The 53,087-nt window shown below is 42.6% G+C and overlaps 1 protein-coding gene across 2 annotated transcripts; it reads right to left on the bottom strand.

The window, feature by feature from the left end:
- Positions 1-4,796: 4,796 nt before the first annotated feature.
- Positions 4,797-49,647, bottom strand: CBFB (core-binding factor subunit beta). 2 transcript variants are annotated; one of them, XM_054199985.1, is made up of 6 exons: positions 49,529-49,647; positions 49,225-49,311; positions 44,521-44,637; positions 26,138-26,254; positions 19,972-20,098; positions 4,797-7,088 (listed from the first exon to the last, which is right to left on the bottom strand). In XM_054199985.1, the coding sequence occupies exons 1-6, from the start codon at positions 49,604-49,606 to the stop codon at positions 7,066-7,068; spliced, it is 549 nt and encodes a 182-aa protein (XP_054055960.1). In that variant the 5' UTR covers positions 49,607-49,647; the 3' UTR covers positions 4,797-7,065. The 2 variants fall into 2 exon arrangements, with proteins under 2 accessions (XP_054055960.1, XP_054055959.1); XM_054199984.1 differs by having other exon boundaries at positions 20,003-20,098.
- Between the last annotated feature and the right edge of the window lie 3,440 nt (positions 49,648-53,087).

Raw genomic sequence — 53,087 nt, 5'->3', positions numbered from 1 at the left:
CTTCCCATGTTCAAGTTTGTGCCCGTTCCCCCTTGTCCTGTCACTGGGCACCACTGAGAAGAGCCTGGCCCCATCCTCCTGACACCCACCCTTTAAGTGTTTATAAGCGTTGACGAGATCCCCCCTCAGTCGTCTTTTTTCCAGACTGAAGAGACCCAAATCCCTCAGCCTTTCCTCATCAGAGAGGTGTTCCAGTCCCCTCATCATCTTGGTAGCCCTTTGCTGTCCCCTCTCCAGCAGTTCCCTGTCCTTGAACCGGGGAGCCCAGAACAGAATGCCGCACACCCCTTATGCCAAGGGCTCCGGGAGGCAGGAGTGCTGTGCGCGTGGCAGGGCTCCCACCCGGAGCTGAGCTTCGCCTCCAGAGACATTTCCAAAAGGGATGTTTGAGCTTCAGAGCGGGCGAGGAGGATGGGCCATGGGGCAGAGCTGTGGGGCAAGGCCCCCAGAGGAGGGGGGCAGAGGGGGCAGCCCCTGCACCAGCATTTTCATGATTTATCGGGATTTGAGTCAGAGCAGCGGTGCGGGTGCCGGAGCCCCCCCAGAGCCCCTGGAGATCTCCAGCTGCCCGCTTTGTCCCCAACTCCTGGCAGACGGGCAGCGCGACTGGAATGGCGCTCGCAGGCAGCCAAGGAGAACACAAAAGCGCTGCTCATGACTGCTGGCTCCCAGCCCCCAGCCCCTTCGCAGCCTCTCCCTTTTGCACTGGGAATTACTTGCTCCAACACACACAGGGCTGGAAATTCCTCCCCGCAGCCCAACTTCGTTAAATGACGTTTGGGGCCACCCCGGTCCCTGCAGCACCGGGTTTCGGGGAGCAGCGCGTGAAACTGCCTTCCCCATGGCCACAGGTACGTTTCGGTCCCGTTGTTGGTTTTTCTTGGCTGTGGGACCCCCCGCCCTGCTGCCCTGCAGTCCCCTGGGGAGCCGGGAGGAGGACGTGCTCCCTCCCCATGCTGCCACCTGTGCTGCCAGCGGGGACTTGGCTGTGCAGAGCCCCCCACCGCCAGCCCAGCCCAACCCGGCAAGAGGGGGCCTTGCACCCAAAAAGATCAGTTTTCCACCCAAAGGATCGGTTTTGCCCCCAAGCCAACATCTGGGCTTGCTGCCGCTGTCTCAGGGCATCCAGCCCAGGCGGAGAAAAGCTGCGAAAAACACTGAAAATCTGCTCCGCCACGGAGCCACGCCGATGGGCGCCTGTGCAAACCCTCTACCGCTGCTGACCATCAAGGTCCCATCCCTGGAGGTGTCCAAGGCCAGGCTGGATGGGGCTTGGAGCAGCCTGGTCTGGTGGGAGGTGTCCCTGCCCAGGGCAGGGGGGGTTGGATCTAGATGATCTTCAAGGTCCCTTCCAACCCAAACCAGTCTACGATTCTATCAGCAGTATTTTCTTTGGAGCAAGAAATTGTTTCAGAGAGGTAGTGGGGGGGGCCAAATCCCGCGCCATGTGCCGGGGAGACAAACGGCGGGTGGGAAATGTCTGCTGTTCGCTGCTCTGTTAAAGCCACCGGCTTGAGCCGCGGGGCTGCAGCACTGGAACGCGGGGCGGGACGTTGAGAGGGTGGCGGATGGTCAGTAGAGTGACCAGGACAGCTTTTCAAAGGGCCCACTGTCTATTAAAAGTGTCCCATGAGCTCATGGTAGCAGGGCACAGGCTGAGTTTGCTGGCAAGAGAAGAGGTCCCGCTATGGCCGGCAGCTCCGGGAGAGGCGGGAGGGGTGGCCAGCATCCCTCTCTGCCCAGAGGGGACCAGCCAGAGCCAGGTCCCTCCCACAGACCCTGCTTTCTCACCCCATCCCCTTCCCAGTCATCTCCCACCCTCCCGGACCCCAGGGTATCGCTTTCCATCCTTCGCTCCGGTCCGGCTCTGCAGCGCGGTGCCCCGCAGCCCCGTCCCACCCCAGGTGCAGGAGCGGAGGTTGAGGTGCTGGAAGGTCCGAAGCAGATGATGAATAAAGCACCTTGGTGGGGTTGGTGGTTTCGGAGGGTCACACGCCCCGCGGGGCCACCGACACCAGGTCCTGGCGGTCACACGCCAGACACGCTCTGCCGAGAGGAACCGAAAGCAGAACCAAAAAGAGGATCTGTCCTCTCCCCGTGTGGGAGCATCCGCCGGGGCCGTCGCTGCTGGGAAGGGGCTCGGGGGCTTCTCAGCAGCACCAGCAGCTCCGGCCCGAGCAGGAGGCGAGCGCTGAGCAGCTCAGGAGCCGTCTGTGCTGCGACGCGGCCCGTCCCTCCCTTCCTAATCCTCGCCACAGCTCCCAGTCTTCAAACACAGCCGGAGCAAAGGACCTGGAGCTGCAGCACGGCCAGCCTGCATGCAGGGTCGAGCATCCCAAATATCACAGAATCACAGAATGGTTTGGGTTGGAAGGGACCTTAAAGCCCACCCAGTGCCACCCCCTGCCCTGGGCAGGGACACCTCCCACCAGACCACGTTGCTCCAAGCCCCGTCCAGCCTGGCCTTGAACCCCTCCAGGGATGGGGCAGCCACAGCTTCTCTGGGCAACCTGGGCCAGGGGCTCACCACCCTCACAGCAAACAATTTCTTCCCAATTTCTTCTTTTCCCCAGCTCTAGAAGGATTTTTCGCTTTCCAAGCTAACTCCTCACCTGCTCTGCTGACGAGCGAGCACCAGGCTAAGCAAGAACCATCCCCATCCCCAGCTTCTCCCCGCTCCTGCAGGCCCTCCCCCGGGTGGGTGACAGCAGGGTGACAGCAGTGGCACGCCGCTCTCCCACGTAACTTTTTTCCTCCCCTCTCCCTTGCTCCTGAGCTTTAAGAAACGAGGCCGAGGCAATTCTGGAAATGCACTTCTCTCAACCTGTAATTGAGAAAGCTCTTTAATGAAGTCCCTGCAGCCCCCAGCGCTGGGAGCGGGGCGCGGCGGCTGATGAATATGCATGTGGTGGGCTCTGGGCTGGGCGGCAGGAGAAGGCAGGATGGCAGGCAAATGAGTTACGGGAAGCGTCGCCCATGCAAACGTTGGCTCCACTTCTCACTGCAGCTCTCGTCCTCCAAGCCATTTCTGTCGCTCTCTCAATTTGCATTGGAAACGCGGCAAGAAAATAACGTTAACTTTACAGAAATTGGTCCTGTTTCTATGCAGGCAGGATGGATTCATAAATACATCCGTGATGGAGCGAGTCCTCACCTAATGATGGACCAAAAAAAGAGATGGAAGTCCTGCCCAGATCCTGCAATTTTGGTATTCTTGAAAACCACATCTCCTTCGTTTAACTTCCCAGCCCTGACCTGAACGGGGCGCGTTATTAGACAAACAGCAGAGACCTGCAGGAACAGAAACGCTGCCCTTTTCACCCCCAGTTTCATTTCCACAGTTCCCTGCTCTCGGCAGGGGCCCAGGAGAGCTGGGAGCCGCCCCATCCTTCCAGGGGGAGTAGGAAAGCCCCTCACCCAGGCTTTGGGAACGCCAGTAAAGCGGACTAGAGAGGTATCACCTGGGGATTCTCCCACAGTGGGAAGAGGCCGGGTAATTGCAAGAGGTGACAAAGGCAAGACAGAAGGGACCATACCTCGCCTGCTCCGGTTGGCCTCCAGGTCACCAACATCCTTCTCCAGTAAGCTCCAGTGTTTCCAGCGGTCTTTCACTCCAACATCGAAGCCGGCCACCCCCGAGTCATGCTCGTTGAGGGAATGGATCGGCACGTTTTAAAAATCCTCATGCAAGAAGGTTTTCGGATTCCCTCTGCTATTTACGCACCCAGGAGGCAAACTCCATCCAAGAGGAGCTGGGGGGCAAAGTGCCTCTGTCCTTCCCATGCCCCCACTCAGGAAAAGGCTTGAGGAATGAGGTGCTGCATCTATGTGTCATGATGCACCTTGGGCAGAAAAGTAGATCATTCCATGAACTTGTGGGTAAACCGACGCGAGCTATTTAACGGCTTCATCTAACGGCTTTACCAACTGCTCTTCAAAGACGCCTTCCAGAAGGAGCCGCTTTGACGGCGGAGCCTACAGTAGCCAAGGGAGACACCGTCTGCCACCAGGAGCAGAGTCAGAGGGGCACCGTTTGGCATTCATGGAAGTTCTAAAAGCTGCCTCCTTCCCAACCTGGAGGGTCTTCCGAAGAACCACAGGTAACAGCCAGCACCAGTGTTACCGGGCCCTCTCCGAGCTGCTTAGTCAGATTTTAGAAGTATGAGATAAGGTGACGCTTTGACCTTCTGCACGAAGCCCGTGCAGAGCAGCCTGCAGCTGGCAGCAGCCCTGGGCCTCATCTCCGTCCGTAACCACCACACCAGGCCATAGCTGATATTTGGAGTTATACCACCGCAAATCGTAGCAGCTTCAGACGAGGTTCTCAGGTGCAGCACATAACGTTCATATTTTCCCCACAATACTTCACCACATTTGCCCGTTTCCTCAATTTCAACATGCAAACTACCCTGTTTTCCTCCTCGGCCGCAGCAGCCTAATTAGCAAGGCTTGATGGCCGCTATAAAAACCTGCCCAATAAACAATGCTCTTCTACGAGCGGCTGGTACAACGCAGTGAGATTAAAAGAGAATTTCTTCGGGTTACTTGATAGACGCCTTCAGAGTAAGCAGGGGATAGCAGTTATAAAACACCACAGGAGTTTTAGGGCAGTAAAATCCCTGTTTTCCCTAATCTATGTCCTTATAGTAGTTTTCCCGGACAGTCCCTGGTTCAAGTGACCACTGGATGTCACTATTGCTTCACTCACGGCCCTTCCACAGGCAACAGGTTGGGAAGTTGCCCCAGAAACACGGCCCAGGACGAGCAGGAGGTCGGAAATAAATTTTTACAGCACCTTGTTTTCACTACACAGAAGTTTATTATGAAAGTTAAACATACAACACAAAAAGTAGCAAAAGCAATCTCGTAGCTTAAGGCAACTCTTACAGGAGATGAATTCGAGAAAAGATGATGCAACTTCAGTTTAAATAGAAATTATGAAAAATATCAAATTGCATCAATAACTTAAAATGCACTTTAAAAAGTCTGCGCTAACCAGCGGAGGGTAAGGGCTCGTGATCTTAATGCCAGCATTAAGATATGGAAAGCAGCAGAATGCTAAATGATGATAGGGAAAGTTCAGTATTTACACCAAGAGAGCAACATTAATATCCGATAGCCTCATTTCCTGTGTACTTATGCTTGAAAACCACCGCCTGACACGCTAGGAAAACCTTTTAAAATAAATCTTCAGACTATTCCATCAAAAATACACAGATGGCAGAGAGGATCCAAGGCCGGGGATGCGTGCGGGCGTCCCTTCAATAACTCATTGCAGAAACACTTTAGAAAAATTCTTTCTTTGGGGGAAGAAGAGCGAGGAGGAGACGTGGCCAGAGAGTGAAAAAGGTTATCTTTCAGGTGAATCGCATGGAAATTGAAGTAGCAAAATATTTCTATTTGATGACATTCTCACAGTTTACAGTTATTGACAGTTTTAAGTCAATGTTAAATATTCATATTATCAGCATACAAAGATTCTCCTTCACATTGACACCTGCTTACATTTTTGCAAGACCTCTTTTTGCAGCAATTGTTTTGCCCTTAATGAGGAATGTAGTTATCTTAATTATAGAATTTAATAGAGATTTAACTGTTCTAACCATAGAGTTTTCTCCCTTCAAAATCGTTCTTAAAATACTGAAATCAGATCACCTATTTTAAAAAGTTATTGGAGTGACATTTTAATTAATCGGGCTGTACAGGAAGCACCACATGCTAACGAAGCCAAATAACATCACATTTCCAGTCAATTTTCTTCAAATATTGGACGCAATGAAAAATTTGGAACTAGTCCGTTCACCGCCCCACCCCCCCCAAATAAAACCAAGATAATTCACACAAATTAACTCACCCCAAATCTTACCCTGTTAGAAAATGCAATATATACTGCAATGTACTTTTAATTTGCATAAGATTTAATAGAAGTGTCCTACGCACAGTAATGAGGTTTTCTGCACACAACCTCATCTCAACTTTTCACCATTCAGCACAACTTTACAAAAAGCCTAAGATATAAAATATACTTAAAGCAGCTATCTTAAACATGATTTAATACGTATCAGCTTGGCAGCCGACCGCTTTTGTTCCCAGTTTAACATGCTGTTGGATCCGACTGTAGAGTTGCAGTATCCCTTTTAACAACTATTTAAAAAAATCCCTGAATAAAACAGAAGCCAGCCTGCGACTTCCGATGAGTTTCAGTAAAGTACTATATACAGGGCTATAACAACCACCCAAACTCGCTTGGTACAGAGTAAAATCTAAGACAGACAACGGGGCAGAACGCATTAATGCATGAAAATATAGATTTTTCAGATTTTGCCATTTAAAAGTGGAACCAACGAATTGTTAGCAGTGAAAAGAATACTGCAACCGTAACATTTACAAACCCACACAGTTTGAAAACTGATTCCAACAGCTCTGATTCACTGGGTTCAGCTTGGAAATAATGCAAAATAATGTCAGCAGTTTTAAGAAGGTCTTGCAAATTCAGGAAAAAAAGAAAACTGAAAGAAAGATAAGAATGCGTTATCTAAAATAAAGCAGGAGCACAATAAGGACAATCAAAATTCCAAAAGCCCATATTAAAAAAATTAAGCTTGGAATGCATTGGCTTCCAGCAGTTTACAAAAAAAAAAAAACACAAACAAAAAAAGAAGTTTTAAATCTGTAATATCTTGACCTATTTTTAAGTGACAATTTTTATTACAGTTGAGAAAAAATGGTTTTATAGCTGCATAAGTTTCCATTTCACTAAAATAGTGCCAACAAAAACAAGTTTGCATAGAAAAACAAAGTTTCAAATTGCCACTGGCTACATGCTTAAAATGGGAAATGCAGGTATTATAACATAAACATAGTGCAAACCATGGCAGTTGATGGTGACTTTGCCTGCCGCAGGTCAGGAAACAGACCATAGTATACCCAGTTATCACAGTTTCTGGTCTTTTATTAAATCCTTTGCCAAGTAGAAGCAATGCATGTGTGCAGACCCGTGGTGCGCCTGCCGCTGTTGATTAACGTAGTTTGAGATCGTCGCCGCTTCCTAGGTTAGATCCAGGACTAGGGTCTTGTTGTCTTCTTGCCTGCATTAATAAATACACATTTAGGATCAAAAAAATGACTGAGAAGTTATCGTTTCAGTTAATTTCTTAAGTGCATTAACATGACTAAGACCATAACAGCTCGTTCTGGGCGTCACCTCAAGGCACGTGGAGGAAAAGAAAGCTACCAGAAGTAGTCAACATGGATTCACCACGGGGAAATCATGTCTGACTAATCTGATAGCCTTCTATGGTGGCACGACTGGATGGATAGGTGAGGGGAGGGCAGTGGATGTTGTCTACCTTGACTTCAGCAAGGCGTTCGACACGGTCTCCCACAGCATCCTCAAAGGGAAGCTTAGGAAGAGTGGGTTGGATGAATGGACAGTGGGTGGATTGAAAACTGGCTGAAAGACAGAGCTCAGAGGGTTGTGATTAGGGGCACAGAGTCTAGTTGGAGGTCAGTGACGAGTGGTGTTCCCCAGGGGTCAGTACTGGGTCCAGTCCTGTTCAATACATTCATCAATGACCTGGATGAAGGGATGGAGTGCACCCTCAGCAAGTTTGCTGATGACACAAAGCTGGGGGGGGTGGCTGACACAGCAGAAGGCTGTGCCACCATACAGAGAGACCTGGACAGGCTGGAGAGTTGGGTGGAGAGAAACCTTATGAAATTCAACAAGGGCAAGTGTAGGGTGCTGCACCTGGGGAGGAATAACCCCCTGCACCAGTACAGGTTGGGGGCTGACCTGCTGGAGAGCAGCTCTGTGGAAAGAGACCTGGGAGTCCTGGTGGACAACAGGATGACCATGAGCCAGCAATGGGCCCTTGTGGCCAAGAAGGCCAGTGGCATCCTGGGGGGCATCAAGAAGAGTGTGGCCAGCAGGTGGAGGGAGGTCATCCTCCTCCTCTGCCATGGCCCTGGGGAGGCCGCATCTGGAGTGCTGTGTCCAGTTCTGGGCTCCCCAGTTCAAGAAGGAGAGGGAACTGCTGGAGAGGGGACAGCAAAGGGCTGCCAAGATGCTTAGGGGACTGGAACACCTCTCTGATGAGGAAAGGCTGAGGGATTTGGGTCTCTTCAGTCTGGAAAAAAGACGACTGAGGGGGGATCTTACCAATGCTTATGAACACTTAAAGGGTGGGTGTCAGGAGGATGGGGCCAGGCTCTTTTCAGTGGTGCCCGGCGACAGGACAAGGGGGAACAGGCACAAACTTGAACATGGGAAGTTCCACCTCAACATGAGGAGGAACTTCTTTCCTGTGAGGGTGGCAGAGCCCTGGCACAGGCTGCCCAGAGAGGTGGTGGAGTCTCTGTCTCTGGAGACATTCCAACCCTGCCTGGACGCGTTCCTGTGCCACCTGCTGTGGGTGACCCTGCTCTGGCAGGGGGTTGGACAGGATGATCTCCAGAGGTCCCTTCCAACCCTACCATTCTGTGATTCTGTGATAACCAATTCTAAGGCAGAAACTCCACATTTCAAGCGATAACCAATGCATTAATTTTTAACATCAAAATCGTTCTTTCCCCCTCAATTCAATAATCCCCCCAGAACCGCCAGGAATCTTAGAGGAGGGCCGTGGACCCGGCCGTGGGGCACTGTCCCCTCTCTGGAGGGGCACAGAGCTCTGGCTCTGCTTCTCCACCCTGAAGTGCTTTGCAACATCACTTTAACCATCAGAGAAAGCCTGCCAGAGTAGTCACGCAACAATTTTGTGTCTCTTCTTCCAAAAAAATATTTTCTTTCCTGTGAAATTTCCTTCTGTTAACCTGTTCTGTAACTATTTTCAGGATCAAGATTTTCGGGAGAAAGGCTACAGTGCAAGATGGCAGAGTATGTTACCTCAGTTCCAAATAAATCTCCTCTCAGTATTTTTATGTCGGAAACATTTACTTTAGCCTTTTCTGTAATAAAGAGACTTATAACATGACAACACACTAGCCCAATTTAATCTATAGATTAACACACATTTTAACACTTCTTAAGAGTTGGGGTTTTACTGCAGCATACTTTTTTTTCTTTGGTGCACCTGTGAAGTTAGCAATAACGCAGACTTGAGAAAATTGGTACTTATGATTGTGCCCCTGTATTAAAAAAAAAGTAACACAAGTTCTCCTCTAAATAAACAATTCTGTTAAACAGTGTGAGTTGATGGCATTTTCAAGAGGAAATTAAGGATGGTCAGTCAGTTCTATCAGTCACAGTAACAGAGGCTGCTTTCTACTTTCTCTGCCTGTACACATGCAGGCTGCTTTCTAGAAGCACACAAATATTGCAGGTAAATACTTAAAAGTGTTGATATACTTAAATTTTAAAGCAATACTTTGATGAGGGGAACATGCTAGCAGTTTTTTTAAGACATTTTAGTATCAACACTTTTATTTCATGTTTACAGAGTGAATAGCTGGCATCTCGGCCTCTACTTATCACGCGACCCAAACAGTACGATGGCCACATTCTCCGCTGGTGGAAGGCATCACTACACCAGCATCATTTGGTGCAGCTCCCTTAGTTTCACCAGCTGCGATAGCCTGCCACATTTGGTCCTTCAAAAAAACGCTCTCCAAAAACGCAAAACAAGTGACTTGCTTCCCTCCTTCGAATGAAAGGCTTCTCGTATTTTGTTGAACAGGCCTAATGCAGGCAGTTGTACCACTGAAATATGCAGTTTAAGCCATTGCCACATTTACATGCTCACCGTGAACAACATTTCAACTAAAGCGTGACTAAGAGCGACACGAGTGCTGCTGGTCGGTGTTCCCCGGGCTCTTCTGAGTCACATTTACTGACAGAGAGGAAGCCTTCCCGCCAGCGCGGCCGTCACCTGGTGCAGCCTGCTGCTGCCCCACTCCCAGCCCCGGCGCCAGCCCCCAGCTCCCCAGCACCGACCACCAGCAGCATCTTCCCAATGGAGAATTCTCCTTCTCTGTCTGCTTCTTCCTCCCTCATCTACTGCTCATTCTTCTTGCCTGCCTAATCCTATGCTGCCCGTGCAATTGGTTAGCCTCATGCAAACACAGAAGTGCTGCTGCCTTCTGCTATTCAAATAGTGATTTAAAGTTACATTTTCCTTTCATGTGCAATGTCATTCTGACACACACAGAGTTCATTCAATAAATCCCGCTCAGAATCAGCATGTTGCCAGAGAAGACAATTCCCTCCTGCACTGTCTTTGGTATTGCCATTATTGCTTTGCAAACACCCTTGCTATTTTAAATATTGCAATTGCTACGTACCACATTTATGTATCCAATGCTGTTGCTGGCTGCATTTCAGCTATTTAGGGGTTAGATCTTCCACTCGCTCTGCTCCATCTACACTGGTCGTACTCTGGCTGAAGGAAACAATCTGCTTCTCCTACTTGCAGAACAACTCTGAACATGGCAACCGACATCACTGCCGCTGCACAAACCCACAGATTTCTCAGTAATCTTTCTGAGGAATCGCATTAAAACAAACAGCTCTAATCACGCACCGCACTGAAGACTCCAAGTGCTAAAGGGCATATTCCTTCCAGCCCCTGAAGCAACTCTGCAAACTGCTCTCTTTGTAAAGATGCAGAATATCAGGAGATGGCATTTAACTGAGATTTTGGACATTATTTCCAAAAGCGAAATCATTCAGCTTGGACTATCAAGATCTCTGTGGAAAAGTCAAAGGGAAAGCCCAGGCTTTTTTTTTTTTTTTTTAATTATTATTCTAACAGAAAAGTAAACTGTGCCGTAAAGATTTTTCTTAATACAAAATGGTTGCTCAACAAGTCTAAATAGGTACTTCCACACTAATTCAAGAGTTGTACTAAGAATTACCAAAAGGACGACAGTTCCACTTTGCATGTTTTTCTCCTATTGAACAGACTGTAACAAGACTTCTTCTGGTTTTAATTCTTAATTTAAATTTCTAATTCTTTCTTCTAAAGGGAAACAAAGGCATGCACTCTTTAAGAATTACCAAAATCTTTCTTACACCAATCTAGTTACCAATTTCATACTCAATGAACATTTTTTACACTGAACTAGAAAAAACCCAGCAAATTAACTGCTGCTTTGCTACTGCTGTAAAAGCAAACAGTTTCTTCTTCAGAAAACAAATGATACGCACAGCAATTTTATTGTCAAGTTTCAGCAAAGACTCCAAGGTAGGGGCATATGGTTGCATTTATGCTTTGCCTAAAGTGGCCTTTTCTTTCAGAACACATGAAAGAATTCACATGATTCATGACCTCATTGCTACTTGTAGCGTTTGCAGAAGCCGCTACTGAACAACTACCAGATTTGCCCTTTCAAATGATATGCAAAAAGCATGACAAATTACCCTCAAATGTACCAAAAGCAGTCATTACAATATCATACACTTGTGTATGTGGATAAAGGTGTAATTTTGCATTTCAGTAAGTGGGGATTTACACAAGCAACCTGCAGTGTGTTGGAAAGACAGCTCCGTCTCGTTCAGACACCCTCCTTTACTTGTGCTGTACTGCTAGGCAACAATACCTACACTTAAAACACACTTACTCTACCAGCCACCATCCTACCAAGGTGCACGTGCAAAGTATATAACAACTACAGCGGTGCTTTACAAGCTGAAATAAAAAAAAACAACTTGTAGAGCATCAGGCATTGGGTGCTATTTTTGCCCACTGACAATGGTCAAAATACGACTTTCGTAAGAAATGCCACAAGATCCTTAGCGCTGACTTGCAGGAGCAGTGTGACTCCCAGTGCGGTAGGATCTAGTAGTTCTCCTCAGTCTGCTACAGAAAGCTAAAAGTTCCCTTTTACAGAATTCCCCTCAGTCTGGAGTCTCCTACTCTCTGCATAGCTAATCAATCCTCTGAATTGCAGCATTTGCTCGAATTTTTGAAATGCATACCTTATGACGCCACGCAGAAGCATCAGAATTACTCTCAGTGAATAATGAGCTCAGCTTCTCAAAGATTGAGGAGACTCGCTTCAATTAAGAAAGATGCATCTATCTTTGCCATTGGGAAGTGAAATATTCTGCCATGAGTCATGCATAATGAGTCACGAGAAAACAGTAGTTACTCATCTTATCTCAGCATATTTCATTTTTCGGTCAAATGGTGATGTTAAGTTTGAAGGAGTACTACTCCGAATGTTAATCATCTGCTATTTAATGAAAGGATAACAAATATTTGCTTGTGAGAAAAACCTGTAAGTAGTACACAGATCCCACCACTGTTTTAATTTTCCTAAAAATCAATGTATTTTAACTGACACAGACAGTTTCCTTCCAAATATCCTGAAATTGAATAGTTAATGCAATGGTCACACAGGGAGTTTCGATACCCAGAAATACTTCGCGCTCAGCTTTCAGCACATGAAGCCATACAAATCTTCTGCAATACGGAAGGAATTATAACTGGCCACAAGCCATTTAAAACCTCTAACGTTGGAGAGGGTATGGTGACCGACTAAAAGAATTGCAGGAACGTATCTGGCAAAACACATTTCAAAGCCTCCTATAACATGCTATTCTAGATTTATTCATGCTGAGCTCATAATGCTGATACTGTAGGGGTAATAACATATTAGGAAACAAGAGAAAAGTTACTAACGAAGTCATTTTGACTTGAGGGTAAACAAGCACAAGAAGTATCCCCTGCAATACTCTTACACCTAATTTCTCTCTCCAACCCTGTTATCACTGAGCTTTTCCCAAGCCTAAACACAAGCTAACTGGTACGGGCTAAAAGTCATAACGAGTATGATGCAGTAAATCTGTATTATATTAATTTTCTTCTTAAAAAATTATATAGCTTGAAGTTATCAAATCATTAACTTCGAATTGTGACTCTCTGTACAAGGATCATGTTGGAGCATTTACATCTGTTAGTGGGGCACTCGGGTAAAACAGACCGAAGACTAGCAGTGATTAAGGAAAGCAGCACACAAGCAGTTCCCCCAGCAGCCAAGGCACCCGGACACCATCCTCCTCCTCCAGCCACTCAATCCTGACCCACGCTGCAGCTGATCGTGCTTTCAACAGTGCCAATAAAACTCCTTCAGCTGGCTGCGCGAAAGCATCTCTAACCATCCCCTTCCTGTGCGCGTTCAGAGGCCTCCGACATACCTAAGGAAACCGTCTCCCCTTATCGCACGAGCTCATCAGGAAAAGATATCGCAGTCCCACCATGTGGTTTACACGACAGCTCTGAGAAAGCAGAGCTGGGAAAGCTGGCAGTAAATATAGTAAGGATGGAGATGGCTGCCATGAAGATGGCCCTCCCTTTCGATGAATCGCATTAAAAAAAAAGAAAACCAGCATGCAAAATTGGGATCTCTGAATACCAGGCAGTGAAGTCGCAAGAAGAGTGGTACACACTGCATATATAACTTGGGACACTGGTGAAGAGGAGGGAAGGGAAAAGGAGATAATTTGAAGAAGGGCTGTCACAAAGAGTAGCCAAAATAAAGTCTCTCCATGGACAACTCCACTGCAATTCTTTCATTGCATTCTGGCAACTCCTTACTGCTGAAACAGACAGAGCAGATGCATTATGTGCCTTGGCATCTGTCATCTATAATTTACTAAATAAGTAAAAAAAAAAAATAAAAAAATCAGGCTATGTTATGAAAAACTAAATAGTGAACATTTGGATTCTCTTAGAAGGACTGTCAACCTCCTGAAAAGGATTTAAAAAAAAAACCCCAAACTGAGAACATATTGCAGATACTTTTCTAAAAAGCATACAACCACAGGACAAAAAAAAAACCCAAACAAAAAAAACCCCAAAAACCCAAACAACTAAACCCTGAAATAAAGAAAGCAATGCTCAGAAAAATGACCAGTTACAATCAAGCACACCTCCCCGTCAGTCCTGCTAACTCAGGCAGACCCACATCAAGAAAAGTAACAAACTGAAAGCTCTTCTCGGAGCTGCTGGTTAATAACAGCCTCTCCCGCAGGGATCTGAACATGGTTAAAATGCTGGCCATGCCTCCATTTCAGTTACCCTTACTCAACAGAAGAGCAGGGGCGGGGAAACTCAGCCTTCTCAGAATTAAAAGTCAGCAGAACCGGGCCACAACAACATTGTAAGAATGACAGCTTATATAAAATAAAACTTCCTCGGTCACAGTTACAGCTCGATGAAGGCCCCCATACGCTTTCAGCTCTCTGGGGGGCTTGAAAAGAGATGCTCCCTCCTCTCAGTCTTCACTTCTCAGAACAGCTTTAGCTACAGCAGCAGAGGGACCCCACCATCACTCCCCCCGTGCCTATCTGCCACTGGCAGTCAGTAGGAGTTACGATTTTTACCAGCTTCCTAGCAAGGGTAGCTATCGGCATGAGACTTCGTAGCCCCGGAGTCGCTTTGTTTGCTGGCCGTAACATCCATTTTACAGTCCCCTCTCCTTTTCACTTCAACCTGGGAAGAAGCAGCCTTGGTCTTCTTAATTATAATGCCAAGCACTTAGATTATGGATGGAAATAATGGAAAACAGTATCTCAAATTTGGTAAGAGATCTGGATGTTAGACTAAAGTCCTCGTAGAACGATTATATTATGGACTCTACACCCAATGCTTTTTTCTTTATTCCTACAACTATTTTCATTACCTTTTAATCTCACTGAAAGTCAAAATAAACAATTTTCTTGACAAAGGCCATAGATAAAGATTATTTAGCAGCTATCTCCATCAAGATGTCATTTCAAGCTTCTTCCTAGAAACAGAGTACTCTTCACTAAAAACACCCATCAACTGTGTTAGGTGCCGAGTTTGTTCTCCCACCACCAGCTGCTGGAGAGCATGACTGTAATTTGCACGACCAGTTCCTGATGCACTCTCTTGCATGAATGAAATCATTGCAACATGCACATCTCTGTTGAAAAGACATAATGAAGCTACAGATTCCGGTACACCACAGTGGGAACCAGGCTAAGGCAACAGCGAGCCCAAGAAGGAAAAAGCATGGCAACAGAGTAAGCTCTTAAGAGCATCAAGTACAGATGAAAGTGTTACTTTTTAATGAAAACTTCCTTTCCAAGGGAAAAAAAAAAAAAAGCTTGAAATGGTCCCTTTTAGAAAGTATTGTTTGAAGGCTGGTATAAAGGTTATAAATTTATAATTAATATTGATTGCTTCCAGACAGTATTCCTCTGTTGCTCAGCCCCTTTCTAACCTTCATTGACTGAAAGAAGACGCTTATATTACAGTATTGCCTGATTTGCAAGATTGATCTCCTCTGTACTACAGTCAGCATTGATTCGGTACAGCACAAATTGTTTTTCTGATATATGCATTCCATAGCACTTTTACACAAATACCCACTATTTAAAGTTCTTGTGGAACAACCTAGTCATAACGTTCCTGGCCTACGTGTACTGTATACACATGGTAGAACCATATTCGCACACACACTGGAATGCTTTTTTCTAAATTATGTTGTATTCATCCTGAATATAAACAAGTAATTTTTATACATATACTTATAGATGCACTCATAAACACACACACAAGCATAAACCAAGTCTGCACTACCCACTACATATGAAGAATTAACAGTTTGGGTATCTCTCGCATCCAAAAAACTGTATTAAAGTTATACTATTTTTATGTCATTGTCAGTTGGGAGAGTATATACAATAAGTAGTAATTAAATTCATCCCAGACTAATTTTTGAGGAAAAAACCCACACCCTTAAGAGTCAGAGAGTTTGATGAGAAGAAAAAAGAAAAGGTCCATATTGGAATATTATACAGTATTATTACAGTAGTTTCCGCAGAACACTTCTTATCCTGACAGTGAGCTCTGGTCATTCAGACTGAAATGACCAAACAGAAGAAAACACTAGTGCTGACTCTCTCAAACAAGATGTAAGGCGACAAAGAAACAGTGAAAACCAAGCACCTGCCTCACTGATACCCCTTCAGTGTCCTCACTCTCTTCTACAGGTTGGCAAAGGGAAATGCACAAACACTGAGGAGTTCCTTGACCTGTTCAGTGGCATCAGTTCCAGAATACACCCCTGAAGTAACGGCCTTGCACCAAGCTCCCTGTGCTGGGGCACTTGCTCACGGAAAGAGAGCTTTGCCTTCCGCTGGTATGAACCCATTCAGCAGTGCAAGTGTGTCACGTAGCTCAGCACTCCTAAACCCGCGAGGCTTCATACAATCATTTATTTTTACAATAGTCTTTAACTGGGGAGAAGGTCTGTCTTCATGTGTATCATTAAACATTTAGTGTCTCAGCATTCCAACATTTTCGTAAGAGTGAAAGCCATTGGAATACATTATTAATTTTGCAGGCATTAATTAAAAACACTCACTGACTTCAAAAGCATCTTTGAAACAAAAGAATCATGAACAGCAAGGCAGGATTTGCGGTATCTGGTGTGACCAAGCTATGTAAGTTGATAGAAAAACCCCAAAGCATCTTGTAGTCAAAACTGAAACTATGTTAAAAATATGTAGCAGAAGGCAGTTCAACTCTCAGGCACTTAAAAACCTCAATGAAAGTTTCTAAATCCTCTCACACCCTATTTACATTAGAGGAGTGCTGTAATTGCACAAAAATATGATCACTTCTGGAAATTCAAGCACAACCTACCAACCACTACTGATTCTGCCCTCAGATGCAACGACTGTGTTCATGAAAATAAAGGTCTGGTGTGCTAATGAAGTCATCAATGGAAGGGATACTGCGTGATAAAAGCAAGGCAAACAAGCCTGACAGCACTCTGAGGGGTTTTTGTAGGTTTTGGGTTTGTTTTTTTTTTTTTTTTTTTTTTTTTTTAATCAATCAGTTGGGGTTTTTTAGGATACTTAAAAATGAAAGTTAGCATAATGATTATTCCTAAACTGCTGCTATTTTCCCCCCCTCCTTCAAAGTACCGCCATTCTAGTATCTGACTGCCACATACAAGCCGTTTTAACTCTTTTCAACAACCTTTGCTGAGCCCTCCTCGGCAAGGATATACCACTTTGTTTTAAAAGTCTAGAGAGAGACTTAGAAGAGGGAATCTTTTCTATGCAGAAAGCTGTATAAATAAAGAACTGAATATGATCATTTTCATATGCTGCCAGGCTTTGGATGGATAAATGTTTCCAAAGAGCTGGCGCCTCTGTTTTGGGTAGGAGTGGGTGGAATATTGCAGGATTCCCCTTCCCTCCCCCACTGAAGCAGAATCTGGTCTCTATTAAAGGCATTTCAGCTGTAATTCAACTGTCTGAAATATCCTGATTTTATACAGTGTTGCAATTCCTAAAACAATCATTAACACTGATGAGATCCTGTTCCAGGTTTGGCAATTCTGAGTTTTACTGTCCCTGCCAAGCTTAGCAGGAAAGAAAAAAAAAAATAAATTGAAGTTTTAGTAATGATGAAAGGTGTACAGATATCACATTAAAAAGATTACGCTGAGGGGATCTTGCATCTGTGGGTAGTGTAATATACATAAAAACTCTCTCAGCACACTTAGAACCCACCTTTCAAGTACCACCTCTGTAGTGCAACCAAAGATACTATTTGACCTATTGAAATTACACAAGCAGCACGCAATACAGTTTGGGCTAGTGTTTTTATAGCTGTCAGCAATGCAATCATCAGAAGGGTACAAGTGACAAACCGTATTTCCAAGCTCACTGAGCACGTAAGCATTGGAAAATTTGATACAGGCCATAAATACATCCATGGGAATGTGCATTTAGGCATTACTGTCTATTGAGAATTGTATAGGATGATCACGAGCACCTTACGTAAGTGCTTACTGATTAAAGTTCATTTGATTCTGCCCAAATGCTGCATTAGAATACAACTGCAGTGAAAGTCAGGGAAACAATCAATGGTTTGGAAACCTGATTCCTCCTTAGGCATGAATGCATTGTAAGTCTAGCTCCCCTCTCTCCCCTGCCCAGCCCCAAAGGATCCTGATTTTTATGCAGTACCAAGATCCAGAGCACAAAAGCTCATCTGTAAACATTCCAGATATGCGGCCAGGATGACTTCCCCCAAACACACAAATGAAAACCGAAATATAAAACCCAATTATAGAACTACAAGTAATTGAGGCAAAGATCTCTTGGTTATACATATTAAACACATACAGTAAATTAAAAAATAACGCATGCATAACAAAACATATTGCAATTATTAAGAAAACCTGTATTTGACATCACATAAATTTGAAGCACCTTTTGAGAATGTTTTTCATTCTGCTAAAACACATTTCAAGTCAGTAATTTTCCCTTTTCTTCCTTTCTGTAGGTGATCTACACCAGAGCTGGGACAATTGTTGTTTTGAGAGACAACGGGTACTGGCAGCTAATAAGGACATCATTTACTAACAACTGCCTGCTGCCTTATTAAAAGCAAGAGTCTTTTCAGAAGTTATTGAATCCAGCTCCTGCAGCTGGCCAGGGATGTTGCTTTTTGTGTCTCAGTGTCACAAGTTTTGATGTCTGTCATGATGCTCAATATTACCCCAAGCTCACTGTTAATTGAAAGAGTTTCTGCACATGCTAGCTGCAAATCAGTGTTTTCTACACCTGGAGGAAAGAGAAAGTCTCACAGAACTCCAGAAGTTATTTCAGGAAGCCTCATTCTTCTTTAACCTTCAGCATTCAGTAAGCACATGGCGGCTTCTCTGTAGTAACGGGAGTGGGGAAGAAGGGCACGGCAAAGGAAAATAAATCAAGAAAAGCTTGCAGTAAATTGAGGTCAAGGACATAAGGCCGGGCTTAAAGTTCTGACTGTGTTGTTAAAATTAAGGCAGGCTGCCACGGATCTTCACGAACAGCTTTAAGTTCATTCTACCTTCCTTTTGAACTGCACTGACAAGCAGGTTCCAGCTATGCTGCGAGAGAGAGGGAAAGATTCAGGTAATCTAGCTGCTGCTCCAAGGATCCAGTGACAGTGAGGCCTCCACAGCAAGGATTTTACCTTCACTACAGCTGACATCCGACATCTACCTGGATACACCGGGCTTTGCAAGGAGCCGCACGCCAGCCACATCCCTTCAAAGTGAGAGACATTATTCTCTGCATCTGCCTTCTCCCTCTCATTCTCACACTTGCCATCTTCCAATTGTACTTGGAAGGAACCAAAGTTTGTCTAATCATCTCAATTATCAGTAAGGATGCCAGAAGAAAAGCAGCTTAGCAAGAACAATAATCAAATTTTCTAAAAACCTGTGGAGCAGCAGATTGATCGCATTTGATTATAGTAAAGTCAGGCTGTACTGATGAAGCAGGAAGTAGGAAACAGAGTTAGTAAGGGAAAAAAATTCAAAGTGTATCTGTTTTCTCCCCATTCTCTGCCTGACCTACAGCCTGCCTTAACTTGCCAACTCTCCTTATGTTTTACTCGTCCTCTTACAGCTCTTGCCTTCCTGACATCTCAGAGCAGCTGGTTTCCATTCCCTTTTCTGGCTCCTCTCTTCTTGATCCCAGTAATTTCTGCTCTCATCAAGAAAAGCAAGATTCAAGACTGTGGGGCCCTAAAGAAGCAAAGAACAAGACAGAGGGAACCACACCAGTGAAACAGAGGAGCAAGACTCCCTGCTAGCAGAAAAAGGTGAGAGGAAAATAAAACTAGCCTGTACAAGAAAGCAGACTATGGCATCTGATTAAATTCACTGGTAACGTTTCCCCACGGTATGGGATAGCGAGCTACAAAATCATGTGCCCGCAGCTCCTGAAGCCTTTCCTGCGTTCATGAGAAAGGTGTGGGACAAATGTATCACTTAAAGCTTAAGTACCCACAGATAAGGCCATCTACAGAAAGGAAAAAAAAGGATAAAATCAGAGAATTCTTACCAAAACTTGAAATTAATTTTGCGAGAGTTAAAAAACAATGCATTTTGCAATTTTTACATGACAACATCGAACAACAAACAGAAAATACACAACATTGTACAAACAGACAAATAAACAGAAACAATCTAAAGTTTTGGGAAAGTACTAACCAGTTACTGACAGCAGCTGTGAAACCCTCACCTCCATTTCCTCCCGATGAGACCTGTCTCTATCCTCGAATTCACGAGTTCTTCGCCGAGCTTCTTCAAAGGCTTGTTGTGCCAATGCATCCTCCTGCTACCAAACCAGATGACACAGAGTGACACACAAGGCAACCCTCCTTTCCACCAGATCACATTTCTTTTGAATATTATGGATCACTTGGCAGCAGAGACAAGCATGTCCTATAGAACCTGCCAGAACACGCATGAGTTCCAGCAAATGCCAATACAGGTTAATGAAATAATACTCACCTGCATCACTGCTGTAGCGATAACCAAAGCTGCAGCACAGCTACTACTAAATACATTTTCAAAGGAGAACTGCTTTTCCAAAGTAGTTAAAAATGCTGCTTTTTTTTTAAAAAAGTTCTCAAAAGTTATATGAAAGAGGCACTACATTTTACTCTGCTTGTAAGTCATTTTGAAGACTGGTATATCTAGATAGTGTTCACTAGCATCATTAGATAAATAATGGTAATCTAATTCTCCTTTTTTAAAAAAAAAAAAAAGGATCATCTAAGTTACGAACCAAATAAATCCTCCATTTTATCAAAAGCTGCTGAAGGCACATCAGTATGAACATTCTCAATCCTCATGTATCATTTAAATTATTTAAGTTTAGATGCATAAGAAAGTGCAAAGCAGCAGTTATTCCTCCACTAATTTGTGCACGTTCCCACCCAATGCAGAAGAAACCTGCAGGTTTTCAACAGCCCCATTGCTCATTTTCAACAATGGCTTATGCACAGGAATAGAGAGAAATGAGTGAGCGCTCAAAAAAAACTTCCTTCAAACCGTATTTTTTTTATTAGGAAATGTTTTAAATAAAGTGTTATTAACATGTAAACTATTATTAATTGGCTTACGAATTATTTCTCTTAAAGAGCCCTTTTGGCACATATTTTGCTCAGAATGAAAATAGACGGCTCTGTTCCTCACCAGAATTTTCAAAGGTTCAGAATGGAGGAGTCAAGTCTAAAGAGGTTCCACAAAACAGTAAGGGATAAACCGTACTGGTTCTCCCTCCTCATAACTCCTCAGCTATAATTACTACTAACTCTGATGACGATCCACCCCCCCATGTTATTTTCAAGTTGAAAGTTTTATTTAAAATAATTAAAAAAAAATAATCCTAACCTTGACTGTTAGAGGACATAAACATGTTGAGAGCCCGACTAAATTTTAATACAGCAAGGGATTAAGCGCATAAATTTTTTAATTTCAGATAAAGCATCCCTAGTCTGAGAGAATGTTAAATTGCTTTTTTTGCCGTCGGCACAACCATGCACCCTGCAGCTGCTCTGTGAAATGATGTGAATGAGTGCCCCTCGTGGCCTAGCACAGTTAAATACGAACAGCTGCCAATCAATAACTCCGCACAGCCAGGTCCCCAGAAAGCTACGTTGAGAGGCAATGTTTAAAGCTGCCAATAAGACAACATTTTAACACTACCTACTATTTTTAAGAGTAGAATTTAGCCCATTTATAGCTATCTTAATATTCATGCAATGCATAGCAAACCAAGGTCAGACAGTGGAAAGTAAGTTTGTTCTTAATAATGCAGAAGGACAGAGATAAAATAGATAAGCTTGTCTCCCAGATGACTACAGAAAAGCTGCCTTATTTCTAACATACAAAAGCTATGTATGTCTTTATTACCCTTTTTTTTTAAACAGACTTAAATGAAAGCAGATTTTTTTAATAAAAGACTTTTTGCATTTTAACATCATTTAAAGCGATCATGAAATAAAAGGCTAACATATAGCCTCAGCCAGAATATTTTAAAGAAATGGTCATAACCAAAAGAAACTAAATTAGAAATTCATAGGAAAATAATCCGTACGTTGACATCCAGAATGAACACATGCTGACAGCTGAAACACTGGTTCACTAATGTCTGAGAAAGGGGAAAAAAGCATCAGAACCTACTTTTTTTTTTAATTAAAAAAAAATAAAATTCTGCTCTAACCCTGTTGATGTGTTTTAACAGAAATTAACAAACATATCAGGATCTTGTACAACAGGAATTTAAAAAACAACTTTTTTTTTTTCCTTCAAATGTCACTCAAATCTAGTAATTTTAGCCTAGCAAATTTGGCTGTATGAAACCCAATAATTTACCCACCTTAGTTTTAATCAATAAAAATGCTCCTGGTATGAATCTACTAAGGAAAAGAAGCAGCAGCAAAACATGAGCCATGTCAAGACGAGAACTGAAGAAAAAAAAAAAACCCCCAAACCCAGAAAAACAAAAGAGAAGCCTAAACACACTCCCACTTGCACTTGCTGCACACATGCCCCCCGTGCAGCAGCCTGGTAGGAAAAGACTTTGTGAGAACAACCATTTATAACTACCCGATATACACGGCAAGAATGCTCTATTACAGAACAGATACAGAAGTACCAGAAAGTCTTTTAATGACAGTCAAGACAAATATCAAATCCAGGGAAAACTCAGTCCCAAACAGGGAAGATATTCAAGCACATATGTAGAGCTGGGTGTGTGGTAGTCCACTGAAGTCTGAACAGGCAGACGAATCAGTAACAAAGACTGCTTAGTAGTAAGTCATTAATAGGCTGTGAATTAAATAGAAAGGACACCAGTTTAAACGCTGCTTTATTGTTATGCATGTGGTTTTTCTTCCTAAAATATTTTTGACATGGTGAAGGACGGTATAATTTCAAAGCATGGCAGCAAAGAAAAATTTAATCTGATGCAGTGTTAGTAAGAAGTGGTAAGAGATGGGAAAATGCAAGATCATTACATTTGTATAAGACCATGCTTTTACTGGAGTGCTGCTGTTCTCTGTGGTGTTTGCTTCTTCCAGAACCAGGTGTCTGTATATTGTGCTAGCGGAATTCCTCTTGCAGCAGGGTGCTCTCTGGAAAGGGAAGAACTGCTGCCGGCTCCATTCATTAGAAGGCCTCCAGATGGTAATGGCTTACACGGCAGAAATGGCTTACGCTTCCAGAAAATGGGAGAGAGGGGTGCGCATGGGGGGTAGTGAACGCCAATGACGCCTCTTATTGCAGAAGATGGTGGGTACCACACTGCATAGTATAAGGCAGTTAAACCCGCTCTGACATCAGTGTTATTTTGGGATCAAAGTCAGCAGTTAGGTCAACTGCCACTAGCAACATTAAAACAGTTTTAAACAAGGAAGCAAAGCGACAGATACAGGAAAAAGGAAACTGAAGAATGCAAAAGATTGCCCAACTGTTTACAATCCTAACAAATACAAGGGTGCAGCTACTTCTTGTGTCTGTACAGTGCCTTATGACACTGGGAACTCTTAGGTACTACTACTGTAGCAAATAAGATGACCAATGACCTCCTCATAATCGCCGAGAAGCACAAACTAAAAAAAATTATACACCTGTAACTGAGTACAAATACATCTCTGTAGATCCACACTGCGTAATACCTACAGCTCAGCACCCTGTACTCAAAACTCAAGAAAGCACTGACACCCCTCACAAAAAAAATAAGAATAAATCACATGTTCAGTGCACAAATACTTTCTGAAGATGACAAAAAGGAATTCAAAAGAGTAGTTAAGACAGCATATACGTATCAGGAAACTAACATAATCCAAGAGCATGCAAAAACATTTATCAGGAAATTAAAAAGAGAAAAATTGAACCCACACCACAGATCACCTTACCACCCTCCTTAACTTTTTTCAGGAACTATCCAATTTTGGAAAAGAGTGACACTATCTCCTTCTGAGCGTACGTCCAAACCAGTGTCCCCTCAGTTCAGAAGCCACATGACTTAGTGTTATGTATGAAACTTAATAGCAACAGATCAAGACCCCGGGGATTTATCTTGCACAGTCCTCAGGGGTGTACATTTGACCTTGCCGTGTAAGCCATTACCGTCTGAAGGCCTTCTAATGAATGGAGCCGGCAGCAGTTCCTCCCTTTCCAGAGAGCACCCTGCTGCAAGAGGAACTCCGCTAGCACCATACGCAGACACCTGGCTCTGGAAGAAGCAAATGCCACAGAGAGCAGCAGCACTCTCAGTAACAGCGCGGTTCCTCGGCTTTTCTCATGAATTAACAAAAGGTGGCAGGACTATTCTCAGAACAGCATCTCCTCTCTTTCTAGGCATCCTGAAGAAAGCACGCAGTGCTGTGACAACCTAAAAGATGCTGCTTTGACACTAAGTATTTCTACTTAAGCCAGAACATAGTCACAGTAACACGGGCTCATTAACCTGCAAATTGGTTTCTTACAACTATACATATCTCCATGTAAAATTTGATTTGAATACTTCCAGCTCTTGCACAGAAACAGAAGAATCAATATGCCCCCCCGGTTCTGCACGCCTGGACTAGAGCAGTGCTCTTGGTATTTAGGTGGAATCAGAGAGTTCCTGCTTGTTCTGCAGTGACCAACTGTGGCTGTAGAGGACTACAAGGGAAACCCCAAGGAAGTGAGGGCTGAGAAGGAGAGGCAGAGAGTGGAAATAGAAAATGCATCCTTATTTAAATCACTTCGAGTGCACAACTGTCAGAAGCAACCCCCCAGAGGGCACAGAGGGAAAGTAACAGTAATCTGGAAAAACAGTTGGTGTGAATATTAAGTTTTTGCAAAAATCACCCATATGTATGACATACCTGGAGGTGTAACAAAGAAAGACAGAGGGAATCACCAGTGCCACACAAATCAGTTCAATTATTCACGAGCAAGTTGGAACAAAAGGAAGGAGATAAAGAAAGCTCCAATTTTATTATGCTATCAAGCTGGAAAAGACAGAGTTACCATTTAGGAGACACTGAACATTGGTTCAAAATGAATTACTCAAGTTTCCAGAAAAGTTAGGGGAAGTCATGATGACCTTGGGTGAAAGAAGAAGTCTTCAGAGAGAAGTTGGGAGAAAATGGCTATATACAGGTACAGAATAAATTATTGAGAATCATTTGCTGGAGTACCAATACAGAACTTGGGGAGTCAAAAAAAAAAAAAAGCTGCAAGAAGTTGCTCACCCTTCTTTTCTCTGCACGCTGAACAAATCCTTGTATTCAGAAGCACTTTGGACCACGTCTTCATATAGTTCTAACATTTCTAATTCATCAAACTACAGATACGAACTGCTGAGTTCACCACAAAATACATATTGTAAATCGTAACTCTGGTAACTGATGTTACTACATCCAGTTTACTGCCCACTGCAGAGACAGGTGATCTGTATGTCAGCCCACACAGAACTGGTGCAGCAGCTTTTAATATCAGTTAAGTAGCTTTTTACCAAGCTACATCTTGAGGCAGTGGAACAGGTTGCCCAGGGAAGTTTGTGGATGCCCCATCCCTGGAAGTGTTCAAGACCAGGCTGGATGAGGCTTTGAGCAGCCTGGTCTAGTGGGAGGTGTCCCTGCCCGGGGCAGTGGGGTTGGAACTAGATTATCTTTAAGGTCCTTTCCAACCTGAACCATTCTATGATCCTACCTCAAAAGCAAAGAAGGTCTGTCTCAAGTCTGACAAAATTAAGGAACCCCACAGCTGTGTAAGTGAGACTTATATATGTGATATGCACTTAAAGTGTCATTTCCTCTGTGTTTACTTTGTTCTTGCGCGTGTCCAAAGATTCAGCTGCTAGACAGTCAGCTTGACGGTAGGAAGTAGGTAGATAGGAAGGAAGTTCTCAAGAGCTGCCATACCTTAACAGAGCAGAGTCTACCACTGTTAGAGAACACGTGAAAAAACCCTATTCACCCTCCCCCCATATATAGCAAAACCAAAAGCTACTTAAAAAAAAAGCACTCTAAACAGCTAGAATAGACTTGCCAGTTAAATTGTTTCCAGTTACAGACATAGCTTTTCAAATACTTTTAAGATTTACTACTCTGTAGCATAGTAACAGTGCTAAATCACCCACAAAGTTGTGAACTACAGATGATTCCTGCCCCTAGTATTTTGATCTAATTAAAACACTAGTTTAGCTAGAATCACATATTTCTGCACTTCTGTATTTTAAGTTTTCTTCTGAATTAGTACTCAAAGTGAAGGCAGAAGACAAGCACACTAGAATGTGTGATCTCTACCTGACTGCATGTTTACTTCCAGAAGAACAAACGTCTAAGGCACAGCGGTCATGGGCAGACTATCTTACCTGTGCTCTCTCTTCATCAAATTCCAGGCAGCCCATACCATCCAGTCTCTGTAGATCTATCCAGCCTTTCCAGATTACACAGACACCATTGAGAATCATAGGTGCCTTCAAATACACCTGAAATAAAAGCAAAACACATGCTATGAATTTGAAGGCATTTACACACATGCCTGCACAATGAAAATACCGACTCAGGAAGCCCTATATGTATTCTTAGAAGAACATCCAAACCAGCTGGTAACATAAGACTCCACTTAACAGCTTCCCTTGCCTCCTTTCCAGGAACTAATTTTAATCAAGTGAGTGCTGTAACTTCTGCCTACTGTACTGGATGGAATAAATTTAAGCTGTGTTCTCATTTTATAAACTGGCGTGCACCAGGATTTGGTTAGAATTCTGTTACTGCTTTCAGTTAAAGTAACTGTTTTTCTTGTCAGCTTACCTTCGTGTCACAAAGAAAGTGGCATGCTGCCAGACAGGGAGGATCCTTTACAGCACATTTAAATGGTTAAATGAACACATGCTTCCCCCTCTACCCCCAAGAAGCACTGTATTTTACTCCAATACGTGAGCTCTTTCAATAAAGAACAAGCACTACTTTCAGTCCTCCTCAAATCTACAAACTAGTCAGAGTTTAGTAAAATACACTATATATACACCATGCTAAAAATAAGGAAGTCTTCCTGTGTTTACTATGGCATTTGTGCTGCTTCAGCTGCAGCAAGGAATAATGCATGAGCTTAAGGCCCTACATCCAGATAATGGTACATGATATAGTGATTTAAAGCAGAAGTATTTCCCCTTCTAAAGACCAGAGATTAATCTCCACACAGGAAATTTAAAAAGAAGCAAATACAACATGAAATGAGTTTGACACCCTATATTTAATGACATCATCCTTAACAAAAAAAAAAAACCCGCAGCAAAATTACCGAAATTGTAAAGAAAAATCAACCTTCAGTAGTTATTTCAGCCTACTTGGCCAGTCAAACCCCTCATGGAACAGACGTTTGTCTATGTTGAATTGCTGGAGAGGCAAACCATGCATGCAAGCCTGCACCCACTTTAGATTGAAAGACTGCCTAGACTTTCAAAATCCCACCGAGTCTCTTTGGTCTCCAGGAGTGGCCCAGCTAAGGAGGGGAATTTTCACACAGCATCTCCTTTAGTAGCTCTAAATTCATCCCCTGGCAAATCCTCATCAGCAAAGTATAATTGATGTTTAGCGCTACAACACATTTGAAAGCACCCCGACTGTGCCTACCTGTTCAGTTCCACACTTACCAGCTAAGAGCACTCAAGCAGAAAAAGGAAAGAGTTACAGGAGCTACAGAAGGAAGGTAAACCTTCCTTATGCAAAGGCCGTGTTGGTAAAGTTAAGCACTGAACAACAGGAAAGACAATCCATGAGTGGAAGAAAGGGAACAAATTACCTGTTTGTCAGTTAGTTTCATGTTATGCTATTTACCAAATAAAATACACATGATCTCCGAGCTTGATTTTTACAGCTTGACACACTTCAGTGTCAAGTGAAATAGTCTAGAAGTTTTCAGAAGTTTTAATTAGCATGAAGTGACATAGTCTAGAAATTTCAATTAGTACAATACGCAGTAGCTCAATAACGAAGAAATAAAGGTTAGTTCAAGTACATCTTCTTTGTATCAGCTCCACTGAGAAGAGCCCGGGCTGGTTTTCTGTCCCTGTATTCACAGCCTAGCACATGCAAGTCATCACACCTATGTCTTCCGTGATGCAGGGTGCAGATCTACCAGCCAACAGCCTTTGCGAGCAGGGGTGTCAGAGCCAGCATGAGTAAGATGTGGACTACCAGGAAACCACCTCCCACAGCCCTCATTTCAAGATTAATCATTTCAAACTTATGAAATACAACATTACTCCCTTTCAGCATAGTCTTCGCTCATTCATCTCACAAGAAATAAACGAGGCACGCGCCATCAATTTAATAGATGTGCTTAATTAGTTTAGAAGTGAAAGACAGTTAAAGAGGCTATTAGAATGAAAAGTCATTCTCTTCTAAGAATGCAGAATAACTCAAAAGGAGGGGAAAAAGCAGTATAACCCAACTACGGGCCTATAAAGACAAAACAGTCTGTACTCTAATGCCAGCTACTTGCAAACAGGCATTTTGCTGATCTTCTTTTAGGGTTTACCTTTCACCTAGCCTCCCCTATCCTTCTGGCCCACAACAAAAGCCTGGGACAACAGAAGTTACATAGAATGTCCCACAGATGACAAAATCTAGCTTTTCAAGTTGTCGACGAGAGTATTTTTTGTTTGTTTCTTTGACTAGGAATACGATGCTGCTACTAACTGCCTCATTTCAACAGCTGCTCCATTGCCTTGGTCATTGCAGCTCCTAGTGCATTACGTGCAGACTTTGTAGCTGAGGCTCTGTAGGCTGCTGAGGCTCAGTACTTCCAACGCAACGCCTTACACATCACCTGGAAACCTGAGCAGTGCTGGAAATTCTGTGAAAGTCTTCACAAGTCAGAGGGAAAAGGGAAACAAGTGGACAGAGGCGATGTGATTACCGATGCCTACTCTCTGCCCCAAGCACAGTGACCAACAGCTGAGCTGCTGACAGAGCAGCTTGTGAACCACTGGCATGCAGCCTGACCTTTCCAGATAAAGCACTCTGCCTTTGCTCCCCAATCAGAGCCCTTAAAGCCTTACACCACTGCATTCAGTAGGTCTTCGAAACTCAGATAATACGCGTTTTTCACCTCTGAAAGGATGAATGCCATAGCAAGATATCTGAATTTTGAAATCACTATATAGTAATTCAAATTTACAATAGTTCATATTGAAACCACATGTGCTTATGCAGGAACTTTTCTCTCATTAAAACACACAATAAAGCATACTGGTGCTTTTTCCTGTATTTTAGAGAAATGAATTTAGACTCCTCTCCCTCCCCTCTCCTCTTTCTGAAGAATAGAAACCACCTAAGACTGTAGCCCAAACGGTTTAACCACATATTTCCTTCTTTTCAGATAAAGCCATGCTGGTTCCCTTTCAATTTCCGAACTTAACAGAATTATTAATAAATTACTGTCTCTTGTCTGTGAGCACATGATCTGTTATGGCACCTCAAAATCCAGCACAAAGTTGTCTTTTAAAAACTTTCCGAATTGTCTGTTCTGAAAGTTGCCTTAAGACATTCACAGTTAAGACAGCAAAGGCAAAAGCCACATTATTTTTACAAAGACCCCAACTTCCTCCCTTAATATTACTGAGCTATATAATTTGATTAAAAGTAGATAAAGGGATGTCTTTGTTAGAATAACTATTTCAAGGCGGCATTTATATAATTTTATAAGCCTTGCCCACACCCTCGGGTGCTTTTCATAATACTACCTGGAAGTCAGTCTTGTAAAACTCAGACACTTAGGTGAAAAGCACTAGAGAGTAGTAGGAAGAAGAAGGGGTTGAAAGTCAGGCAATTACCGATTTCATATTCAGTGGACAAATTTAACGCTACATAAAGAAAAACCATTTAGGGACAATCTAAGAGGAAAAGATATATTACACAGCTGTCTGCTTTCAGAGTACAGTCTATCCTATGAACCAAACAAGGCACAGCCTTTTTGACAATGACAGCAGATGCTTGTGTAACTAAGTTAAGCATTATTATACACACACTGAAGGAGGAGAATGAGTTCTCCCTTATCTTGCACTCTCGTTTTCCACACACTAGCACAGCCAAAGCCGATTAGCTTGTTAGATTTTGAGACGTAGGTAAATTATCACATACTTGAGTCTGCAATTTTTACTAGCTTCTACCGGCTGAATTTTTGTTCAGGTGGCTGTTATGCAAAAGTTCCATTTCACTTCAAACTACACCTTCCATTTCAGACTCCTACTACAAATCAAAGTAGCATTAGAAATTTTTAAACGAGAAAAGTAAATGTGTTACTTTTACATTGGAAACCAGCTTTCAGTGTTAGAACAAATACTCTGCTTGCTGACTGAACCACCAGCAAGAGTAAACACTCTTATCTTCGAGCATATTATCTGGATGGAGGATGAACAGCACCATAAACACACATAAACTTCAGAACATGCTGCACAAATATATTAGTTGTTGAGCTGCATTTGTGTGTTCTCGGCCCACCAGCTGGCTTGATCTCAAAGACCTCCGTGCCACACCTTCCATATATAGTGGATCTCACCTTCCTTTTTGTACTCTTTCAACTAATCTGTTACTTCTTTACATCTGCATTTAAATGAGCAACCCTCTCCAACTCCAACTAACTGGGAGTTAGCTTTGTTGTTAAAAATAGGCAGGGACTTGGCTCCTCTAACACCATTCGTTCATATTTTAAAAGCCAAACTTGATTTGAATATAGTGAAGCAGACAGAGGACGATTCTCTATGACTTAAAAAAAAGCTGCTTTACTTGAGCACAAGACGCAAAACCTCAGTTTCACATCCTATTTTAGTCCTCTAGTAAATCCTTATCTCACAACACCAGAGTATTTAAGTGATGTGCTATAGATATGCTATCTGTATGCTCCATCCACACATCCTGCAGTTACAGAAAGCATTCCTTCTCCCTAAAGCAACCAAGCCGTTTCCTCCCCAGAGATGGCAAACAGTTCTCACCACCCACCAACTCATGAATCAGCACGCTCACAACAGCCACAGATGGGCCCAACTTCACTCCCCCAGAAAACACCCGTCCCCAGCAAAGCGGCACAGTCCCATCCCTCCTCTTCTCTTTTTCCCAGCACGCTGGGGCAAAACGCATTCTTTCAGAAGAGGCTGAGTTCTGACTCACCGTCTGCCTCATCACACACACACACACACACACATCTGCCCATTCAGAGCTGCTCACAGCAGCTGCCTCTCTCTTGGCTGAGCCAAGTACGTCCCTCCCAGCTTTGATCCCACCTTCCCCTGAATCATACCCCACTTTTAAATATTTAAACAGCAGTCTCCCCAGTGACTTCACATAGGAGACGCTGACCACTAAGAAAGAAACAGCTGTAAACATTTACTCCAAGGAAGAAGGATGTTAAATCGGTTACAGCTAACCTCATCATTTCAGCTTCTCTTAACATGGTCTATACACACTGCCGAGTAAAAGGAGACTACCTATTCAAAATGTTCAAATAGGAAATTACGTATTCATCTCTTTCCTTTAACAGAAATCTTAAAGGAGTATATACACATTTTCTAACTAAAACGCAGTGGTCTTGCCACACAGATTTGGCATGACTGTTCCCAAATGTAAAGCTGAGCCAGTGTCTCCCTTCTCAAATACCCAGACTCACTTTCACACAGTAATCAGAGAAGGGTGGCTAGCCTGGGTGTCAAAAAGGGGTCAGAGCATGAGAGAGGAAGCAATCTATGACACTCCAAAAAGAAAAAAAAAAGAAAAAAAAGAAAAAAGCTTTATAAAACTTTGCAACAGACTTTGTACGCTAAAATCTTCAATTATTTGGGGAACAAAACAGAATAGTACCTTCATTAGTGTAACAACCAAAGTTACAGCAAAAGCTGAGAACTCCACGAAAGGCTTCAGACTCCACTTTTAGATACTGATCACTCATATTTTAAAAAAGAAACTAGTGAAAAACAACCAAGTCATGGACAGAGTTTACAGCATTTATCAGACTTTTAAAAGTTCAATTATGAAATAAAACCTTTGTAACATAGCTTTAACCAGGAATGAAAGAGTAAACAGAAACAGTTGAAAAGAATCCCATTTAGAAACTCACTATGAGTGAAATAGACTTTTTAAGTGTTTTTAATCTTAGAATAATAGACACATCACTACAAATCAGAGCTCAAAAATCCAACAAGTTTAGATCAAGCCTTCTGTCACATGCCTCAAAGCATATTATCATTCTTCCTTTAAGCACAAAAAGAAAATGTTTTCGAAGTTATTTTGAAAGCTGTATCTTGAAACAGCTTCCACTATATGAAAATGAGGTTTTGTTGAAATTTAGGCCTCATACTATTCTGTAAAAACGCAAAGGAAGTGACACTTCCTGACAAAACAAGAGTCTTTCCTAAACAGTCGTACATGGATGACCCAGCTGTGGCTTTCAAGATGAATACAGCTTCAAGTTTCTCACGGGTGTCACCCACGTCACAACCATACCCACACTAGCGCCAGCAGCCCCTCGCTGGCCATGGGACCCCCGGGAGGGAGCTCCCAGGGCCACCACAGTGGACACAGCACCCCACAGCCCCCAGCACCGCCGTTTCTCTGCCTGAGACCTGTTCCTGGAGCTCCTCTGTCCTATGATTGCACTGAAACATTTCACTTGCAAATTCAGACTGTGGAAATAATTTGGGAAGAGGCTGGTAGGAGCAGGACTGACCAGGCCTGTTGTAGTGTATGAAATATTCTTTGGGAAAAGCCTGTTTCAGCTTTTTACTTCTCTTCTTTCCTCTATGTTACCTACACCTGCCGTAACGCCCACCCAAAAACCAAACAGACCAAAAACCAACCACACAGGCATTAGTTTTTGCAGAACATAAGAGGCATTTCTGGAAAGAAAGTTTGAAATAGGGTTACTCTATTTCATCAGCTATGACAAAGGTCAACTCCTCAAGCAAAACCAGAAATATTAACAAAACAGTATGCTTGCTAAGAGTCTCCATCTAGACTGCTATGCTTAGAAAAAAAAAAAGGAAGAATATTAAAGTTCCAAATGCAGTCTTTCATACCACAACGTTTTAAGATTACAAAAAGCAGTGGAAATACAAATTCACCGACTGTGAGGAACAAAATATCTAGAGGAAAAGAATTTGCTGAAACACAAAACATCCCATGAACTGCTAATAGCCTGTACTAGAATTCTAATAGCAACAAGTAAAAAGAGCTGAGCACAGTGCTAACCGATTTAACTATTATTTGCAAGGGTTTGTTGTATATAAGCAGTTAAAATTGTTGTTAAAGATTTTAAACCCCTGTATTTCCCCCCCTATAGAGCAATATATCCTTGACTCATTCTGCTTCTGCTTGAAGTCCATGAATAAAGTTGCAACTATGACTTAATTCCACAGAGCCTTTTAATTTAGTCTGACCCTTATCAAGATACCGTACCTGCCAGACTCAAGAGTCAGAGGGATACAAGTTTGGTTTTTTTTAATCTAAGTTTTAGATTCTTAGATACATTTCCCCTCCCCCTATGGAAACCTGTAAATTTATACATGCCTATATATATATACATGCTAATATATATACACACATGCTAATGTCAAAGGTGATTCAAGATACAGCTTGAAATATTAGATTAAGGAATTTCATAGCCGCCCCCCCCCCCCCCCCCCAAAAAAACCAAACCCTATGAAAAACCTTCTGCAGTAAATTCCATTCAAGAACACCAGCAAGACAAAAATCTATTTTAGCTCTCTGATTCTAGCAGAAGGTGTTTGGGTAACAAGTGATAGCATTCCCTTGGTGCATTCCCTGAGGAAGTAATGCACTGCAATTCACAACTAGAAAACCATCTCAGAAAATACTCACTACAATTTTCAACTTCATAGTAAAACCTGACAGTCCGGTATTATGTACTTTGGCCAATTTTTAAGTAAGTTTATGTAAGTCGCCCGTTTTTATTACAAACATCACTAAAGTTTTAGAAAATGACCATCTAGATAAAATTCAGATGCAGCAAATCCATTTTTACAATTCTATGGAGTAAAAATATCCATGTATGGACTCATATTAAAAACATCTTTATAAGTAGTATCAGGGCTGTGAAAAAAAACCCCTCTCTCAACACGTTTTCTGTGTTACCAAAATACTACAGTGATGGTTTTTGTTTTGGTTTCTAAAACTTCAAAAAAAGAACAGCAGAAGAATCTTCCTCGCTCTACTGGAGAGGCAGAATTTGCAAGTCACTTTCATAAAACCTGATGTTTTTATGGGCTTTTTGGTTATTATTTGTTAGTTTTTTTCTGCATCAACTATGTAATCATGACTCTTTTGAAAGCAGATCAATGTTTCATTAAATTATGCAGGTTACTACTTCAGTTAACTAAAAAGCAAGTCTAGAACTGAGAACAGATATGAAGTGTTAAGGATGTCAGAACAGATGTGATTAAAATCTGTGGAAACTACAGCATTTTATTCCTGGATTGAAACCACTGGTCAGTACTTATGCTTAGAAGCTAGCAAAGAAAAAATATTAAAATGCTACTGCACAGAAGTTATACTCATCATTTAATAACAAAAATAAGCCCCCAGACACAGTTCATCGTTCCAAAATACTGCAATTACTGGACTGAGCAGGAAATATACACTACACGATCAAAACCACCAAATAAACACCAACACGAAGCAAAAAGTAAGTGGCTTCTTGTTTTCACAGTGTCACTACAGATACGTCTAATGCCTCCCAACATGAAATGAGTCTCCTGCTCAGACTCACTCCATTTGCCTTCAAAAAGACAAATCCAACCACATGGCTGGAACTGATAACCAACAAAAATGCAATGAGCAGAATATAAGGATAATCTGAAAGACAAATACATGCTGGGGTTTTCCCCTGTGAAATTTTACAGGGTATTTATCAGTACACCTTTACCACTGGATTCTACATGAGAAAGATGGCTGTATTTTAAATTTACTCCCCTAAAATGGCATGCATTAAGAAAGACCAACCTTTTCTTGCAAGATTTAAAAAGAATAAATGTTTTTGCAGCAAAAGATTGCTAGAAGACTGCTGCTGTTTTGCTGCTGCAAGCCTGCGTGATTGTAACTGACAAACGCTTACGCTCACAAAACCAGTTAACTAACAGAGACACACACTGCTTTCTGCCACGTTGACAGAACATATTTTCCAGAAGGAAATTTCAAAATTGGTTGGGAAATTAGTCCTTTTTCAAGCTTGCAGAAAACCAGCATAGCAAGAAAGCAGTTATAACCAGAAACCCCAGTAGAGGGTTAGAAAGAGAGGTTTATCTGAAACACATCATTTACACACCATGCTACATGTGTGCAAATAAATAGCCTATTAAACCTGTCTTTTTGAACTGAAAATTTGAAGTATGTAATGCAAGTATACTCAACTAGACGATAGGTAATTTTGACAACATGGGCAAGCAACCAATAAAAACCATCCGGGAACAGACCTGAGCAGGAGAGGGGCAAGAAAAGTCGCCTCTTCTGCTCTTTGGCAGTTCTTGAGCACTTTGACAGCCTCATCCTTCCCCCTTAAGCAGGATTCAAGTCTGGAAAAACTGCATGAACATTTATTCGACAAGCAGTGCTGCATCAAACCTTAAAATAATATGGGTAATATTTTGTCTTTTGTATACCATAACAACTACGTAGCTTGCATCATCCAATCAAATTCCATAGTGTCGTAATTATTCTGTACAAAACTATCAGGTTCTGCAGAGAAACATCATTAGCAATGGCTGGGAATTTTCTTAAACAGAGTAATTAGCACTCTCAGATATATGTTTGATACCAAGTTCTCCAAACAGCAAAATCCTGAAAAAAGATCACCAGTTGTAAAAAGAATGACTAACATAAATACAGCTTTGGTTAGCCAAATGGCAACAAGAATTCTCCCAGCACAAGACCAGGAAAGGACAGAACCAACATTCTGTGATCCACAGGAGAGGGGAATGGATTTAAATCCTTATGCACTATATAGTTTTATTCCCTATAAACCACCTACTGATTCATTTTCTTGAAGTTCAAAAAAAAATGACAGCTGACATCAGCTATACTCCCTCAAAAGTTTGATTCTCAAGTTCCAGGTATCAGGACAGAGATTAAAAAATTTTCATACTGCTTCTCTGAATGCTTTGTCAGGAAAGTTGCATCCTGTATGTTTCATGAACAGCCTGTTGTAAGAGCTTTTGAAGTGATTAGAGATACCAGCTTTCTGGTTTGGTACAAATAAAATCCTAGTAGTTTTCCCCCATGAAAATCCCCCAGGATACCAGGTTCTGCAATCGCATTGCAGGGTACTGTTCTCATTCCCCGAGTTGGGGGCATCTGGACACGAGATGATTGCCCACTGCGTCCCTCTACCTACGTGAAAAAGCTTGCCCTCAAATTAAAAAAATAAAAATCAGAGATGCATACAAGCTTTATAAAGAAATCTCCAAACACTCTTTAGTAAGTAGCACGAGAAAAATACACTACTATAGCTGTTTTACTCTGTCTAGATGCCTTCCTGCCTTAGTTTTCCTGTTCTTAAGCATTTAAGCACTTAAGCATTCTTAAGCATTACAAGCCTAATACATAGGCTTGTATTAGTTTTTCAAAAAGAAAAAGTACAATAAAGCCTCTATTGAAGAATGTACGCTTTTTCCTTTTTTTAAATCTGTTCTATTTTTTGCAAGAAATACACTATCTGGAAAGACACTAAAAAAATTTCTTCTTGTCACCGCCAACCTGTTTTGTCAAACAATGCTGGCTACTCCTCAACTGCCGTCAAGAGATATTTCATCAGAACAATAAAGCCCCCACCAAGTGTTCCAGAGCTGCTTTCTTCCCTAGATTTCAGACCTAAAAGTACTTGAAATACGTGACAAATGCTTTTTATCCTTGGTCAGTGTATTTCAATAGAAAATTAAAAGTTTAATGACCCTTACTGTAAAAATTATGCCAGGTTTAAGAACCCCTTTTGTCACCTTCCATAGGTTTTATGTTCTATGTTTATACCGAGATGAACAGATAACACAAGTTGCATACCCAGAAGTCCCGCGGAGTTGCTGCCTGCAACTAAGCAAAGTATCTTAACATACAGAAAGACGACAGAAGTTCTGCACTGGCACCTCAAGCTGCTACAATTTGCATCTCATATACAAGTCTAGATACTACTCTAACAGAAAATATATAGACTTTCTGCTTAGACAAAACATCCAGCATCAGCTATTCCCCAGAAAATGATCCTTTCATTAGCACTCATCCTCTTGGAAGCGCAGTCTTGTGCAAGAATTTTTTTTTTTTTCATATTATTGTCACAGTATATATTTCACCAGGCCAACTTGTTAAAAATCAAATATGCAATTATGCGAGCTAATTAGCTCATTTTGTTACTTGTGCTTTGGACAATAAAGCCTGAAGAAACATTTCAGTAACTTTCAGAAAAATGACAGTTTCTTGCAGCAAATATTTCATCATCTTATTGAATTTTTCTTTTTTAATACAAAGTATTAAGTGGTTTTCACAGGGAAACAGACATTCTCAACAGTGATGCTCTTACTTTTCTCATTCATTTGTAAGAGGAGCAGAGAAGCATAATGTTAAAAACTTTGCTTTGTAAGTGGAGACTGATATGCAAACAAGAGGATTCAACGATCCAAGTGTTTGGATTTCTTCCAGTATCCATGCCACAGAGATCTCAAGTACTGCTTTCATCCACGCAGCATTCATCTATCCTCGCACATAGCTGGTTTCCAAATGCAAAATTTAGCTCACTAACTCTGGTTTGGTTCCTCTTCTGGGAAACTTTAGGATGATGGTGTGAGTAAATCTGAAGTCTTGTCTATACAACTCTAATAGGTGCATTTAGAGCACTTCAAGGTAATATATAAAATATGACTGAATAACTGCTTCTACAACATGCAATAAAAACTAACTGAAAGCAGATCTAAAGTACTTGGGACCTACAGAAAGGGTTGATAGGTAGGGATCACAAACAGCACAGCTGTGCTGTAAGTACCATTCACAAGCCTTGTTTCAAACTGGCATGGTCACTGCGTGCACCATAATGTACGAACAAGGCTGCGTGCAGTAACACAAGTACGTGGAGGATGGGAGGAGCGAAAGGATTACGGGGAAAAGGCTGTGGGTACTTGTCACATGAGAGATGCCTGGTGTGACTCATGCTCTAGTGGCAGAGGGCACCCTACGATAAATCACTCTTCAGGAACAACTGGCCAAATCTCACAACGTGTACCTAACAAGCTATCAGCTCAGAAGATCTCTTTTCCCAAAATCCAAGTTCCTGACTGTTAGTAGTGTATAAACGGGATGCAGATAGAGGCATCTCCCAGTTTTGAGGGAAAGTGAATAAGCAAAGATACACTACAACTACTCGGCCTTCAAATGGAGTTTCAATTAAATAGCTTTCCTCTATGCAATAGCAGGTTGTAATGAATAACGCCTGAATGTATCTAGGCAAAACAAGAAAAAGTTTCTCTTTCCTCTAAAGTAAAAACGGTATAGGAGAATGATGTATCTGGAGAAAAAAAAAGAAAGAAGAAAAAAAGAAACTGATCAGTCTCTACTAAATAAGACACTCTTAAGCACAAATGCAGTAATAGACTCACAAGCATCTATAGAAAATTAGTATTTTACTCAAACCATATAGATGATCCTGGAGGAAAACTGATCAAGGGGGCCATCTAGGAAAGTGGATTATTCTCTCCGACCAAGCCTTTCCAGAACTCCCATCACACTACTCCAAGGAAAAATTAAGCCGTTTAGCCAGGCTGGGTATAAACTGGATACACTACCAAACCCATTTATCTGCTGTCAGAATAACCGCACACTGACTTTCTTGTTTAAAGCTTTCAGAAAAAGCCTGAGAAAGGCAAAAAGGAATGACAGCGATGTGGGCTTCACCAGGGCAACACCACTTCCCTTGGCTGAAGCAAGCACAAGCACCTCAAAGGGCCCGAGCACACTGACAGCTCAGCAGCTGATGCGCCTTCACAGACCACCAGCCGCTCTTCACTCAAGAGCCTCTCCCAGTTCCTACAGTATTTTGGGGTTGTGGGGTTATCAGGTAGATCCGAGTAGGATGATGGACAGCTGTTTAAGGGCATTCAGGAAAAGTAGCAGCTCTGCGGACAGGCACCAGTCAGATCTTCTCTGCTCCACATTCCTGAAGCTGAAACTAAGCCAGAAGTGCGATCAGAATCACTGAATGGTTAGAGTTGGAAGGGACCTTAAAGCCCACCCAGTGCCACCCCCTGCCCTGGGCAGGGACACCTCCCACCACACCACGTTGCTCCAAGCCCCGTCCAGCCTGGCCTTGAACCCCTCCAGGGATGGGGCAGCCACAGCTTCTCTGGGCAACCTGGGCCAGGGGCTCACCACCCTCACAACGAACAATTTCTTCCTCAGATCTCAGCTAGATCTCCCCTCTTGCAGTGTAAAATCCTTCCCCCTCATCCCGTGGCTCCCCTCTGTGATCCAGAGTCCCTCCCCAGCTTCTCTGGAGCCTCTTTAGGGACTGGAAGGGGCTCTAAGGTCTCCCCAGAGCCTTCTCTGCTCCAGGCTGAACAACCTGTTTTAGCCTGTGCCTCACAGCAGAGGTGCTCCAGCCCTCAGAGCATCTTTGTGGCCCTTCTCTGTATCATTCTACTAGCACAAAGGCAGAAAACAGCAGATGAACATTATAAAAATCTGATGTCAAAATACCATTATCCTAACCCACCAGTGCATTAAGGCACTCGCTAAAAATCAGTCAAGGACTGTACGGAGCTACGCAATGAACCTCAGCTTGACTTCAGATCTGCAATCAACAAGATTGTTCTGCAAGAGAAAGCGTTTATGGCCACAACAGTTCCTGGGAAACAAAATGCCCTCAAGAGACAATCCACAAAGAATGCCAAGATACCCCTTAAAGGTTGACATTTGCTAGTTTTTTTAACTAAGTTACACCTTACATGCCCATATGCCTCCATCACCTACAAACAGCTCCATGAACTTTTGTTAGGTGATGCCCAACCCTTCAGTGTTTTAGCACTGTCTCCTGAAGTGCTTTAAACCGAGACCTTCCCAGTAACTTGAAGAAGCATTAAATTACCACAGACAAATAAAAGGATGAAGTCTTGATAACTAAGACCACATGCTTCTCATAGCCGAGATAGTTTGCCCTATGTGATGGCAAGCCACGGTACAATTTTTAATTAGTATTATGGCTCTAGCATAGGTTTTTTTCTAAATCCCTAACATTAGACACCCTTTCACACTGATCTGGAAAAAAATGAAACTCAAATTGTTTTTGTCCAGGGACTCTGTGGATTGCAGGTGACACATAAAAGTAACTGCTGTGAGAACATTTTAGAAGGTGACAATGCAAAAACCCCAAATACCACTGGACTGGAAATATAGGAACTTGAGCAATATGGCTCTTTAGCACTACAGTGAGGGTAAAATGAGAGCTGAAACTATAAATCTTTTTCCCAAACACCCTTACCGATTTTTTAAAAGTAAGTATACCTGAAGAAAGAAAAAAAGAAAGCTGCTACTCCAACTTTGTTTGAATGACTTAACGTTTCATCTAAATTCTTCAGAAAATGGTGTGGACCAAAGTAAAGAAAGTGAAACTTACAATTCAATACAATTTAGCACTGATACTCAGATATTTCTCAAAAATTAAGCCTTCACTTTCCAAGCAAATTCCACTGGGTACACTGTGATCCTATGTTGGACTGGAAATTGCATTTCCTCAGAAAATGGAGCACCATAGACCATCCCAATAATCTATGAAGTTTTATTGCTAACATCAGACAAGAAAAAGTTGGTTTGAGGATAAGTCTTATCTATCAAACCTCTATTGAGAAAAGAGGACACAAGTGGAAAACCAATGCTGTTGACTTCCATTTAAATATAGCTTTTATTCAAATGCAGCACCTTTCTTTCTCATTGCATTTCTGTAACTGCTGGAATGTCTGCAACACAACAAAGATTTTAAGTTTTTTAGAGTAATCCAAACACTGAAGATCAATTTACAGCCAAATAAAATTCCCTGGTTAGGACAAAAAAAAAAACCTACACGAGTAGAAACTCAGCATCTTCAAGAAGAAAACTGTAATCTGTAGTTATGGCTGTAACAAAGTTACTGGCCTAACGAGTAGAAATCCTAGCTAAATCACACATGTGGTGTACCAGGCACTCTGAATCAATTTAAACTATGTCCGATGTGCTTTCCTCCAGAGCTGCGGAGCTCATAGCATATTACACTGAAATAAGCCTGTGCTGAAGACGGTGGGTCACGAGCAGCTGCCGCCGAACAGCCGACAGGAAGTTAAGCTGCATTAAAAGCGAGATGGAGAATAGTATTATAAAGGGGAGGGGAAGTAAAACAACTTCACACACTTCATCAGTGTACTGACTGGTATTGAAACAATAAAAAAGAAAATCCGAGAACTACTGTTCTTTCAGGTAAGAAAGACCAGAGCTACATAAACATCTTGGATAACAAGTGAAAACCGGGGACATTTTATCTTACTGTAAGAAGTATACAAAATGAATCATGCAAAGAAAGTTGATCACACAGTTCTTAAGCAAATAAGGGGACTTCCAATAAAATTAGATTTTAAGAAGCACTGAAGGCCACACACAGAGTTCAGTCTGAAGTTTATGATACTATGGTACCAGTATAAAATTGAAGTGAAAATTAAAGAACTTCATTAAGCAAAATAAAACCAGTCTAAGTAATTAATGATACCAGAGAACCAAGGTGAAAAATAAAGCTCTCCATTTCATTTCAGGGTTCAGGTATGTGAGATTTCAGGCAATTCATTCCACTACTACACTGTCTGCCTCTGAATTTCTTAACAATACCTATTCATTTATTCTTTAAAAAAAAAAGAAAAAGAACTGGACATTAGCTGGCAACACAAAGGATCAGGAAGCCTTGGTATGGTTCAGATATCCAGAAACAGGACCTACATTGGATTTGACGCACCACCCCCCACCCCCCCAATCACAATGAAATACAATGTTCTACAATTTTTACAATCTAGAGACCTATTTTTAGTGCTACTTTTTCTTTTGCTATGACAAACCTGAAAAATTGCTCAAATACACAATTAAATTTGCTACAGGTCAAAGACAGCAGAGAACATTAAAACCATCTGAAAAAAAATGGTAAGCTTGAGTTTAAAATGAGTAGAAACATTAAGTGAACACTTAGCTATCCAATTCTTGAATTAATGAAGACAGGGTATCCACCAGAGGCCTACCCACCCATTGTGAACATCAGATGCATCAAATTAAAAGGCAAATTAAGCATACGAAAAAACCCTCAGCTAAGAAATACCAGAATGAAAAACCTCAAGCCTACGAAGCAGATATTCACAGAATCACAACTTTCACATGGACTCACATGGGTGTTGCTCTTTCTCAAATTCAATCATTTAAGAAGCAATTCTAGCAGATGCTTTGTCAATCTGTGTACAAAACTGCTTAGGCACAATAGTGACATACTTCAACTCTGCATAAACTATTTTGGGCCATGATTTGCGCAGCCAAACGCTGAAGCAGAATTCCAGAATAAAAATATTCTGGTGTTGGTAAGTTTATCTACATTCTAGATCTCAAACTAATGCCTAAAATAATAATTAACTGACAGCTCCCCCCATAGCCTTTTTTATTCATGTAATTAAAAACATGCCTTGCTGGCTTAAATCCAGTGATGAACAAACACACATTATGCACTGCCTCAAGAATCAAAGCTCATAAAACAATGTTGCACAGAGCTACAAAAATCACATGGTGTTAAGAGACTGCTGAAGCCTATCAAAGAAATTCTCAATAAAACCAAACGACGAAAATCTACAGAGGTCAAAGCTCTCAGACAATTCCTATGAAACACTTAACTGGTTCTGTTGATAATGTAAGAGACACTCTCCCATTCTGCTTACTCCTCCTCTGAAGTTATGGGAGTGGCTCACTTTCAGACAAGTTTAATTCTGCACAGAGCAAGTCTGCATTCACCCACAATTTACACTAGTAAAGCTTGATTACCATGCTGAATTTGTAATTTGTTCATACTAGAGCGTAACACTATCCCCATTTATTAGTTTGTCCACCTCTAGCCTCATTCCGATGAAGTCTTCTAAACATTTCAGTGAAGTACTCTAGAATTTACTGTAAACACACATAAAACAGGGAGTGGCATTCATTAATGAAGCTCATGTTCTAATTTAATACACAGCGTATCTACCACGCTCCTACATGATTAAGACAACACAAGAAAATGGATGTAGTAGTTCAGTACTTTAAGAATTCATTCAGAGAAAACAAAGTTAAAAAAAAATCATGAGTAAATAAAATTAGTTTTGAACTGGCAAGAAGAGAGACTTCAGTCTTCTTACACATTACAAGAAAAATTCCTCATTCAATTGTGAGCCAGAATCAATATTTTTCAATAAGAGCCAGATTCAATTCAGTTTCCTTAGCAAAGCAGTCGGTAACCAGCGTAGCCAACTTCACTCCTCCTCCCCCAATTCGTCAAACTTCTGCAAGCCTCACAGGACTAAACGGAAAACAATTTTTCCCAAAAAAACCTCATTAACTTGAATTCCAAATACCGTATCTGCCCTCAGGAATTTTTTTTTCTTCCAATCAACTTTTCCCACTACAGGAAATATTTATCTTCCACCTAGCAGCATTTAAAAGACCCAATATGCCTTTAAACCTGAATATGCTTCAAATATTTCCTTCAGCCTGGTAGGTTTGGTAGCATTAGCTGTTACTTGTTACAAGAGCAGGTAAAAAAAATTTAGGCAAAGCAAGAATTTTGTACTCTATTAAAAAAAATAATCTTTAAAGTAAAAAAATTACACAGAAATTAGCCTGAAACAGAAAGGCTACCGGGACTTAAGTGGTGGTCCAAACCTACTGAGGTGTGCAGAAAGTCTCCTATTGAATTCAGTGATTTTTGGGTCAGTCCCAAAGCACCTACAGATAAGAAACAGCATCTACATTTTAAAGGTCTGTTTTTCCTGTAAAACAAAACCAGCTGTAAGTGATTTCAATAACTTTATTCTGATGAGACTAAGCAAGGTTTCTGACTTTAAATCTAACACAGCTTCACAGTAACCATCACTGTCATTAGGGAATTCTAGCTTTCAATATCAGTCTATGGGACAACCACCTCAGAGAAAAGATATTCAGAAATCAATTCTGAAGGTGATGCTTCTTCTGTAGTATTGCGCATGGTGAAGCTGAGGAAAAAAAAAGCTTCATTCCACTAAGCAGCACACTGAATGCTTACTGTATCAACTGGCAACCTAAGACCCAATGAAGTAACCTGTTCAAAGCGTAGATTTTCATTAGTCTACCACAATTCATTGGCCAAAGTCTAATTTCTGAACCATTTTAGAAGGACCTACTCAACACCAAATTTAAATTGTTCCCCCAAATATCAACACAGCATGACAGGAGAAATAAAGTTCCGTTCCTCGAAATAAGAAAAAGTCACCAGTACTGCCCACGTGTTTCCCTCCAGAAATATTAACATGCTTTAAAAGAAGGTGATACCAGATTTTATCCTAACAACTTTCAGTTGTACTCGTGGGACTACCTACATGCACCAAGATGTGAAATATAAGTAATTTCGCATCATACATGCAGTCCATACTAATAAGATCATAAGCATAACAAAAATTTCATTTAGTGGCAACAATTTCCTTCTTACCTTGCCTCCTTCTCTTTCAAAGTCGACATATTCCCGAGTTGGTGTCTGTCGCTGCTCCCCCTGCCAGCTGGCCGGAAAAAACTGGAGAGACAGATTGGTTCCTGTGGCCACAAAAGCCTTTTAGAAAAATCAATACAAACAGGATCAGGGAGCAAGACATTACATAAATTATGCAGGCAGTCATTTATTTTTACATCAGTTTATGTCTTAAGCCAGGCAGCATAGAGAATACTTAAAGTCAAAAACATGCACTCATCATTTTTCTTAAGTATTAAGTTACAAACATCTGATTCCATTTTGACAACATTTGCCATTGGCTGCTTCGGATATAAAATACAACATGGAATCAATACTTCTTTCAAATCAGTTTTGCTGACATTAGAATCTGTCCTTTCAGTTCTGTCTGGATACCCTGCACCAACTTAGTACCTGCAAGCATTAAAATTTGCTCATGCTTTTTAAAGAGCTTGCATATCTCTAAAAGAAGTACGGCTGAAGGAAAATTAACTCCTGAGACCTGTTACTAGGGACTTTTTTTTTTTTTTTTTTGAAAGAGAAGTACTCGCTTCCTTTCACAATCTACTCATACTTAAACACTTATCTGAAGTGTAAATATCCCTGTTTTATCGTCTACAGGCAAGCAGCATCAATGCGCAGCTCAAACTTCACAGGCGAAAGTCCTCTTGCCACATTAAGACACCAGTGAAATCCCAATCAGAGATGCCATGTCAGTGAGAATAGGCAACCACAGGGATTCTTCTCAGCTGCAGCTCTTTTTAAAATCATTAAAGGGACTGACTTAAACATATTAAAAAAAGCACAGGTTGCTTTCAAGTAAATAATTTTCTATGGTTTCAAATGAAAATATGATTCAGTTTTCTTTATAAACTTTCTGTATTTACTTGCATATCTTATCAACTCCAAGCCATGAAGAGTATTTCAGTTTCTAGTCATGAAATAAAAAATTATTTTTGCAGGTAGAAGTCAGATTCACAGTATTAATACCCTTCTCTGGTCCATGTGAGTATGCCCTGTAAGCATGCAAACACTCGAACATGCTCGCAGAATATAACTCTATTCAAAATCCCAGGGTTAAACACAATTTGTTGCAATCAAATAACTGTATTGATTACTGTGATTGCTTAGATTTAAATGGTCATTAATCCAGAATACACTTTTTCTTAAAAGCTATACAAATACTACTCTAATAGTTCGAATTTCTGGACAAGCAGGTTTTTTTCAAGCAACCCAGAATTCAGCAACTTTACGGTATAACTATACTGCTACCTATGACACAATAGCTCTACACGTTATTTAAGATAGTTCCGGTCATGTACCGGCAAGCTGTCTCTCACAGGATTAATACCTCCCATTTTCAAAGTAGAAGTGCTTTGCCTTGACTTTTTCCCCTCCAACAAGCAAGACTTATACTCTGCAATCAGGTTCCTTTCCAGACTACCCTTAAAAGCAGATTTTTATTTTATTTTATTTTTAAATCTCCTGATAAGCACATTCTTAACATCATTAAAGTTGACAAATTGGTCCTACTACTACTGGGGGGAAAATTGTATTGGTACATTAGCATTTCTTTGCCTTACAATCCGCAAAGACAAACGTTTCAGTCAATGTAACAGAAGCTTCAGGATACACTTGCAAGAATAGAAAGCAACAAAACTGCGAGACTGCGAGGGCCGCAGACCATCAGGCTGAGTAGCTTGTACTACCCCTTTGCTTTTCTAAGTGATTCTATTTACATATCAACAAAAAAAAATTATACCTATCTCCGAGTATTTTTGACTCATAAGTCATCACCACTTATCCTGTTCAAGAAGTGCCTTCCCACCTCTGAGCATCTTTAGCAAATACATGTTTTATGCTCCTGAATTTATACACTTAAAACCAAAATGCCAAGGAGTGAGATCCTTTGAGTGTAACCCAGCCGACCGCTGCAGCCCTCCGGACCACACCAGTTCCTGCAGGCTCCAGGGATACTGGGTCAGAAGTACTAGACTTGCTTTCTGGGAAACCCAGCCAGACAGTGAAGTGCCCATGGCTCCCTGCTTCCACCCTCCGACTTGTGCTAGAGGGCCATGAAAAACCATGGGAAAATCATCAGAGAAAAGAAGAAAATGAAAGCACAGATTCCCACATCCTCATGGAGTCATGCAGGCAACACTTAAACCATAGGCTATTTAAAAAGCTATGTAGATATGTATTCTCTGGATTTTTGAAGTCTGTTCCCTCCTTTGAACAGATAAAACCATCCAATTAAAATACCCATGTGCCTTTCAAATCAAAATCATAGGTCAATACTGAAAAACTCGAGAATAGTCTCGGTAGTAACCATACCGGACTACTCCGAACCCAACAATTTTCTTCTAGCAACAAGCAAATTTTAAAAAAAAATAATAAATAATGACAACACTAGTTTGATCTTAAACTTGAAAGTAAGAAAACTTTAATTTTTTATACAGAGCCTTTTAAAGTTTGGTCTGAAATGCTGTCGTACATATATGCCTCAAATTTTGCAAAAAAGCTGATCAGGTAGTACAAGGGTGATCCGACCCACACGTAGACAACGTAAATACAAGGACCTTCCAAACAAATAGGTTGTGAGGAAGTCTCCCAAAACAAACTAAACACATGAAGTTATTTTCACATTATCAAAGCAATACCAGTAAACCCAAAGTCTCATTTAATACTTCACAGTTACTTCCTGAGTAATACTGGTAATTATTTTCTTTATTCAATCAAGAGTTATCTGACAGAAGTAACAACTTACTGCCAGTTCTACATTAAATCCCTAAGCTGTTCTCTGCGTTTTTTTGTCTGCTTAAAAATATGTAAGGTCATTTGCAAAGACTCCCTTTGGAGATAAAGGAATAAATCCTTGATGTCTGAAAAAAACCCCAAAACATTCAAGACTAAGAAAAAAGTAAAACTGCTAGCTCTTTTTAACATCAGTCATTACACACACTACATTTCTAAATAAACCTGACTACTTGTGCCCCGTTCACAAAACAAAACCAGATGTTTCAGATCAAGAAATTTAGAGGCTGTTTTGCAATTAAGTAGAAGTAAAGATATGTGGAACAGGCATCAGTGGTTGCTTCCAGAAGATGAAATTCTGGCAGAGAAAGACAGCAGCAGGCTTAGAAGTACAAAGGTGAAACTACAGTGATTTCCCATTTATATAAATAATGACATAGGCTGTATTAGAAAGCTAGTTTATAAGCTACATGTCTTTTTTTTTTTTAGGGAAGGACTCAGATACACTATGCACTTTCACCTGTTCAGGAACTTCAAATGCTGGCAAACTATGTTTTCTTACCTACCCATTGTTTCCCTGGTGACTTTTTAAAGGAAGCAAACACACACAATGAAAAATGAGTGTTAAAAAAAATAGTAAAATTAAGAGACTGACTACAGGGCACCTCTCACAAAATTATATTACACGTTCTAATACCAGAGATAGTAAGCAGGCAGGTAAGATTCAGTTAAAATAAAGTTAGTAAAAGATAATTGTGTACTTGAGTGTATATCCTTGTATTCACAAATGCAAATGAACAAGATCAGCTGCAGTAACTGGTATTCAATTATATTTGTTTGGATGTGCATAAGAATAATTTCATTGTGCGTAAGAATAATTTCACTGTGAACTGACGAGTGATACCTATACCACATGAAATTAAAGAATCATCACAAACCAGACTTGGTGAAAGCAGGGGTTATTTTCTATGGGAAGGGAATTTTTACCTCGCCTTTCATTATGTTCTGTAAATGAAAAAGAGGTTACTTCTGCATTTTAAGAACAGCGAAGAGTTAAGAACTTGACAACAACGGTGTGAGATGCTGATCCTATAGAAGGGACACATAGCAGAAATCAAACCAGGAAATAACTAGTCAGTTCTTGACTACTCCGGGCCATACTTCATCTCACTTCTTAATTCAGAAGAAGAGAGTAGGCTGTAACTAACCCTAATGAATGAGAAAAACGGGGCTAGAGTTGCAAGTTTCAAAGCCTAATTTTAAAAGCATGTGATTTAGTTCACAGGTACATCAAACGGTCCAATCGAGACTTTTAGCTAGCATCTTTCTGAACGATTTTACTCATTCCGGAAAGCTACTATTTCCGAAAAAAAGAGGGAGGAAAAAAAACAAACGGAAAAAAGCAGCTGACTATTGAAACGAGCAGCTCCCAGCTGTAAGATGTGCCGAGGGAGGAAGGTGCGGGCACCCTGGGCTGTCGGGGAACTGCGAGGGCTTCTCCTCGCCCCCCGTCAGCCCCGGTCGGGCCACCGGCGCGTCCGCCGCCCCGGCCAAGGCAGGGCCGGGGGACACCTTCTATCGAAAAATCGCTATTCTTCAGGGGAAATCCTCCCGTCCCTCGGCGTCCGATATAATTTTTTAACCAAAGCCTCCCACCCCTCGGCGTTTCATGTCATTTTTCCCCTCAGAAAAACTTCCCCCCCCCCCCCCCCCCCGCCTCCTCCCCAAGCGTCCCCGCACCGCACCGCTCCCACCACACCGCTGAGGTACTTCGAAGCCTTCCGCCCCCCAGGCTCCCTAAAACTTTTTAATTTTTTTAAAAAATAAAGGGGGGGAAAGCTAAAGCGGCGAGGTCCCCCCGCGGCCCGGCCGTCCCCCCCGCGGCTGACCGGCGCCCGGCGGGCGCTGAGGGGAGAGCAGCCCGGCGCCACTTACGATCTCGGAGCGTCCGTCGCGGCAGGCGTTCTGGAAGCGGGCCTGCCTCTCCTCGTGGGGCCGGTCCCTGAAGCCGGTGTATTTAATCTGCGGGGAACAGGGCGCGCAATCAGGGAAGGGCCCAATCCCGGCGATAAGGGAGGGCACAGCGGAGTGCACAGACTGCGCTTCCCCGCCGCTGGAGCGAGGCGAGGCGCCGGGCTTCCCCCCCGCCCCGGCCCCTCCGCCGAAACTTTCCCCGTGGAGGGATGGAAGGAAGGAGGGAAGGGAAGGGAAGGGGGGAGCCCCGCCGCCACCGCCTCACCTCGCACTCGCGGCTCAGCTTCCTGAAGAACTCCTCGTTCTCGAACTTGCTCCGCTGGTCGGGGACGACCCGCGGCATGGTGGTGGGGCCGCCGCCGCCGGCTGCCCTCCCTCCCTCGCCCGCCCTCCCTCCCCGCGCTGTCCCAGCCCCAGCGCTCGCCTCGCCCTTTGTTAGCCCCCGCCGGCGGCGCCCCCCCTTCCCTCCCTCCCGCCTCTCTCCCTCCTCCTCCTCCTCCTGCCGCCGCCGGAGCTCGGGCTGCTGCTGCCGCCGCCCCTCTCCCTCCTTCCCTCCCTCCCCTCCGACTTCCTCCCCGGCTCGTAAACTCCGGCCGAACAGCCGCACCATTCACAACTCCGCCGCGCATGCGCCGCGGGGCCGCCGCGCCTCCCGCCCGGGCGGGAAGCGGGCTGAGGTGGAGGGGATGGCGGGCAGAGGGAGGGAGGGGACACTGACTCACCCCCCGCCATTCCCCTCAGAGCCTGGCGGTGAGTCACCCCGCAGCGCTGAGGGGAGCGGGGTCGCTCCCCCTCGCTCTCCCCCCCCCCCATTCCCTTCAGTAAGGCGGCTCGTCTCGATGGTTTCCGGCTTCCTGCTCCGGAGGGAGCAGCCTCAGCCCTGCGGCGGGTTGTCCCCTCACGGCGGGGACGGGGCCTGCACCTGCCGGCGCTGAGAGGGGGGCGAGGCGGGGGGGACAGGGCCGGCCTCCCACCGGCCTCCCCTCACGGTCAGCGGCGGCTGGGAGTCGGAGGAGAGGCCTGGCCTGGCCCAAAGGGCGGTCCTGATGCGGGTGTGTCCCCCCCGCCAGGGACCCTCCGCTGGGACCCAGAGCGGCGGGGAGCCGGCCCCCCACAGGCCGCAGGGACCTGTGCCCCAGGGGAGTGGGATCGTGGCGTTGTTTGGGTTGGAAGACGCCTTTAAGATCATCAAATCCGACACCCACCGCTCCAGAACTTGCGGCAAGGCTGCTCGGCGTCTTAGAGATCTTGGTGTCAGCCTACAGAAAAACACCCCCAGCACTTCGTTTCACCAGCTCTTAAAAACTTCACTTCCACGCTAAAAGTACCACACCAAGACAGCGGCCTCAACTCTTGATTTCATCTTCACAAACAGGCATTTTACAGCAGCTAATTCAATCGAGGAGCACAGCAGGACATACATCACCTGTCCCTAAATCCATTTCTCTTCATACGTACCTTCATTTTTTTCCCTACAACCACTCCCCCAGGTTTTCAGCAGCTCTGGGGCGTCGTAAGGATAGCTGCGCATGCCAAAAAGCAGCTGGATATTACGATGCCTATTGCCAAAATAAAAATTATTAAGAGCGTATTAGATCTTTTGATAAAGATATGAGGTTTTCTAATCTCTCAGCATTACAATCTTAACTTTACACGTACTCATGCAAATTGGAAGAGGGCAATGCTAAGGTTAGCCAGAAGGCATGATTTGAATCAAGTACGAGCAAATTAATAAAAAATGAGGGAAGTGTCTGTATCCCTTAACCAATTGTATACAGACTTCATAAAAAAACTAAAAGTTGTTTTTTTTTTTTCTGAATGTAGAAAATACCCATAAGAGAAGTTTAATACATTTGTGAACTGCAGATTGAGGCAGTAACTCTATGTGTTTAAACAGTATCTTCCCAGTTCTGGTACATTACTGTAATGCAGATACAGGTGTAAATTCAGAAGTTGAAGGCGCTAAAAGAACTGTTTTAAAAGCTTTCTTCAATAATAACCAAATCTGAGAAGAAAATACACTGAGATTGAAAACACGAAGATGTTATATATTATCTTGATTCATTTAGATTAATACCAACCCTTAAGCGAAATTCTCATGAATGTCAGGCACACTTAAAGGTCCCAAAATAAGGCATTTTTTTAAAAAATCCATATCGCTATTCATCTTATAGCAAGATCAATACCAAGAGCGCAGACCTGCAGGAGAACTGCCAAGTTCATAAGGTAGAAGTCCGCTCTCTTCACCTCCAATAATCTTTCACCACTTGCTAGTACATCGCCCAGTTCCCACCTCCTCACCCCCCCAAACGGCCCATGCCTTCTTCCAAACAACAATCTGCAAAAAGAAAAAAAAAATAATAAAAATTTCCAAGGTCAAAAGCAAGACGAGCGGTTGTAAAGCCCTAAAATAAGAAACATGAGACATAATCACCTAGCAAATTTGGGGTTTTGACCTTGGCGTATATTTTTAAAGACTTTGGAAACAACCTGAAATTTGACTGCTTTCCTCCAGCCAGCTCTTTGTTTAAGGTTTGTCACCCTGGAGTTTTCATCTCTCCGCTGCGAGGGTTTTTTGTTTTACACGAAGTGAGTCAGTATTATCGGAAAGTCTGTAACGCATCAGACGCTGCCTCTGTTTGTTGCCTGGGTTGGTCTGATGCAGACACAGGAGAACTGGAAGGGGCGAGATGGAAAACAGTGGCACAGTATCACAGCAGTCTTCTGAGTTTATCCAGTTTCTCTACACTAAGCTGACACACCACCCCCCCCTCCAAAAAAAATGAACTTCTGCTCTGAAGAAACCTCCTTAGTGAAGGGAACTGATTCATTTATATTGTAACAGATATAACTGGCAAAAAATATAATTATTTTAGGCCTGTTTTCTCATCAAGGGAAGCTTATAAAATTAGACCACCTCGTCCTCTCTCTACCCCATGCAGCACCCAAACCTTCCTAAGGCAATTCAGGTCTCAAAGGCAGGGAAGTCCCTACTTCTTTTTTGTTCCTCGCTAGAGAGAGGAGAGGCGCGCAAATCAATGTCTTTGCTGCAGGAAAGGCTACCGCATAATTTCCGCAGTTATTTACCCTGTTTGGCCAGAGTCGCTGGCCACCGGCCAGGCAGCCAACGGGGATTAGAAGCAGCTTGGCAGGTGGTAGCTGGGGGGACATGAGCGGGAGAGCCGAGGTCCTCGTGCTGGAGGTGGGATACAAACGCCTGGGGACTCTGCAGCTCACCACACTTTTTTTTTTTTTTTCTCCTGTGCTTTTAGTTTTTAGCGCTGTATCATCAACGCAGCAAAACGAGCTAGAACCTTTTTCCTGGTGCATAACCAAACGCCACTGCTACCTAAAGGCGTCTCAGCGCTGCCGCTGCAAACCCTTTCGGTGTGGATCTGGCTGCTCCAACGTTCATAGGCTTACCTTGGTCTGCAAATCCTTGGTCTGTTGATTCACGAGAACTTTGGCTGTTCACCTTCACAAAACAGAAATGGTGGAGCCCATAGGCACGCTGCTCTCAGAGCCATTGCTCAGAGCAGACCCCTTTCCAAAATGTGTTTACAGCGCATGGAAAATTGAGGCAGAGTATCACTTAAAGATTTACAGATGGGCCGGTTTCGAGACAGGGAGCTTTCTTCAACTGACAAGTCCTGTATATACTCTTCTTCCTATAACCTTCTCTACCATGTCTTTAAACCCTCTGGTTCCCCCTCAGTGTTTGATGAACAACTGCTCGGCACTGGTGTTACATTGTTCTCTAGACTTCACGCATATGAGACACTAATAAGCCAGACTCCTGGGTATCTATTGATCTCTGGCAGCTG

This window comes from Rissa tridactyla, chromosome 4 (genome assembly GCF_028500815.1).
Source record: "Rissa tridactyla isolate bRisTri1 chromosome 4, bRisTri1.patW.cur.20221130, whole genome shotgun sequence".
NCBI lineage: Eukaryota > Metazoa > Chordata > Aves > Charadriiformes > Laridae > Rissa > Rissa tridactyla.
The sequence above is the reverse complement of the archived record's forward strand: the minus strand, read 5'-3'. Positions and strand labels throughout refer to the sequence as shown.

Bases quoted from the DNA above. Each gene is read 5' to 3' on its own strand.
- CBFB (XM_054199984.1), bottom strand. From the start codon at position 49,606: ATGCCGCGGGTCGTCCCCGACCAGCGGAGCAAGTTCGAGAACGAGGAG. The intron at 26,255-44,520 runs GTAAGAAGGAAA...CTTTTATTTCAG, and splicing joins TTGAAAGAGAAGGAGGCAAG to GTGTATTTGAAGGCACCTAT. The intron at 20,099-26,137 runs GTAAGATAGTCT...CTGGTTTGGTAG, and splicing joins TTGATGAAGAGAGAGCACAG to CAGGAGGATGCATTGGCACA.